This window comes from Hydra vulgaris, chromosome 04, assembly GCF_038396675.1.
Source record: "Hydra vulgaris chromosome 04, alternate assembly HydraT2T_AEP".
NCBI classification, from domain to species: domain Eukaryota; kingdom Metazoa; phylum Cnidaria; class Hydrozoa; order Anthoathecata; family Hydridae; genus Hydra; species Hydra vulgaris.
The window spans coordinates 42569744-42641832 of NC_088923.1; the positions used below are offsets into that span (position 1 = coordinate 42569744).

Consider the following 72089-nt stretch of genomic DNA (forward strand, 5'->3'; position numbering starts at 1 on the left):
GACTGGAGCATGTTGAGTAGTAGTGAATGAAAGTAATAACAAAAACTCATTAAACACACAATTTCATTTATCAAACATTTATTAATCATATTTATCAATGCAAAGCAAATAAACTCATGCATTTTATATATTAATTGTTTTGAACTTTTCAATAACAAGTTTCTCTTTTTTCCGCTGAGGGATGGTTAATTTCATCAGATAAAGAGGAGACACCTTTTAATCGTTCGTCACTATAATGCTTGTTTTCGGTATTCTTTTCGTTTAGCAATACGTTTCCCTCTACTTCTTCTGTTTCAGAAGGCGCCCTTGCCTTAACATATCGTTCTCTTAGTTTTTTTAGTCGAGATGCTTGTTGTTCAGTTAATTTATTTGCAAGAAATTTTCATTCTCTTTCTCGAGCAAGACAAGCTAATCAATCAACTTCAGTTTCCAGCTTTCTTTTTTATATTTAGCTTTCTTCTTTTTATTTCTACGTTTTTAAGATATTTTTTTTTACTTGTTTACTTTAAAAACTTTAATTATTATTGTTAATTACTATTTATAAGTAAAGTATTAAAGCGTTACTTACTTTTTTAAAGTATAAAATCTATCAATTTCAGGTCAGCAACGTTTTTGTTATTATTATTCAACAGCGATTTTATTTATTAACTCTAAACAAAGTTTGTTGCTTTTTTTTTCTTTTAATTACTTTTCTTAACGATTTCTTTTATTTATGCTAAACTAAAGTTTAACGTATTTCTTTAATTATTACCGCAGATCTAGTGTTTGTTTTGCGCGGACACCAAACAAACAAACCGACGCGAAAGCAAGTTAAATAAAATGTTGTAAAAAATGCCCTGATAGAAATTTATAGAACTAAATTAAATTTTTTAACTTAGAGGATTGGGAGACCAGTTTCTTTTTGGGGGCCCAGTTTCCTGAGCCAGAATCAGGGCCCAGTACAAGTCCTCGTACCCTCGTACTGGGCCACCACGTCCCTGGTCAGTATACATGTAACCATATTTGCATACATCCACTTTGGAAAATCCAAAACTAACTTGTTCAACTTGTCGGCATGAAATACACACAACCAAACAAGTTGAAGGAAAATATAACGTTTTATTTTCACCTAATGAAAGAAGAAGAGTTGTTTAATGTGCTGAGCGAAATATCAATTGAGTGACTCGGGAGCAAACTTTAGGTGTGAAATATAAGACAGCTAACAATTGGGCTTGCAGCATTAAATTCAAGTTTTATCAGAAAAAGTGGTTTTAAACTAAAACAACTGACTGAAGATCAAAGTGAAGAAGCGCTAACACGGATAAAAAGTGGCTGTCAATTGGCTGTCAAGTGGCTGTCAAGTGGCTGTCAATTGGCATTGGTGGACATCAAAACAAAAGTATTAAGACAATTTGTTGTCTGCACAACAAAAATTGCCAATTACCTCGAAGGCAGATTGTTTTAATTTAAAAAAAGTGCTCTAGGAGTTTTTAAACATAAGTTTTTTAAAACATTAGTGAAATCAAACAATAATGTGCTGAACATGTTAGAAACATCAACGAACATACCACAAATGGCTATCAGATAGTTTGGTTGAGGAAACAAATTTAAAATTTTTTGTATAAAAACGCAAGGGAAAAAGAGCAATAACGAAAATACCTCCTTCCAAAAGTGCAAACATACATTTGATTGAAGCTATATCAACGACAAATATCGTCATGGTTGAAATTAATCATGGTATTTGGAAAGAATTGTTACTGCGGCAAAAAATACAATAATAGGAGGTGATTGTGCACGAGCTGTACAACATAGGGCCTCTCATTACGCAACAATTTTAAACATGGAAGGTGTCCAAGTTGGTGTTTAACTGAATATTGCAATGATTTTTAATGACATTATTTAAATTAAATTCAAATCTTTATACTTTTTTGTAAGTAAATTATTTTTGTCTTATTTATTATTCATTTAAATTTTTTACCAACAAAAAAAAAAAGTTCCAACTGACATTTGATACGATTTTTCCATTCACCATTAAAGCCATAAATCCTTTTTTATTTTATTGATAATATATTAATTTTTTTTTGAAAACCAAATTATATAGCCACTTTGGCCAAATTTGGACCAAGTTAATTAAATTACAAGCTAAGTTGAGGCAACGAAATTAAAAATACATATATTTAATATAACATTTTTAATCAGCAAAAGTTGTAATGACACCCCTCCTCCCACGTGACACCTACTCGCGCCGGCCCTGATTATACTTAATACATAATTCAGTTATAACATTTTTGCATACCAAAGTACAACTCGTGTCGTACAACAGTCCGGGTTTTAAATTTTTATTTGACGCTCTAACCAACTATCTCAGTTGGTTAGAGTGTCAAATAAAAAATTAAAATCCAGCCACGCTTTAATGAGCTGTAATGCCCACACTGTAATGCCCTGTAATACCAACACAATTTTATACCCTTTTGATAAAGTATAAAAGCAATCTAGTATTAAAAAAATCTTTTTACCTAACTCTAAACTAGAGGTCTATGCTAGTATAAATTATAAATTGTTTACTATTTTAAATTGAATGCTATTTTTTTGGAATTGGTATGTACTCTCAGAATTTCGAACCAAAACTTAACTTTTACAAATTAAAAAAGAGCAACATTTTCATTATCAATATACTAATTTCCTGATATGGTTCGATTCAGTTTAAGTTCCATTTTATTTATGTAAAAAAAATAATTCGACATTTAAAAACAAAGCGGAGTTATTCAACTTTAAGTGTGATTTTATTCGGAATTTGGGAAATTTATAGTAATTGTTTCTTTTCTTGCTTTTAATCTTAAAAACTGATTTATTAAAACGTCATTTGGAAGTGTCTATGCATATTATTTTGTTATAAGCCCACAATTTTGCATGTCACACAAAATATAGTGCTCCTTTTCGCTAGAAAAAAGCGTTCAATAGTATGATCTTGCTTTTGCTAACTATAATCTATTTTCTCCTGGGATTCTAAGAAACTTTTAAGAATTTCAGGAATTAAAATTCTTAGAAACTCTTATAGTTAGTTAAACGCCGCTTGATTTACGCAATTGCCAATAATTACCATTATTGAAATAACAACATAAAATCTTCACTGTAAAAAAACTGAAAAATCGAGTCAAAACTCACGTTTAAAAATTTTGATACAAAACAAAAAAATTGGACAAAACAATGCAGCCGGTAAGAAAATAAAACCGGCAAAATATACAAGTGTAACGTACACAACCCGTAATTTTGTAAAATGACAAAATATTATTTACAAATATTTTCAAGTTTTAAAAGAAACATTTGAAAAAGTCTTTAAATTTACAGTATAATTATTATTATTTCAAAATATGCAAAAAAACAAAAATAAAATTGCTCAAATTTCTTTCGAATTAAATTTAGTTCGAATTTTTACTAGATACAAAAGAATAAATAATTTGTTCTTTAAAATAAAGTGTTTACACACAACAAGTGTTTAAACATGATATATTAAAAATGTCAATACAAAATAAGAAGTGTCAAGCCACAGGAGCTTAAATAAGATATTGTATAAATAATTTTATATCATAATCTGAAAAAGATACAGGCTATTCTAGTAAGATGAAAAAGATGAAAAAAAAAAAAAAAATGCAAATAATATTTAAAAATTTTTTTTTTCTTTTACAGATAAGAATACTTTTTTTTATAAATCGACAAAATTAAAAAAATCGTATTTTTACTTTTTGATTTTTTATAAATAATCAGTTTAAAGAATCAATCTTGAATTGGTGCAATACATTATTCCTCAAATGCTTGATTTTGGTTTCCAGTGTTACCTTAAACAGTTATAATTTAATTATTATTATATAATAATACAATAAATAGGTTTTTAATATTATATTTTATTGAAATCGTATTAAAAAGGAGAATGTACTTAACTTACCTCCTCGCTTTGAATGGTTTAAAGGAGCGTTTAGTTGCAATTCTTTCATACTGCTTGTTGAGGACACTTTGGTCTTAAAATCAAGAAATTGTATATTATTTTGAGAAAACTGATTTTAATATAATACATTAATAATATACTATATCACACATGAAACTAGGTATATATCATATTACCTACGATTTTTGGTTATTATCCTAGTAACCTAGTAACAGTCAATTAAATAAGCTATAATATACCAAAATTGTTTGTAAAAACTTTTTTTAACGTAAATTATTATATATAAATTGTTTCAGTAGTTAAACGAGAAAAAAGCAGCTTCTTTTAAGTATTATTTTAAGCTTTTCTGTTCAATGTGATCCTTAAAGAAATCACCCGCATTAAGAAGAGAGTCAGAACACTTTTCTTTTTTCAAACTACCCTAAACTCAAACGCTGACGCTTTGAGTTGTTTACTTTCTTCACAGCCTTTTTATTCTTTCTCAATCAAAACCTTTTTTAATCTTTCTTAACCAAATGGATGAGGTATTTATTTGTACCCTGTGCTTTAAACCAACCATTGATTTGGGAATGTCGCGTAATAATTTCTTTTGTGCATTATTGACATTGTTAAGCTTTTTGTATTCATCTAGTTTAAAAAGCCGTGCTCACTTTTTTAACTTAATAGAATTTGATACATGATTTTTATTACTAGAGACGGTAGTAAAAGAAATAATCTAACAATACACAAAGTTTCATTTGTTTGCATATTTAGTATACTGGCTGAACATTTTGTAATAAATTCAGTCAGCATGTTGCCATAAAAAGATTTCAATCGAGATCTCATTATTAGATCTTATTGCCATAATTGGAACAGCGCCTTAATTGGAACACTTGCATTTATTTTTGAAAAAAAATGAAAATGGCTATATTTTGCATTTTTTTTTAGTAAAACATCTTAATTTCTACGTTTTTTACACATTTTGAAAGTTATTCCTCAAAAAAATGCATGTGTGCCATTGATTTAAAGTTTTTTTGCATCAATTTTTTTCGGTGATCTAATTTTGTGTTTATAATATATTGATTGCGCTGAGTAAACTATACTGCCATAGGTTATACAGTTTTTTGCGTTTAATTCGATAGGATTTAAAATGCAAAATATCAATACAAATTTATCATATAAGTTGCTATTGCATGATGATATTGCAGTGATATAACAAAATAGTCCAAAGTTTCCTTGATTGGAACTATAAAGTTTTTTTTTAATTAGCAATAAAATCAAAGGGTCGTAGAAATACTTTAAGTGCAATTTAAAAATACGTAGTAACAATCATAACCTTAAAAATGATACTTTATTTAGTGATTTTTAATCAATAAATTAAGAGAACGTCATGACAGTTTTTTTTTTTAAGTTTTTTTTTATATAAATATACAAATTTTTCTTTGTAGACTTTCTGTTTGTCCCGTTAATATAAATCCTGTAATCCTGTTTTGAATGAACTGTTTTTTTCACTGTAAAGATAAAAATCATTTTTAATCAATTTTCGTTAATTTTACTGCTTTATTTTGAAATAAAAAACAACCTGTTCAGATTAAGGAACCAAAGTGTTCCAATTAGGGAACCGTTGCCTTGATTGGAACAAAATTGTATCTTTGCAAAAACAAATTTATTTCCAATAACTGCAATCAATTAAGTCAAACTTGTAGTATTTTGATAAGTTGCCTCGACAAAAAAGTACCTAGGTTATATTTAAAATTTTTTTTCTAAAGGTTATATTTTTATGGTTAAAAGTATAGTAGAGTTGTCTGTTCGTATTAATCAAATCATAAATGTTTTCAAAGTTAAGCCATCTTTGGTTAACAAATATTTGTTCTTAAATGGTTCCAATTAAGGCAACTCTCCCCTATGTATGTTACTGCGAAATTAACCTTGGTACTCGGCATATGCAGAGGTTTTTGACGACGGCTTTGTAGTATTTTGATAAATTGCCTCAAAAAAGTGCCTAAGTTATATTTAAAAATTTTTTTCAAAAGGTTGTATTTTTATAGTCATTAACTAATATTGATTTGGTAAAAAAAGTTATTAAACAACTTTTAGAAACAAAGGCTAATAAAAAGTAAGTACTAAAGAAATCATTTCTATGTACAATATAATGTAATAAAACTATTTTTCATTCCATTTCATTCAAGAAATATAAGAAAGTAATTTATTTAAACGCAAAACTTAATTCATTTTTTAAAAATGTTTTCGAGGTATACCGAGGTAAATAATACTTTTGGAGACAAGCCCTTGGCATTTGTTTGTCAAGGCCAAAAAAGCCGAATTTTGAACGCTGTATATATATATATATATATATATATATATATATATATATATATATATATATATATATATATATATATATATATTTATATATATATATATATATATATATATATATATAATATATATGTTACTGTTACCCGCAGTACCAGGAATTAGCTAAATGCTAATGTTTATAATATAATTTAATATTGCAACTCTGAGTTTCATGTGTTATCACAATCATCAGGCAAGTAGTAAAAGTTTAATTTTGCTACGATTTGTTTAGTGGACGTTACGGTTTATATTTGTATTTTAGATCGCTACGGGACGGAAATTGATTAGTAGTTAGGTTAATAATATTATTAATTTGTTTATAGTTGGCTATTAATTGTGAAATAGATATATGTTTAATGTTGTTTAAAATATTTTTTATGTGTTAATGTGTATTATTTGTGTATTAAAAAATAATAAAATAAAAATAAGAAAATAAGAATTAAAATTGATATAAAAATATGCATAATATTATGAAATATATTACAAAAGCTGTGTATGTGAGTATTTTATTAGTTAGCCTAGAGATATATGGAGCAGATTAGTATAGTTATTTTTATTTATAGTTGTTAGTCAGGTTTGTAGCGAGCTTTGTAATTTTTTAATAAGAATTTATTTTCGTGGCGGCACTTTGATATAATTTCGGTTCTCTTATTTAACAGTTCTTCAGGTTTTGGATACGATATAATAGTAAATTTCTCATACAGACATAGTGGGCATCTTTTGGAAATATTTGAGTGGGGGGGGGGGGTACTGATTTGAGAATAGACCATGTTAGCATAGGGGTTTCATTAAAATTGTTTTTTTAATCCCAGACATAGTTTGATAGGGCGGTCGAATTTTTGTATTTAATATTGTTAAATGATGATTTGTGGTTGTTGTATCTGGTTTTCCACTCACCTTCCGTTAATCCTATATAAACTTTGCTGGGTTGGTTTTTTGCTGCGATGATGCATTTATATATAATATTTGTTGATTTGCACTTACCATTCAGGGGGCATTCTGCTTTGTTTCGACAGTTGCATTTTAAATCATTATTTTCAATTCTAGGGAAGATAATTTTTTTGTTGTGGTTTTTTATAATTTTTTCTATATTTTCAGTGCAACTGTAGCTTACCTTTACAGTGTTTCTGTTTAAGATTTTGTGAAATTTGTGTGTCTTAGGGAAGTTTTTTTCTAGTAAATACAAGAACATTTTTGCAACATTTGTGGAGACGTTTTTATTAAATGGGGGGTTGAACCATATGATATTGCGTTTACAATTTTTCTGGGATATTTTTTGTTTGATCTGATATTTGAGGGAGTAGTTTTTGTATCCGCTATTTTTTAGTGCTTGTTCATATTCGTTTTTAGATTGATTAAATATAACTTCGCTGGAGCAATTTTGTGATAGTCTGTTTGATATTGAAGTAGGTAAGTGTTTAATAATTTGTGGTGGGTGATTAGAAGATATGTGGATATATTGAAGATTATCGTTGGGTTTTTTGAAAGGTTTATGGGTGTTTTGGGCTAAATTGAAAGTTACATCAAGGAAGTTAACTGATTTAAGATTTGTTCTTATGTCTATTTGAAATCCAACGTCTTTAAACTTTTGGATTATATTTTTTCGGATTCGCTCCATTTCTTGGCCGTTAGAATTGCGTATTATCAACAAGCCATCATCACGGTAAAGCCCTATGTCGGTTTTTATAATTATATTAGATAATTCATTGAGAATGTAGATCCCTACAAGTTCGCAAATTTCAGCGCCATCGTAGCTGCCCATTGTTACATCAAAACATTCATGGTTCAATTTTTTTATCCATGTGTTATTGTTGTATATATATATATATATATATATATATATATATATATATATATATATATATATATATATATATATATATATATATATATATATATATATATATATATATATATATATATATATATATATATATATATATATATATATATATATATATATATATATACTAGCGTAGGAACAAGGGGAAGGGGGGCCAAAGGGGCGAGATCCCCCCTCCAATAAAAAACTGAGGGGGAAGCGGACACTGCATTTAGCCCCCCATTTCCTAAACAGTTTTAAAAAAACTTTTATGATAGCAACAACAGAGCTATCATTTTCAAATCTGCAATGACTCAATCACAATTAAACTCCACAATTGAAAAGTATATCCATAAAACTGCTTAAGATACTATTGCATATGTACTATTTTTTTAAATGTGCTGTATTTTTTAAACGTGCATAATTTATAGTGTGCAGACAAAAGATGACTAATCACGTTAAAAAGATGGTTAATCACGTTGCGTGTGATAAATAATTGAAATTTTGTCTATTTTGCTGTATTATACGAAATTGAGGAACTTTTTCATTTTTAACATATTTTTTCAGTCCCTCCCCCCCCCCCCCCCCCTCAACATTTGCAACCCTACTCAACTATGTATATATATATATATATATATATATATATATATATATATATATATATATATATATATATATATATATATATATAAATTCATTAACTTAACTGTTGCCAATTTTAGAAACTTTTGGATAGTAATGACTAAAAAGATTCTTTCTTATGAAATTTATAAAACAAAAAACCAAAGTTTTTGGTTTTATAAATTCCCATTTAGTTTTATAATAAATAATATAAGCTGAACATCTATAACTTTTTTAGTTTGTATGTGAATTTTATAAAACAATTAACAATACTAACTTTATAACAGACACATGCTAAGGATTATTTTATAACAAGCACATGGTAAAGTTCCTATGCTGTGGCCAAGGTAGTGGCATGGATTCTGGCCTAACCCCCCTTTAATAATTATTTTACAAAAAGATGATCTTAAAAAGTTATTGGCTACGATTTACCAATTAAACAATATCATTGTCTGTTTGCATTGCAACGTTTAGATGCGATGAGAAAAAAGCACGAAAACAAGTTAACGGAGCTAACTAACGGAGGAATTTTAACTAAAAAAATCTTCGGAGCGGTTAACATACAGAGCCTAAGCGCCAAGATTAAAATACGTGGTTCAAACCCCACCTCTGGGCAAGTTTTGCGACATCGGCTAAAAAGGAGACGTGAACTTCCAGTTAAATGCTCATCCGCAGTGCTCTGCAATAAGACCGTAGGGACTTCTTGTAGCACCTAAACAAAATTTATAAAAAAAAATACCATTTATCTCCCAGTCAAACGGAGAGAAGTGAGTATGGCTGCAGACCCACTATTTTATCTTTGTGAAACTAATGTCAATTGTTTCTGCTTTGTATTTGGTTTTCAATGTTAATAGCTCTTATTTTTTTATTTTTAAAATAGTCACAACGTCCAACAGTGACGTGCAACAACGTCCAACAGTGACGTGCAACAACGTCCAACAGTGACGTGCAACAACGTCCAACAGTGACGTACAACAACGTCCAACAGTGACGTGCAACAACGTCCAACAGTGACGTGCAACAACGTCCAACAGTGACGTGCAACAACGTCCAACAGTGACGTGCAACAACGTCCAACAGTGACGTGCTTAATTTAAACTTTAATAATAGTTTAACTCATGAATATATATATATTGAATTTAGGCTTGTCGTCAGAAACTTTTAACTATTCTTATACTGCGGAAAAAATAGAATTAGCACAACTTTATTTTTCGTTCTAATTTAATGAAAATGGCAATGAAACAATTATTAAATCTACCCTATTTTTTATTATCTTCTACTACAATTAAAAAATTTATAAATTGATATGTTTAATTAATTACAAGTGGAAAAAAAATTAAAAGTATTCAATTTGTGGAGAAAATAGAATTAGCCTCATTTACGTTATACACAAGAAAATACAAAAAATATTTTTTTTTACGCTCATTTAATATTCAGTATTGCTTCCTGAATTTTTAATGACTTCAAATATGCGACTTCACATACTTGTCACAAGATTTTGGATAGTTTCTATAGATATTTTATTCCAAGCTTCTCTGATACGAGTTTTCAGCTCCAATGCGGATTCATATTGCTCACCATTTTCATAAACCTTTCTAGCAAGTATTTTCCATAGATTTTCAATTGGGACCTGGACTGCATGCGGGCTATTCCCTTACGTGAATATTTTTCTCTCTAAACTAAGCTTTCGTAAGCTTTGAGTTATAGATAGCAGCATTGTCTTGTTAAAAAGTGATACTTTCACCCATCAATTCTTCACCATGTTCAAGCAAACTAATTTCTAATAAGTAAATGTAGTCCTGTGAATTCATTTTTGTTGAAATCCATGCCAGTGGTTGTTTTCCAGGAAAGGAAAAAGCTCCCCAAACCATAACAGTTCCACCACCAAAGTTAAGACTCATTCGAGTTTCTTTTTCTTTTCGAAGATTGCACCAGTAATATTGATAGCCATCAGGACCATCTAGATTGATCTTTTTTTTCATCACTAAAGAGAACTTGATGCCACTCTTCCTGCGTAGACATGTGTTTTTTTGCAAATTGTAATATAACTTTTTTATGACAAACAGTAAGTTTTGGTGTTTGCTTTTCCGAACTGTGTTTGGATCTTCATGTAAGATCTGTCTCACACGTTGAACAGTTACAGGTAATTGTAAATCAACACAAATTTGAGATGTAGTCACGTGCTGAGCAGCAGCATGGCGTACAATAACTCATTTAGTACGATTATCAATTTTACGTTTTTTATGAACCATGATTTTACAGTCTTTGTTTAACTTACAAATAATGATAAAAAACTAAATCACAAATGTGTATCATCAGATCAAAATATACAAGTAAACTGAAAATAGTTACTATGAGGCTAATTCTATTTGCTACCGTAAATATTAAGTATTATACATATTATGGTTTTATCAAATGGTTTTATCTATCTTCTTAAAACTACGCTCGAAAATTTTGTCTTTCTTAATCTCACACCTTTATAGCAATACATACTTAGATAGATAACTTTGTGATTTTCCCTAATTTACTTTTTATTACTAACTTACTTAAACAATCTAAGTAGCTTATCTTCACAACATGATTTGAGTTGCTATGTCTCTAATCCTGGATAGGGCTCAGCTTCTCCTCGTTCTCCTTTATTCAGACTTTTAATTTTAATAAAAATCTCAAACTTTATCTTAATCAGATTTTTTTCTTAATCAGATTTTTTTTCTTAATTAGAACTTTTTCACTTCTTATTACTATTTTATGGATGACTAGAGCTCCATTTGTGATTACGTTTGGGATAATTCATTGACTGATGTATTTCGCCTAATTACTAAAAAATACAACTTCTGCAAAATATCCTGGACTAGGGCATGAATTAAAACATTTATTCTATCCTGTTTGTTTTATTTCAAACCTTACATTTTCCAATTTTACTTTTTCTTTATTCTACCGCTGCTATTTTTAATTTTTTATTCTTACCATAATTTTTTGAGAAAAAATGAATTATTATTGCAAAATGTTGATGCAAATGGTATTGTCTAATGGTAAATCCATTATTAATGCTAAATGCAAATTTATTATTAATAATTCAATTATTATCAGACTATTAAATCTCATATTCTATGTCAGAAGAAAAGGTACTAAAAATAGTACTAGGTATTAGAGATTTTAAAAAGTCTTTATAAGTGTTATATAACTTCTCCTCTAATTTACCTCTTGAATGTAATGGCTCTTTATGAAATAATACGCTAATACTTTGTTAGATATCAAAATTAATCCAAACTTTGTTGATAATGTTGGCACTAAGTAAAACATTATTTTTGTGCAAGAAATGGCTTTTTAAGTTAAGAATTATCAGAAAACAAAGTAGAGATTTAAGTAGCAAAAAAATGATTAACATTAAACTTAAAAAATTTAGATGTAAATTGAATAAGAAAGATATAAAACCGGAAAAAAATTTGAAAGCTTTGATATGCAAATTTTAATAAAGTTTTTTGAAACATTAATGAACAACTACAGCCAATCAACAGAAACCTTAAATTTGTTTATCAAATTTAAAAGCCAAACTTGATTAAAAAATGTCTCTTTTTATATTAGCATCAACTTACTCAGTCTCCCCGTATATCAGGATCAACTTTATTAAATATACAGTAATGGACAAAACATTTGCAACCAACATCGAACAATGCTAAAAAGTGTTCCTATTTTACATGTCTTAAAAATGAAACGAACTATACTACCACAGCAAACAGTTCAGGAGTCCGCAGTCATAGCATGCCATGACATGAACAATCAGCTGACAGGTGACAGCACACATGCAGAATTTCGTTGACAAGAGCCATTTTGCAGCGGACAAAACAAGTGCAACTTTTTTGGTTTGTTTCATTTTCTTAAGTCTGGTCCGTGTCAACGTCACGGAAGTTTTTTAATAATTAAAGGAAGTATCCAAAAGTTTCCAGAAGTTTCCAGAAGCATGCAGAAGCTTTCAGAAGTTTCCAGAAGAAGCATCTGGAAGCATCCAGTAGCATAAACAAATATCCAGAAACATTCAGAAGCATCCAGACGCATCCAGAAGCTTCCAGAAGCATCAAAAAGAAGCATCTAGAATCTTCAAGAACAGGTTCACACTGGTTCATTTTACTATATAAGAGACATGTAAATCGACGTGTAATTCAGTCAGTATATGGAAGTCAATCAGTCAGTATTATCAAGACAGTTTATCGAAGCGAGTTTTATTAAAGTGTATTATCGAAGAACATCAATACAAGAAGTGAAATACAACAAGTGTTTGATGTATCAATACAGTCCACATCCAACCAAGACGTTGTGTTCCACAGAGAATTATTGTATCATCACAAGGTAAATGTAACACGGTAAACCTTGAGAAGCGTGATTATTTATTTTTATTATTTTTATTACTTCAAGTGCAAAAATGGCTCCCGACAGTCTTGGATTGGAACTAAGAAAGAAAATTATTGGCGATTACGTAAGTGGAATGTCACAAAAAAGTATTTGTGATAAATATCGTGAAAAAAAGGATCGTATTAAGACTATGTTCCAAATATCGTTCTACGGGCAAGTTGGCAGCAGATAACAAAGGTGGAAGACCGCGTTCCACCACTTTTAGAGAGGATTCTATGATCGTCAGATCCGTCAAGAAGGATCCCTGGATATCATCAGTCAAGATACAAAAGCAATTAGAGCTGCCTGTATCAGACCGAACAATCAGACAACGTGCTGTTGAAGCCGGATTGTTTTCTCGACGCCCTGCAAAGAAACCGCTGATTTCACTAAAAAACTAGAAGAAAAGACTCCTGTTTGCTACATCTCATATTGACTAGAATGTGCAGAAATGGCGAACTGTCCCGTTTAGTGATGCATCGAAGTTCAACATCATTGGGAGCGATGGCATTTGCCGTGTACGTCGACCGGCCGGGAAACGCCTCGATTTACGTTACTGCCATAAGACCCTGAAGCATGGTGGAGGCAATTTAATGGTCTGGGGGTGTTTTTCTGCTAACGGTCTAGGTCCAATACATCGAAACGATGGAATAATGGACCGTTTCATTTATAAAAATATCCTGAAAGATGTTATGTTACCTCATGCTGAATGAAATATGCCAATAAAATGGGTTTTTCAGCAAGACAACGATCCGAAAAACACACTGCAAAAGTAGTCAAGCAGTGGTTTCAAGACAACCACCTATCGGTGATGGATTGGCCGCCTCAATCTCCGGATTTCAACTCTATTGAGAACCTGTGGGAGATCGTTAACCGCAGAATTAATCGTGAAGGTGTTCGTAAGAAGGATCAACTGTTTGGACAAATCCAAAAGGCCTGGGCAGCAATTCCACAAAGTTTCATTGATCACCTGATCAAATCTATGCCTCGAAGATACAAGGCTGTGATCAACAACAAAGGATTCGCCACGAAATATTGATAGCGAAATACAGCTTGGTCAACGTTTTGTCGAGTTGCACTTGTTTTGACCAGAAGGAAATCAACTTTTTTTAATACTTTTGATTAATTTATTAATTTTCGTGTACAAATAATGAACTTTGTGTTGAATAAAACTTGAAGAACTTTGTCTCTAAACAGTTGCATAGTTATTTCTCTAAATTGAAAAAATACAGCAATTTTATATAACGAAACTAAATTAGCATTATTTGGTTGCACTCGTTTTGTCCGATACTGTATATATTCCAAAATCTCATTATCCATATTAATTTGAAAAGTTATAATTGCAATTTACCATTCTTATCTTCTATGAGGTCCTGTCCTTTTTTTTATTAATTTATTTTTTATTTTTATTTTTCTATTTTTATGGAAAAATAGTTGTATCTTATTAATAATTTATAAACTTGTTGTCAATTTTTTCAATTTATTTTTTTAATAAATTTATTAAAAAAATTTTTTTTTGGAAAAGTTTTTAAATATAGAATTATTTGAAGAATAAAACTACCTTAACTTTTCTTTTCTTTTTTTTTGAAAGATGAACAAATGCACCAATAATAATAATGCTTATTAAAATGATGACCACAACCACAATGATCACAATGTAAGACTTATTATTTAACGTACTACTAGCAGCAGGTTCAGTAGTGCTTTGGTCAATAACTGTCAAAGTTGGGTCAGGTTTAAATTGATTATTATATACCATTACATTGAAGCTGTTGCTTGTTAAACTTGATCTAACATTAGATTCATAGAGATTTAAATTATCTTGTGATCCTCTCACTTGAGAAATAACAAAAACACTTCCTATCATGAATTAAGAATTAAAATTAATTCAATATAATGAATGATAAAAATAAAAGACAAGCAAAACTAATTATAATGAATAAAAACTTTTTAACTTATATAATTAAATATTATATATATATATATTATATATATATATATATTATATATATATACATATATATATATATATATATATATATATATATATATATATATATATATATATATATATATATATATATATATATATATATATATATATATATATATATATATATATATATATGTATATATATACATATATATATATATGTAGCAAAATATATATAAAATGTATCATATAAAATAGAGTTATATATTATTATTATAATACAATTAAAAGTATTATAAATTAAAGTAATATAAACAAATGACCGTGTAATTAATATAATAAATAAAATAAAAACATTCTAACCATCAGAAATTGAGCAATTAATACTGGCTGCTATATTGAAAGATAACCATGGTTTACAAAAGACATCTGTTGCATTTATTATTCCACTTAAATTGGCAATTGTTGCATTAAAATCAAGATCATACTTTATTTTAAAAGTTTTCATAACAATTGTTGAAGCGGTTGTTTTTGCTGTTGGTACCACTGTTGGTACCACTGTTGGTCCCACTGAAGAAGTAAAATAACTAGTAACATTTTGGGATAAGGTTTGTAGTGGATGGGATGAGTTTATAGTGTTAAAAGAAAAACTTTGGAGGTTATTTATTTGAGTGTTGACATTGATTGGAAAGTTATAAGATTCTATATTCATAAATGTTGTTGAAATAACTACATTTGAGATACCAAATGTACTCTTTACTAAAAACACATCCTCAGTGTAGTTTACTGGTGTTACTTGAATTGAGGTTGGAGACACATTATCTGCATAGTTTATAGGCATTGTTTGAATTGAGGTTGAAGACATATTTACAGTGTCGTTAACAGGTTTTGTTTGAATTGAGGTTGAAGACATATTTACAATGTCGTTAACAGGTTTTGTTTGAATCGAGGTTGAAGACATATTTACAGTGTCGTTAACAGGTGTTATTTGAATTGAGGTTAAATAATAGGAGAAATGTGTATATGATGTATTAAAAATTGATTGGTTTACTTCAAGTTCATTTATAGATTGAGCTGCAATCCCTTCCTTTAAATTAATGCAAACAAGCATGCAAACAAAAGCTAAAAAAAGGTGATATGCCTATAAAACATTTATAATATAAATTTAACATATACCTAATGTACTTTTAATATTATTATTGTTCAGATTCACTACCAACAAAGCTGCAAGCAACCTTAAGTTCGGAGTTACTAGGAAAAAAAAAGAATAGAGTCATAGAGCAAGGAAACGGTTGACATAAGCCTTGAAAAGTTGTAGGTCGCATGAGTCAGTAAGATATGAAGATGGGAGAGAGTTCCTAAGAGTTGAAGTGCGGGGAAAAAAATTAGGTGATTGGAAGTTTTTAGAGCATGCAGGAAAGGATACAGTAAAAGAACGAGACTTTGCTGAATGACGAGTTAATCGATAATGAGTTTTGCTTGATGGAATTAGAGATGATAGCTCCCTCTATTTTGTTGACATAGTTAATTGACAGCCCCAAAGGTAAGCTGTGACAATTGATTAAAAAAACCAATTGGCAGGATGGCAGGAGATGTTGTGTCATAAGAGCTGCTTCTAATTTAATGTAATTTATTTATTTTTAAATAATGTTTTTAGATTTTATATAAAAAATGTTTTGAACAAAAAAAGAACTCAATATTTTAGTTTTTTAATTATTTTCAATATTTCCAATAATTTAGTTTATACGCAATAATATTTTTAAAAAATTAACATCAACATGTTTGTATTCTAGCAATAGTATTGTGTACTAAATAAATACAAAATTATTTTTTCAAGTAATTAATAACTTTTAAACAATATAGTAAATGCAAAACTCTAATATCTTTTTATGCTAATTTCAGATAAAAAATAACCAGACACCTTTTTCACCTTATAATTGTCTTTCAATAACTTAAACAAAAATAAACTTACAAAAAAACTTACTTAATAAAAATAAAAACATAATAAAGCCTACAAATTAGTAGTTTTGAAAGAGTTGTTTTTACTAATAGTCACAAAGTTCTTTCACAGCAAATCTATAATTTAATATTAAATACCAATCAGCATCAAATGAAGTTTATGCAAAACATATTTTGGCAATATGTAACATTTTGCCGAGGTGAAGATTTTGATGAGTACTAACAAGTTCTTAAAGTTGAAGCAATAAAATGTAACTCTATACAAAAACCTACAATAAAATTTAACTTTACAAATATTTACGATAAAATGTAACTCAACACAAATATCTGCAATAAATTATAATTCTATACAAAAATCTGCAATAAAATGTAACTCTATACAAATATCTGCAATTGAATATTAGAATAAATATATCAAAAATTTATAACAAGAATAAATTCACAACATATCAGAGAGGGTCTACAAGAAAATATCTGATCAAAATGTTTCCTATTGTAACCTCTCTATCTGCAAAGCTTGAGCCTCTTGCCCATTGTCGTAAAGTTGTATCTCTTTGTCTTTTCTACAAACTCTATCATGGTTGCTGCTCAATGGACCTATCATCTTTAGTTCCAACAACAAAAAATAATTTTCACTTGGGTTGTCATTCAGCTAAGTCTCATTAATTTACTGTATCTGTCCCTGAATGCTCTAAAAACTTTTATTTGTCTAGCCCTTTTACCCACATTTTAACCCTTTGGAACACTCTTTCATATTCATGTTTTCTTGATTCGTACAACCTACTACTCTTTAAGTCTTATGTCAATAGTTTCCTAACTATTGACAGAATATTATATATATATATATATATATATATATATATATATATATATATATATATACATATATATATATATATATATATATATATATATATATATATATATATATATATATATATATATATATACATATATATATATATATATATATATATATATATATATATATATATATATATATATATATATATATATATATATATATATATATATATATATGTATACACCAGTTGTTAATTAAATATAACAAATATAAATAAACAATGTTTATTGTGTCAATATATAACACTGAAACCAATAAAGATAAAATTGAGGAAGATAAAGTTATCTAAGAGGTTTTTATACAGGACTGCTTCAACCATGTTAATCTTCAAGCATACGAAAATGAAAATAATTTCAGAATTATTTGTCCTATTTAAATCAGAAGTTAAAATATGAACTAAGATGTTGTCATTAAAGTTAAATTTAGTAGCGTAAGTAATGAATTTTTGAATATTTCCCAAAAAAAACAAAAAAATGGACCCCTGCGTTTTTTTTCCAAAAAAACCCGTCACATCTCTAATCATCAGCAACAATGCCACCTTAGATGTGAGAATATCTGGAAGATCATTAATGTAAATTAAAAAGAGTATAGGGCCAAGGATATGACCTTGAGGAATTCCTGAAATAATAGGATATGAAGAAGAGTGCTGACAACTTTTATACTACGATTGGTAAGAAAGGATTAAATAATCTTTAAGACGTTACCTGATACACCGTAACAACCGTAGCAGTAAGAGAATACTGGAACTGTGGGAATCACAAACATTCAAATTTGTCTGTTCTACAAGGAAATCAATTTGTAATATATAAGTATAGGTTGGTTATTTTGCCAAGTTTCCCTCTAAGCTAACAGCAGCAAGAATATGACTTTAATCAACTTCAAAAATGCAATCCTTTCACATAATGACTAAACTACCTTAAACATAAAACTGAGTTAATAAAGTCTTTAATCAATTTTGAAAATGCAATGCTTTTATTTGCATGATCAAACTACCTTAAACATAGAACTAATACACGACCTTGAACATAAAACTGATTTAGACAATTAGTATGAGAGCGATAGCATTTTATATTCTAACTTTTTTTAATGTCTTAGCAAATATATGTAAGAAACTGAGTCATTGTGATTGTGCAGGAGATAATATTACTAATATAAAAGTAAAAAATAAAGTGGCTTTCATTCTGTATTATAACATAACGTTCTGATTGTGGTTGGATGAAGTCTATTCACCAAACACAATCGAATCAAGTTAATTAGTGTTGATAGATGTTCAACCTCGGCTGCTAGCGTTGGTTGAATACAGATGTGAACAATGGCACTATCATTACTTATTATACTTATCATTGGAATTTGATAAGTAAGTTTTTTATCTTAGAATTGCTTTTTTATTTAACAAAATCTAAAACGAAGAATTTTAAAAACGCCTAGCAAAGTATATGCACATAGCAACGCATGAAATTTATTTGTAATGCCGAGCAAAGCACATAGCAAACATAAAAATTTATTTGTAAATATGTGTGTAATGTATATACTTTGCTTTATTTGTTATGCAAATTATAAAAACTTTGATTTTGTTTCAAAGTAACAAAACCACATTTTTAACTCTAAAACTTGAAGCTTTTAGTAATACTTTTAAAGTTGTTTCGAGCTTCATTTGAATTTTGCATACTTTTGTTTTATGAAAATTATACGTATCTAATAAAGAGATCCTTTTTAAAAATAAATTCACAAAATAAAAAAGCAGAATGTTGTGCTTGTTTAACAGGCTGTAGTCTTTGCAAAGTGGAAATGCATATTGGTTAGAAAAGCATACGAATGTAATAAAAAGAAATTTAGTAATAATAAACATTAAAATTGTTCATGTCTTGTAAACTTTTCTATTTAAAAAAACTTGTATTGTTAAGAAAAGAAAAGGGCTCCAAAAATTGTTTCAAGAAAAATGGAGACCCCGTAAAAAAGGACAAAATTATTGGAGAATGGAATATACAATAGATAAAATATCAGTAAGTGACAAAGTTTCATGGCTAAAGACAAAATGGATAAACTTGAGAAAAGGATCACTACCCTTATTCAAATTATTGTAACGTAAAAATGAAAGCTCACAAATGAAAAGTGATCTTTTTGATCTCGTGCAATTCATACCATCTGTCCATCATAACTTTTTTTTTTGCTCTTAAAAATGACAAGGAAGCAACTGATAGAGATCTAAATGATAATTCTGTTGACAAAAGCCCTAATTTGTGCATATTGCATTATCTTTGGTCCAGGTATACCGTGTAGTAATAATTAAAGTGAGATAGAAAAGTCACGATTAAACAGTTTATTGTAGCTAACCAACTTATTTGACTATATATTAATTTAATTTATTAATTTTTAAATCTTAAAAATATGAAGCTGCCTAAACTTTTGATATTTTTTGAAATAGCAATATTTTGATAGAAAAATCATTATTAAGTCATAGAAACAACATAATAAAATAAAAACAATAGTTTCAGAAATTTGAAGTATCAAAGTTGCCTAACCTACTCTAAGTTAGGATACCTAGTGGTATCCTAACTTTGAGTAGATTTTTTCATATGTCCATTGAAACGTATTTCGATTCAAATTTACAATATAGATGAAGCATCTTCATAAATAATGATTTTACTATTTTGGGTGTTGCCTTCACACCCAAAACAGTAAAATCAATTGTTTTTGTTGAGATGGTTCATCTGTTAAGATGAACCATCTTAACAAGTCATTTTGTTAAGATGGTTCATCTTAACAGATCATAACTGTCTTTTTGTTAAGATGGTTCAAGATTTTCCATGCTTTATCTGTAGGCTTACTATAAAGTTGTGAACCGAGACAAGCAGGACAAGGGCAAAAATATAAAAATAAATGTAAAGAGAGAAAAATAGTGCTTTTTTATGCTTCATTTATACATGGCACCCATAACTAGGTTTTAAGAGAGGCTTTTTTAAAAAAGGATGACCTTAGTTGCTTTATTGCTCTTTGCCTACTTGGATCTAGGTCTAGGTTTTTTTATTATTTGTTAAGTCTGTCAAAATAAAAATAAAAATAATTGATTAACATTATATTGGTTATACCTCTCCCAAATTGCGCATGTTCCTGGAAATGTGATCAAATGTGTTTCATGATTGAAAAAACGCTGACAGGTTCCTGGCAGTAGGGTTGTAAAAAACTGTGAAATTGTCTGACTGGTTAACTGTCGAAAAACCTGTTTTGTTAACAAATACCCGGTTACTTGTTAAAAAAACAGGTTTTTTCTTATAAAGTAGGTGATAAAAATTTTTGATTCAATGATGCCACTTATTTAGAAATGTTCTGTTTCTAAATTTTATTTTACTTCAAGTGTCTATGTTACACAAGTATAAATTACGGTTTAGAAATACTAGCGTCTCCACTGTCATGGATGCCAAAGATACATGCAGTTGATTGATCACATTCCCAGCAGTTGAGAAAGCGTATTCTTATATCACTGAAGTCGCATATATGTACATGTTCTTGTGTGCTAAAGTATCATAATTATATCTTCTATCTTTCAGGTTTTGAAAGAAATTTTTCTGAGAGACAAATTAATAAATAACTTGGATGAATTTCTGTTTTACGTAAAAGAAAACATTGTATAACTATAATCAACTACTTAAATAGATGAAGAACGTGCGGCATCAGAAACTTCAGCCTTGTTTTTAGCACTCTTTAAATGAGTTTTAATGCTTGCTCATCCACCAGATGCAACAGAAAAATTGTTTAAAAAATACTGAAACATCACTTTGCTGTCCTTAACTAAAAGATTTTTTACATATGAGTAACCTTTTTGTAGTTCATTCTTAAATTTTCAAAATCAGATCTTCTAAAACTTCCTATTGAAAATGAGTCCTTGTTCAAGGGTGTACCCAATTTCATAAAAAAGCCAAAACTTCAACCGAACAAAATAATAAATTTCAAAAATATTGCTTTTAGTTAGTGTCAAACGGTTAAGACTGTTTGAATTCATGGCCAAGCAGTTCTAACATATAAAAATATTTTCCTCAGTGTAATAGTCCAAAAAACCAGTTTAGGAACATGATAGCAATACAATTGAGTATATAAAGGATAAATGTATTTGCATAGACGAAGAAATATGTGATGGCTGAGTTTCTTAAATTTGAAAGCCATGTTTTTCTTTTTTCTTTATGTTTTATGGTCTTTAGTACGCTTTTAATATTTCGCTAAATTCAAAATAAGATTTTTAAATTTTTGATTACACATTTATCCTGAAATATTCAAGACTTAAATACAGAGGTTAGTTTTTAAGGACGTATCGTAGTCCAGGCTACGGTACTCTAAAGCCTTGACTTTTGGTAAGGCTTTAGAGCTTCAGCCTAAACCAGGGTTATTATTTACCAAATCCTTGCTTATGGTAAGTTTTTTTTCGATGGTTTAAGTTACTTAGTATGCTATGTTATTCATTAATATTATTAAGCTTGGAAAATAATATAGGGGGAGGGGGTCAATAGTCAACGACCGTTCAAAATAAACAAAACTGCAATTATGCACTCCTGAAAATCAATACGCCCGGTCAAGGTTAAATAAACTCAGAATTATAATTTAAAAAATTGAAAAGCGTTTAAATGAATGATTGGTTGCAAAATCAAAATTTTTAGTTTTAATTTATAAATCTCCTTAACTTTTACCGTTATTTGCGATGTCAGAGAACAAAATATAAAAATGTAAAACGATATAGCGCTGTGTGGAATAAAAAATATTAATTTTTATGACTAATTCTTTTTTTTTTTTAAAATGACCGTTTCGTTTTTATCGCAGTTTTAAGTTGAAGAAAAAAAAATAAAGAAAAATATTTTACTTGAAAATTGCAACATTGTTTTTTGAGAATAAATTTGAACTGCTTTAACTTTTCCATAAACTTAAAAATAACTTTTATCTTATCTGGATTCAATAAGGTAACTCCACTGAGCAAATTTAACTATAAGACATAGACCTTGTTAGAGGACACAGAGCTGCACCCCTAGATTTGCGCTTCCCTAGAATTAGTTGTGCTCCCTTCCTTTTTACAACACACAACGTTTGGTACTTTTTGGTTTTTATTTGGTATTTGAAAAGTACCAAATAAATAATTAAATACTATTATATAGTTGAATAATTTTTGCTAATATATATATATATATATATATATATATATATATATATATATATATATATATATATATATATATATATATATATATATATATATATATATATATATATATATATATACAACGAATTTTAACTGCGCTCTCACGTAAATTTCTTCGTGCGATTATAATACCCAAATGAAATTATTTGCGTTCCAAGCATAAAAATTTTAACGAATGGTGGAACAAATAGCTAATAGTATATTTATTGACGAAGTTTTATGAGGATCTATATATATATAGCTTTTGTTCTTGATGTTGTTTCAGCAAGAAGTTGAGGCAGGACTGCCTTTATATCATTAAAACTTACACTGTAAATGTCATTAATTCTAGGTTTGACAAATTTAGAAGTTTCCTTATTCTGGCATTTTAGGAAGCTAACCTCTTCATCAAAATCCTTGTCCATTTCTTTCTGTATATGCCTACATAATAAATCTCTGCAAACCTCACAAAGAACATAATCACTGACACTCACATTTTGAATAACGCTAAAAGATACGGTCTCCAATTCTTCTTCAAACTCTAATAAGCAGTGGCGTAGGAAGGTTTTTTCAATGTCTGAAATGACCAACTTTTAAACAAAAAGAATTTTCCGAATTTTTTTACGTTCATATGTATGACGAAAAGGTTCTTCACAAAAAAAAATTACTGTGATAGGAGAATGGGAACAAGAAACCCTTAAATCTTAGCCCCCCGGCCCTAGACATGAGAATATTTCATCAGCAACAGACATGAAAAAATATTTCATCAGCAACAAGCTGATGAAATATTTTTTGTATTATTTTCAACTAGACTAGTTTTAAAATTCATTGTATATTTTCTCAGCGTTCAAAACTTATGACCACTTGAAATTTGCAGCCCCCTCAAACTGAGGGGGGTTTAAACTTTATATGGTCAAAATTTTTGAACACTAAAATATTTTACTATGAAATTTAAAATTTTTCGATGAATATAAGTCTAGTTGAAAATAGTACAAAAAATATTTCATCAACTTGTTGCTCTCACGTTTGGGGCAGGGGGGGATAAGATTTTAGGGTTTCTTGTTTCCTTTCTCCTATCACAGTAATTTTTTTTTTTGTAAAGAATTTTTTCGTCATACATATGAACGTAAAAAATTTTGGAATATTCTTTTTATTTAAAAGTTGGTCATTTCAAACATTTAAAAACGTTCCTACGCCACTGCTAGTAAGTGATAGTTAGCAGAAACATCATTTGTTATTTTGACATCTACATCAAGGTCACTGCTTGATTTGCGTAATATGTTTTTCTTCAGTTTCTTTGATTTTGACACTTTTTTTTAACTTTTTGTTTTGTTTAATACTTAATTTCTTATTCTTAAAATCTCTGGTGTCGACGTGGCTATCATACACTTTCGCTTTTTACGTCCGTGTCTACATTCTTACGAGAAGGTGCCTGCAAAATATATATTAAATATTTTTAACTGTAACACAAGAAACTTACTTTCATTAATTTCATTATTTTATAAAGTTTATGTGTTAATTATAGTATTTAAACAAAAACCTGTACTAAGAATATTTGGTTTAAATAATTTCTGGATAACCTCATATAATCTCAGGAGAATACGGAGTTTCCTTTTACTGCTTTATGTTGTACACCTAAGTCCGAGATATTTGAAAGAATAACAATTGTATTTGATTTCTCGCAATAGTCTTAATTTCATGGTTCTTGAGGCACATCTCTGTCTGTAACAACTGCTTCATGTTCCACAACTAAAACTGAGATATCTGAAAGAATAGCACATGTAATCGATTTCTCACACGAGGCTTCATTCCATTGTTCTTGAGGTACATCTCTATCTGTAACAACTGATGGTAAAAAAATATCATCACTATATACTATCTATCATGTCATCATAGGGCCAAATTCCTGCCGCACAAAATTCTGACATAATATTTGTTGGTGTGGAAAGCCTTTCCTATGTATCTTGGTATTGGCAGCTAGATTAAAATATGTTTTCATTGGACCAAAAATGTTATTATAGTCTTATGTGAAGTATGTGGGAAAGCGGAATAGTATCGTAAGTAAGTGCGAAATAGTGGGAAATAGTCTTATAAGAAGTATGTGGGAAAACGGAATAGTATCGTAAGTAAGTGGGAAAGCGGAATAGTATCGAAAATTACCTGATCGAAAAAATGATTAATATCGAAAAATAACTGACCGAAACCCATTTTAATGATTAAGATCGAAAATGTGATTTTTAGATTAATATCGAAAAGTTTTTGTATCGAAATTCACAAATGTGGAACAATATCGAAAACAATAAAAACGGAATAAGATCGAAAACTCATTTTAATGATTTATATCGAAAGTATGATTTTCTGATCACACTTTCTTTTTTTTTTTAATATAAAAAACTAGTACTAGGAGAAAATCTTAAGAAACTATTCATACTAAGTCACTTTTCAATAAGAAACTTGTTTAAGAATTCGATGAATATTTCCTAACTTTTCACCTAAATATCGCATCAACTTTACACGAGCCAGCATTATCTACAATGGAGAACAGCAGTTTAAATAATCAGTTTAATTTGCACGTGCAATGAAATTCAATGCGATTTACAACTTGAAATTTAAGAAACTTTTAAGAAACTCAATATTCCCAAATGTCGTTAGAGAACTTATGAATATAATTTATAAGTTTGCACACCAAAAGCACTGTTTAAAAAACAGTCACCGTTTCAATGGTTTCATTTCTCAATCAATTACTATCAATTTTTATAACTGAATTTTTATCACTGAAATTTATATAACTTTATTATGTACGGAATGTTTCTATTATTAAATGAATGTTCTTAACAATTTTCTATTGTATACCATTTTCGGAAAGTTTAGACTTAAGTTTTTAGTTCAAAACTCAGAGTATACTGTATATTTCTGTAAATACATTTCATCAAAGATTAAACAGTTATCTTGCAACATTTTGGGCCGATATTGACTAATAATTTTACATATTCTATTGTGTCAATATTATCAGAATGTGTTTTCAATAAAGAAAGCAATGGAAAATCTTTCCAAATAATTTTTATGCTATATAAATAAAATGCATGCTTTGAATAACTGCATGGAAGTATAACACTGAAATAATGCATATCTATCAGTATTTTCTAATTTCTTCTTTATTTTTTTTTAAGGTCTTCAAAAACCAAACCAAACCAAACAGATTCTGCATGATTTTATTTATAACCTGCATGTATTGTTTATAACCATTTATAAACAATATCTGCATGCATTGTTTATAACCTTTTATTAAAGAGGATCTTTTAGCATGCTCTTCTTGTCTTATTAATCAGTATTTTTTAATTAGCTTTTTTAATTGTTTTATTAAGCAGGATCTTTTATCCTGCTCTCCTTGTTTTAAAGTTGTTGTTTTTTTTGAATTTTTTTTGCACATATATCAGATGACTTAGTTGGCATATAGTTTTGCATATTTACAAATAACTTTATCCTTTAAACTTTTTATGGTTCGTAAGTCTTTATTGATTTTGACTAAAAATTTTGTAACTTTTTATGGTTTGTTGACATCAAGTGTAAATAAAATCAAAACACCTTGATTAAATCGTTTTATAAATAGCCAACAACACAAAATTCAATATTTTTTGTTCTACTAATAGAACTTTTAGTTTATATTGTATAAATTATACAATTATACAGTATAATTACTACACCTTAATTCAAAACCGCAAAATACTGGCCTTCTATTTATTCTGCTTTTGAAATTTTCGAACCTTTTCCTTGTTTCACATTTTCGATATTATTCCGGAAAGTCCCTTTTTGATTTTATTCCTTTTTTTTACAATTTCGATATTATTCCGGAAAGTCCCTTTTCGATATTATTCCTTTTTTCACAACTATGATCTAATTCCATTTTTTGAAATTTCGATAGTGTTCCTTTTTTCACAATTTCGATGTTATTCCGATAAGTCCCTTTTCGATATTATTCTCTTTTGAGCTATTTCCATATTATTCTGCTTTTCGGATTTTCGATACTATTTTTTTTAACAATTTCCATGTATTTTCTTTTTCGATATTATTCCGAAAAGTCCCTTTTCGATATTATTCCTTTTTTCACAATTTCGAAATTATTCTGTTTTTCGGATTTTCGGTACAATTCCTTTATTTACAATTTCGATGTTATTTCGATGTTATTTCTCTATTTCGATGTTATTCCGGAAAGTCCCTATTCGAGATTAATCAGTTTGGCTGTTTTCAATACTGTTACTACTACCCAAGTATGTGTTGGCCATCATACAAATCATCATACAAACATGGTTCTCTTATGCATATTTGTGTGACTGTACCAAAAGTTGGCTTTCATGATTATCCATAACCAATAAAACTTTGTGATAGGTTGTTAAGTTAGCATAGATATTTCTGAAAAGTTCTGAAATATAAATAGGTGTCTTATACCATTTTGTTAAGTTTGCCGGCTGTTGAGCGGGCAAACTTACAAAAAGCTTTAAGACACCTAATAATATTTCAGAATTCATCCATTCATTCAGATTGATTGGCTTATCCAATTGAACTTCTGGTACTCCTCTCATTAGTGTGTTTTTAAATAATTTTCTTGGAAACAATAACAGGGGGTATTGCTACACCAGCTGCAGAGACAATGCAATACACTGTTACTTGTTCACCTCTTTCTCTAGATTTGATGTAATGACACAAGGAGTTTTTTGCACAGTAGTAAAACTGTCTCATCAAGATTAAAAATTTAAAATGATGTTTTACCAGACTTTTTAAAAATTTAACCATAAGCTATACAATACCTACCCGAAAACATTTTTCCATGCATGTGATAACACTGATGTATGAAGCAATAAAAATCAAAATAAGGTATAAATTATATATAGCAGGTTATGTCTGTTTAAATTGTGATAGTTAGACTTATCAGCACAAATGCAATCGTATTTCAAAATTAGAGGTATCATCTTGCTGATAATATTTTTCATGTCTGTCATTAAAAAGTAACAATTAGAGGAAAAATAGCAGCCATGCTTTATAAAACATCAGTCATGCTTTATAAATACTTAACAATTTTGTATTCTAAAGAAGATCTGAAATGAATAAAGAACAGCAAGTGATACAATTACTGTTCTTCGAGTATTAGGAGGATATTTCCATCACTCCATCACTAGTCTATTGTTGTTGCAAAGTTGAAGGAAATTCAAAGCCAACTAAAATTAGACTTAGATATCAAATGGAACTTAACACATTGTATGCTTGAGAAGTACTGTGAGCAGAAAAATGCTATTTTATAGTATTGCATTAGCAGAACCCAAAATGCAAAGAATCCTACAGAAAATCAATGCTAACGTGCTGAAATGCCTTTATGCTTACTGAAGCACAAGTGCTACAAAAGATAATGCAGACACCGCATGTACTTCAGAGATCATATCATTTATTTATGCGATGGAGAAGTTTCTTGGCTATGCTTGTGACTCAGCAACTGGAATCAATACTATTGTTAATAAACTTGATAAAAAAAGATTGTCACAGCTGTTTAAAAAAGTTAAAAAATAATGTTGATCTGGAAATTGTAATGAGGCTTGATATGCTTTTTAAGCCAAAGTTTTTTGAAGAAAAAAATAACGTTATGTATAAGGATTTATGATTTATATTTTATGTTTCTGCACGGATGAAGTCAACTTTTGCTTTAGTCTTCTAACACTACCAAAAAATGAATGCTCCTATGGTTGTGTATATAAGATTACACTTGCTCTGATAAAGACAAATGTGATTTGGCAAGATAGAGAAAATAACTAAAAGAAAAAAAAAGAAAAAAGCTATTGCCTGAGCATGGGGATATTGCAGATTGCATCTGCAATATCCCCAATTATATTGAATAGCTATTATTGAATAAATAATAAACTAATAACTTGCATTAAGGTTATCAACTTATTAGTACTTAGAGCCTACTAAGAATTTTATTATGCAATGTAAAGTACACTTGTCAGTAAATGTCGAAGTGAGTCCAATATTTAAGACTGCCAAATCAAAAGGTTTTTATCTTATATCTAGTATTATTTATTTGTAATCAGTTTCTAATTAATAATTTATTTAAGTTTTAAAGTAATAACCAACTTCTAACTTACCCAAATTTAACTCAAAAACAGTAACTAAATAATAATAATAATAACTTTTGACAGCCCACATATAAAATACATGTGTATATTTACAACATCTTCCTCCATTATTTCCTTTGTGTGATATGAGATTTAAATAATAATAGCCAAATACCTTGGTGGCATTTTGTATCGAAATAAGAATTATTTCAGTATTACTAAATATGCTATATACTTATATATATAAATACTTAGGTATATTGTTTCTTAACAACTAGTATTATATATGCAATATATATATATATATATATATATATAATATTATATATATGATATTATATATAAATAATATTATATGCTATATACTTATATATATATATATATATATATATATATATATATATATATATATATATATATATATATATATATATATATATATATATTTTAATATATAGGCCATATGATTAGGTATATTGATTCTTAACAATTAATATTATAGTTAGATAGATACGCTATATAGCAATTTTTAGCTCTATAAATATAAAAGCAGTAAATAATAATTTAAAAAATATTAAAAGCAACCGTGGCACTGAAGCTAAAGCGCTTGCTTTAAAAACAAGAGATCCAGGGCCTCATGCGAGCTTTGGGCGTATTTTGCGTCATCAGGAACGCGGGAGATGTAAACTTCTTAGTTAAATGCTCTTACTCAATGCTCTGTAACAAGACCGTTAGGTCTTTTTGGGGAACTTCTTCTCTGGGAAACCTAAAACAAAAAAACTAAAAAAAAGTTTCAACTTTACCCGAGACAATAAATATTGAAGTGCAAATTTGTACAAAATATCCTGTATTAAATAAGTTGTAGTATGAAGTAGGACAACTCTCTCCCCCCCCCCCTCTCCCTTTCTATTTGTTTTTACGAGTGACAGAATATATCATTAAGAATCATTTAAAAAACTACGTCTTAAAATTTAAAGTTTAATTTGATGCTAAATTAAAAACGCTAATACTTGTCATCTTTCGAGCACTCGGTTATAATTGAATTCATTTTCGAAGTAAATTTAAAAAAAAACTTAAATTGTAATGTTTTTATTGCCAATTAAAAATGAAACAATTTTAAACCTTACCTATGCTAAAATTCAATAGATTGATCTCTGACCCAGATCCTATGTATTTTTTTAATGATTATTCTTGTTATTAATATTTTTAAAATATTTATTGAAACTTAAACAACGTATAAATCGTTAAATTTTTATTTTGATATAATTCTGAACACAACTTAATACAAAAAAGGAAAGCACAAGAAAGTTAAGTAGCCTCTAACGATGTTAACCAATGCAACCAAACGCCATCTAAAATTGTTTATTCTGTCTGAAGGAGGAGGCTGAATAAGTGCGAATTTCATAACTGCGAATCTGCATAAGTGCGAAGCAGTTGCAAAGACTGGCATAAGTGCAAACTGGCACAAGCGCGAACTGGCATAAGTGCGCCAAAAGAATTTGCAAACATTGGCATAAGTGCGAACTGGCATAAGTGCGAACTGGCATATGTGCGAATCAATTGCAAAAACTGGCATAAGTGCGAACTGGCACAAGCGCGAACTAGCATAAGTGCGCCGAAAGAATTTGCAAACATTGGCATAAGTGCGAATTGGCATAAGTGCGAACTGGCATAAGTGCGAATTGGCATTAGTGCGAACTTGCCAATTCGCCACTTATGTCAATTTGCACTTATGCCAATGTTTGGAAATTCTTTCGGCGCACTTATGCTAATTCGCGCTTGTGCCAGTTCGCACTTATGCCAGTTTTTGCAATTGGTTTGCACTTATGCCAGTTCGCACTTATGCCAGTTCGCATTTATGCCAGTTCGCACTTATGCCAATGTTTGCAAATTCTTTCGGCGCACTTATGCCAGTTCGCGCTTGTGCCAGTTCGCACTTATGCCAGTTTTTGCAATTGTTTCGCACTAATGCCAGTTCGCACTTATGCCAGTTCGCACTTATGCCAATGTTTGCAAATTCTTTTGGCGCACTTATGCCAGTTCGCGCTTGTGCCAGTTCGCACTTATGCCAGTTTTTGCAAGTGATTCGCACTTATGCCAGTTCGCACTTGTGCCAGTTCGCACTTATGCCAGTTCGCACTTATGCCAGTCGCACTTATGCAGATTCGCAGTTATGAAATTCGCACTTATTCAGTCGCCCCGTCTGAAGTTAATTTGTCACAAAAAAATATCCTAAACTATTCAACCTTAACACTCTACTTTATGGCTATTATAATTTTGCATTATTATCATCTACTTTTTTTAATTTTAGTTTTTTATAACTTTAACTAAAAAAATGAAAGCATTATCCATGTTGCCATTATTCTAATTAATTATTGCCAAATTTTAGAAGTACAGGATTAAACCACTTTAAGCAGTGAATTGGTAAGAATTTTAAGTTTTCTAGCAGTAAAAACCTTAGATATTTTGCAGAACAGAAACACTCTCATAAGTTTGTCCCGTAATACTGTCAAATGTAAAGTAATATTTTATTAAATATCTTTAATAATTTTAGTAAAGGTTTCTACGTCAGTATTTTGACATTCAAATTTACAGGGGTACGCGAAACGTCGAGGCAAATTGAAAAAAGAAAAAAATCAGAATAAGGTTGAGATAAAGTTGAAAATTGTTTATTTTCAAATAAACTGAACTAAGAGGAATATTAAAAAAACTATTTTTGGTTAAAAATAACTCCTTTTGATATAATGACAGATTTCAGACGTTCATGTACTTTCTCACAAGTTTGTCGCAACAACAACAAAACAACTTCTTATCAAGTTTAACCCATATCCTGGTCAATCCTTTTTTCGGGTTTCCGTATTTCAAAAGATTTTCTTTGACTTCATACCCTCCATCACTAACCAAATGCAAAAATTAACGGATTGGGGTGGCCACATATATGGTTTCCAAACATATCTGGTATTGAAACATGAGGAGTTTCATTTGTATCTTTTAAGTGATTCTGTCTTCAACTAGAATGTCTCCTCTGGACTTTTCGATAATCTTGGTATTGTATTGATTCTCGCGCTCGTTTTTTTTTCTTTTGTTGCTTCATTCTGGAGCTATCGTTTGTTTTTCAAAAAACTCTTCAGGCCTAAATCTTCGTGGATAAGTTTTTGCATCGATCGTCTAAAGTGTTTTGCTTTTTTGGAAAGTTTTGAACTAAGCAGTTTAGATTACGTCGCAACTTACTGCGTAATATTTTTTGTTTTTGCGGTTCGTTTTCGGCCTTTTTTCAAAAACCGTCTCCTAGGACATTAGGTCTATTTAATTTTCCGTTCATTTTTTTTACAACTTCTGATTTCTACAGTTCCATTTTTTACTATAAAAATTGAAATATTTAAAAAAAAATCATTTCATTATTGATTCAAATAACTTTTTCTAAATTCCCCACGCAAAATATTCACATTTGCGCTGCAAAAAAGCGCGTAATTCAAATTTGAAAATTTGTCTCGGCGTTTCGCGCACCCCTACTATACCTATTGCATCTTTATGCACTTTGTATTTTTTTTTTTCCAAGTTTTACATTTAATTAGTCGTAATACAATAAAATCCTTGATTAAAGTTCTCGTAGTACAATAAAATCCGAGATATATGCTTTCGTAATATAATAAAATCCGTAATATATGCTCTCGTGGTATAATAAAAACCGAGAAATATACTTTCGTAATACAATAAAATCCATGACATATGTTCTCGTATTACAACAAAATCCGAGATATATATGCTTTCGTAATACAATAAAATCCGTGATATATAGACTAATTTATATAAAAACCTGGTATCTTATAGAAGATCTAATGATCTTGTCGCCAGAACCATAAAACGTTATAATAAAATATAACTTAAGCCGTTAATAAATATAAACAAATAAAAATGACAACATACAAAAAATAAAAGAGCGTGCTTATATAAATTTCTTATTTTTAAAAGTATTTCAAGATATTGTCATTAAAAAGAATGAATTTTTTTAATTTCTTTTTAAAGACTGGGAAGGTAATTGATAAATCAAAATTAGGTAAAACGATTTTGTTCCAGGGATTAGGTGCACGATAAGCTATACAGAACTGATTAAATTTTGTTCGACAAAAGGGTTCAAAGAGCGAGTTATCATTTCGTAGTGTATACTTATTTTTTATTTTTAAGGTAATAAAATCTTTAAAAATGTGTAATGACTTTAAAAATGTGTAATGTGTAAAAATCTTTAAAAATGTGTAATTGATTTTACATTGAAACATAAAACATAATATTTTATATACATTCACTTCATAAATATTAAGTACTTTTATATTTTTAAATAAAAACTTTGAATGCGTAAGTCGATTTTCAAAACAAACTAAGCGTATTGCGTGTTTCTGACGATGATAAAGAGTACGCAATTTACTTTTGCTGGTACTTCCCCAAGCAATATTTGCATAGTTAATATAACTATGTATGAATGAGTAATAGAGTTGGATTAAAATGGTTTTGTTTAAATAATTTCTTGACTTATAGAGGACTCCTATACTTTTAGAAACTTTAGTACATTTGTAGTCAATATGTGGTTTCCATGTAACATTCTCATCAAGATAAATGCCAAGAAAACTAGTAAAAGTTTTCTTTTTTATTTCAAGTTCATCAATAAGAATTTTTGGCATGGTTGTTGGTAAAAAACGTATTTTTAGATATAGTGTGAAATAGAATATATTTTGTTTTATCAAGGTTTAAGGTCAATTTGTTACATTTAAACCACTTAGATACGCATTTAAGTTCTTTGTTCATATCAGAAAACAGCTCATTAGTATTACTGTTTGATAAGAACAAATTCGTATCATCAGCAAATATAATACTCCAAAGACTAGCTGCTTTGCTTAAATCATTAATATAAATTAAAAACATAAGAGGACCTAGAATAGAGCCTTGTAGAACATTACAGGTTATTTTAATATAGTCACTTTGAAGGCCATCATTATAGGTAACAAATTGCTTTCTATTTGATAAGTAACTATGAAACCATTTTAGCATATTGTTATTGATTCCATAACATTCGAGCTTTTCAAGCAATATTTTATGGTCAATAAAGACTCCTAGGGTATATTGCTTTTTTTCGAAAGATTCTGAGATTTCCCTAACAAATTGAATAACTTCGTGCTCGGTTGAAATATTTTTTTCAAAGCCAAACTGTTTGGAATATAGTATATTATTTTGGTCAAAAAATTTAAATATTCTATTATATATTATTCTTTCCAATAATTTTGAAAAAGTTGAAAGAACCGAAATCGGGCGATAGTTGTTAATATTTGTTTTATCGCCTTGTTTGTAAATTGGTATGACTTTTGCAATTTTCAATTGATCCGGGAAAACTCCTTGTTTTATAGGATCATTAAACACTTTCATAATAATCTATAATTATGTTACTACTTACTTTATTATCACCAAAAGCTTTATTTCTCTTTAGAGATTTAAAGGCTATATCGAGCTTGCCGAGGGATAATTCAGAAGCATACTCATTGTTATAATGAGATTTATTTATAGGACACAAGTAGTCTTCAAAATGAACTCTCGGTCCTAGGAATTTTTTAAGAGAGATTGGTTCCAATTCCAGTAAAAAATTTATTAAAAAGGTTTGCCATTTTGCTCGGTTCACATATATTTACATCTTCAAATTTTATAGTTTGTGTTAAAGAACTTAAGTAGTTTTTTGATTTTCCTGTTATCTTTTTTATTATTTTCCAGGTGCGCGTTGAGTTGTTTTCAAACTTATTGATCAGATTAGTATAATAATTTTTTTTAGATTTTTGCGATTTTTTTCAAATAAATTTTTATAATTTTTATATATTTTTTCATTTGCGGAAGATTTAGTTTTTAAATATTTTATATACAACTTCTGCTTTATTTTCGAAGATTTTTTTAAGCCTTTTGTAATCCAAGGACTATTGAAGGTTTTATGACTTATAAATTTTTCACATACTGGAAAGTTCGCGTCATATACTAAGTAGAATGTTTCACAGAATTTATTATAAATAATACTTGCATCTTCATTAAAGTTGATGTGCCCCCAATGAAGTAATGATAGTTGATGTTTAAAATTATTTTTTTGTCGTTGTAAATATGTTTTTTTACAGTTCTATTTTATTTAGTTTTTTGATAATGTTGTGTTAAGGGTTAGGAAAATAGGGAGGTGATCCGATATGGTCCGATATATCAGTTTTTACGATACCTTTTTGGGGTTATTAAAGATGTCTGTAGTAAAAGTATTGTCAATTAGAGTAGTAGAATTTTTTGTTACTCGATTATATCGATTATATCGATTATATCGATTATATCGATTTTGTTGGATGATTGATTAAGGGAATTGCGCCTGCTAAAAAAATTTCATCATAAAAACTTTTCACTTTTTTGTCGTTGTTATAAATAAGACAGTCCATATTAAAATCCCCAATTATAAAGTTTTTGTTTCTTTTGTTGTTACCAGCGTAAACGATATTATGTTGCAAATAAGAGCAAAAATTTTCGCACGCGCCGTCAGGTGGCCTATAGCAGCTGCTTATAAGTATGTTTTTTCCTTTGTTAATAATTAATTCAATTGTTGCGATCTCTTTATCTTTGTCAGAAACGCTCAAATCGCTTCTAACTTTATACGCAATGTTTTCTTTGACGTATATCAGAACTCCTCCACCGTGCTTATATGTTTGTCTTTCTAATGAGACTAATTCAAAATTCTTAAGATGAAAATTAGAATTATTTTCAAGTTCGATAGAAGAGCACCAAGTTTCCGTAACACATATAATATTAAAAATGTTTTCAGTTTCTTCTAGAAAATGTCAAAAGTTTTCATTATTTTTGCTTAAACTCCTTATATTAATGTGGAGGATTTTGATTCTTTCACTGTTTACATCATTTACATTTTCGAAAAGAAATTCTTTAATGATGCTGGGGTATTGATATAAACTGTCCGTGTACATATCACTAAAATATTGATTTGACATCCATCTAACAGTTTAAGCTAGTTGTTCTAGCCCAGAAACATTTCAGGTTTTATCAACTAAATGTTTCTGGGCATGTTTCACTAAGTTGGTTTTGTGTTGTGCTACTGTTGTTCTAAGCAGTTTTTACCCATCAACCAGAGCACCGGGAGAATTCCCAGTGGGCCGGTATGAATTTGGACCGGTGGGCCGGCCTAAATCAGGTCGGTCAAAAATTAGGTTGGTCAAAATTTTTTCCTAAAAATTTATCTAATTAGAATTCGAATATTTTCTCAGGTTTTATCAATTTTAAACCTGTTTCTATACTTATTTTTACTTTGATGTGGGCCGGACAAATGTGAAATTCCCGGGCCGATTTCATGCCTCAGTCCGTCCCTGCCCTCAACCTTTACAGAATTAGCATGCCTAATAAAAAATTCTTACTAAAATAGTTCATCTTTCTGAGGGTCTAAGTATTTAATATTAAATACGTAAAAAAATTCTAAATGAAAATAACAATAAAAAACTTTAAAGTCATAACAAAAGCACACATAAAAGCAGATTTTGGTTCTTTAGAGAAATATAAAAACAATCCAAAACGCACCAGGCAAAAAGTTACAGCCTTAACTGATAAATCTGGACGGTTTTATACAAAATTATTTTTACATACATGCATGTTCAAAAATTAAAACAAAGTCTAGAAATGTAGCTTTTAATAAAATTAGCTGTGTAAAAAAAAATTCTTTGAAAATTATACTTGTTAGAAAGCAGTAAATATTAGCTTTTCATAAGTCATTTCCATTTGACTTGGTAATGGTATATGTCAAGATGGTAACGTTTTATAATACAGTCTTATACAATCTAATCTTTTACTTTGTAAATTTTATCTATATTTTCCGAAATAATGCAAGGAAAATTAGAAATAATTAAAAGAAAATTGTTATTAAAATTTATCTCTTGCAGGACCAGCAACAAACAATGTTCGAAGCGCTTGTATTAACTTGAAAAAACAGTCGTAATTTGAAAGAGTCTATAGCATCTTTTGAAATACGGCTTTTTTTTTTAAATTGTAATATACTATAGTAACTTACAACCTCACTTTAAGAACTTTCACCACACACAAATATTTATCATTTGTATTCAAAAAACTCGTTTTTGTAGGTATATTTTCAATTTTTTCAAATATTGATAGTTTGTCCTCCAAAGGTAAAAATTATTATTGATATAAATAAAACAGCATTCAAACTGGATAACCCAAAAGTTTTAATTAGTAGTTAAAATCAATTTGGATTTTATATATTATTTTAATCAAATAGGAGCATTTAACTACGAGGTTCAAGCCTCTTTCTTTTTCGACGAGACAAAATTTGTCTAGAGCTCGCATTGAACGCTTGATTTCTTGCTTCTAAAGCAAGAAAAAAAATGGATGATTTTACATAACTTTGCATCACTTTAAATCAATTGTATCAAATAAGTATAAATACAAGTTAGGACTTTTCTAAGCAAAATTTAGCCGTTTGGTAGTCTAAACCATATATACGGTTTAGAAAATAAATATATGGATATATTACTATATATATATATATATATATATATATATATATATATATATATATATATATATATATATATATATATATATATATATATATATATATATATATATATATATATATATATATATATATATATATATATATATAGTAAACACTAAGATCACCTTCTAATCATTTATTTTTCATTATGTATTATTTTTCTGCGTTCCCAAGTTAAAAACTTTAGAAATTTTCACATTTTGCAAAACATAAGCTTTTTTTTTTTACAGGCAGTTTTTCACTTTTTGTTGGAGATAAATATAGTGCTTCAAGAAACAATTTTTTATTTTATTTTTTCGATGAACTTATTTTTAAAGCATTTTATAATTAAAATATTTACTTGTATTTTTCATAAGATTGCTTAAAAAAGATTGCTTAAAATAGATCTTTTTTAATTTTTTATCCAAAGATTGCTTAAAATAGATCTTTTTTAATTTTTTATCCAATGACAACAAAAAAGATGAAGAAGATACGGTTCAGGTGTCGCTTGCTTAAATTTTATGAATACATGAGAATACAAGTTTCATTTTCATATATATTTTTAAATTTTTATATAAAGATGTTCTGCACCCATAAAATTTCATACCTTTGTATCTATAGAACAAAATGATTAATTATAATCTCTTGTTACAAATCGATGACAAAAATTCTAACTGATTTCTAATAAAATATAGTGAAAAAACTATATTTAATAAATTATAATATAATATATATAAAAATGTAGTGACAAAACCATATTTAATATATTAAAACAACCTTCACAAGTAAAAAGTGCAAGTTCAAGTTTTCAGTCTTTTTTTTTTTGTTTTTGCTTTATTATAATAAAATTTGTCATAAAGTTGCTTAAAACCAGGTTTCGTTAGTTACTTAAACATTTGTATTTATTCAATAGCTACCTATATAGCAGGTGACCGCAATAAATTTTACATATTCTATTATTTTGTAAAAAAAAATTTTTCTTTCATTTTTAAAAGTACAAAGGTAATTAAAAATACATACCTTTTCGGAACTTGGTAGAACATTTTTTATATTTTTAATTTATTTAACTAATCGTATATATTTATTTAAATATCAGCTTTGATATGTTCCGCCAAGTTTCATACTGTTGGAAATAAAACTTTTGCGTATTTAAGAGTGGTCAATTTTTTTTTTTTAAGTAGGTTAAATTATATTAAAATAATTTAAATGAAAAAATACAACTTTACAATGGAACTTAAATTTTCTTATATATATATATATATATATATATATATATATATATATATATATATATATATATATATATATATATATATATATATATATATATATATATATATATATATATATATATATATATATATACATATATATATATATATGTATATATATATATATATATATATATATATATATATATATATATATATATATATATATATATATATATATATATATATATATATATATATATATATATATATATATATTAGGATGATTCAAAAAAGAACCTTTTTTGAATATGTCGGCTAGCACTCTCTAAATGTGTTCTATATAATAAAATAATACTGGATTTAAAAAATTTTTAAATAAAAAATATTTTTAGGAGTTACTATGGACCCTTGAACATTAACTGGGTCCTAAATATTATCTAAAAAAACGTTTTTCAAAAGTATGCATTGTTCGTTTTCAAATGAAGCAAAATTATATAAAAAATTTCAAAAGTAATAATTATTTCATAAAAAACATTACAAAAAAGATCATAATTGAAAAATAGTCTTAATGATACTATTAAGGAGGATTTATAAGAGAAACTAGCTCCTTTATAACGTATAAATGGTCTCTTTTATTTGCTGCAGTTCAATCAGTAACATTTTTTCGAAATGTTTTTTCATAACTCGAAAGTTTTTTCGCTCTCAACAATAATATTTCGTTAGTTCGTTTTTGCTTGTACTTTGGTTATATATTCGTAAGGTAAAAAAAAAAAAAAAAGAGGAGGGAGGTAAAAAAAACAAATGATCTTCCACGGCGGCATAAACCTTGACTGCATTGAATTGCAAATTGCTTACCATTCCCCAATAATCAGTAATATTCTTAAACTTTATTGTGTAGAACGACAATATATTTCTTACTTCATTAAATTTATTAAGTTTTGTGACACCATAATAAAAAAAGCAACAAAGCTTTACATTAATGGTTGCATTTTTAGAGGCAATGCTTAAATATAAAAAGAAAAGAAAAAGACTTATTGTATTACTTTATTTTTGTAATAGACTCAAGTGTTCAATTAAATGAGTTGTACCAATTTAAGAAATTCTTTCATATTAATTGTTTTTATGATAATTTCTTTATCGGCATGGTAAATTAAATGATTTTATTACATTTATTAAAAAAATATTGAAATTTTATTACATTTATTAAAAAATATTAAACTCAACAAAAACTAAAGCAGGTAAATACTAAATATTTTTTTACGTTAATCTATTTCAAAACAGTACAAAAATAAAACAAACTTACATTTAAATATTTCCATTTTTCAATATTTTTTTTACTCTCTAAAAAGCAAAAGATTTTAAAATTTCTGAATAAAATACTCTTCACATAAATGCAACGACAAACTATTTTAAAGCGAAACCAAGCAATGGTTTTGAATTGTGAGTGGAATTTCTTCATTAATTTTTAAACAGAAGATTACTTTTTTTATTTAAGATTTCAACAGAAATTTCTCTATTTCGTAAAACATTTTTGTTTATAGAAATATACCATCTTGAAAATCTTATTTAGTGACCTAAATCAAGTGGACGCGCAAAGAAATTTTATTAAATCGTTGGTAAAACTTTTTTTTATTGATTGAAATTAGAGAAGAACCGTAAAAGCATTGTTTTAAATTTTTAAAATTTGCCTAACCTTAAATACCACTTAAATAAAAAACATATGGCATTATATAGTAAGTGTCCATAATACATTCGTAGTAAATCTAAAACATCTTTAATGTCACATTTCTTGTTCAACTGTTTATTAAACTAAAACAGTATTAATTGTAAATAAATGAAATCTTAATAAAAAGTCAAACTTACACTCGTACTATATTTTAAACCTAAATTACTTTTTGGTAAAGTACAATATAAAAATGGGTAGTATTTTTTAAAGATCAGGGCACCTTCTTAACATTTTTTAAAGATCAGGGCACCTTCTTAACATTATACTACTAAACAGTTTTAGCATGTTTGCTTTTATATATATTTTCTCGATCTCAATAAATAATACCCTATTTATTGATAAATTTTGTTTTCGTTATTCGTTTTTTGCAAAAATTCATTAATTATTTTGTAGATCTATTCATTTCCTGCCTAATAAATAAAATATTAACAATGTATATTTTTTTTTAATTTAAAAGAAGACTTTCTACATGACTTTAGTTTGTTTTTATCAACGACGTTTTAAATAGATTTTTATGGTTTATAACTAATGATTATTCATAATCAAATCAAAAGTAAATTACATTCAGTAAATTACATGAAAGTATAAAAAAATATGTAAAAAATAAAACCAAGTCTTTATTTTTATAATGGCAAATATTATTGAGATTTCATCAGTTTAAACTTCTTAAGAATAAAATAAAATTGTTTTTTTAATAAAAGGATCTATTTTTTTTTTTAAATAAAAAAAAATTAGTCATAATTATACACGCAGTAAAACTAATTTTTTGTCTTTATAGTTCTGTTAATTGGCGATCTTATTTGTCTTGATAACAGGTTTAACATTTCGCAGTAACGGGTATCCAGGTAACGAGTAACATTTACAATTACAATACTTTTTTTTCGTTACTTTTTAGACTTTTTTTTCTTTGTAACAAGTTACTTTCAAAAAAAAATTACAAAAATACTTTAATTTTATTGGTTTGAATCTAATACACACAAAAACTCGTGTAGTACACACAAAACTAAAACTAGTACCGCTTGATGTTAGATTCTACCCATGCATCAAGATTCATTCAAGGCTGCACATTGAACAAACAAGTTACGCAATCTAAATACACAAAACAACATGCGAACGGACTGTCTGACAGTTTAAAATGTTTATTACAAAACACAATTATGCAATTCGTTGACATATGGCATAATCAAAATGGCAAGCTCAATTAGCGCTGTTGAAGTTGAAAAACCTGAAACTCCTTGATCACAATTGAATACTTAAATGCGGAAAAGTTACTGACAAACTTTGTAATTGTGTTTGCTTGTTGTGCGTCTAAAAGTCTAAACAGTTCTTATATACTAACTCTCCATCTATCCTCCGGAAACATGTTGTGGTATGTATAGTGGAATTTTGGTAAACGTTATTAATCATTTATTGACATCATTCGTGAGTTGTATTATAGCCATTATTGACAACTTAAAAATTTTTTGACGATTTTCAGATTCATCTGTTTAAAATAAAAGAGTATAGCAAACTGATTGTAAGCAGAAAGCGAATGATTGATGATAAGTGCAGTCAACTTCAACCAGTTAAAGTTCAGCAAACTTTCAACTTTGTGATAAACTATTAAGTTGCATATCAGGAGACTTTAGATTAATTTGTCTCTATAACTGATTAACTGAAAGTTAATCGTGGTAAACATAGGTTCTATAACATATATATAAAAATATATATATATATATATATATATATATATATATATATATATATATATATATATATATATATATATATATATATATATATATATATATATATATACACACACTTTTGCAATGCATAAAAATATTTTTTACTTTGTAACTTAAAAAGTACTTTAACATTCTTCAATTTTTTTTAATTTTACTAAAGTATTTTGGTTTTGCAGCACTTTTTACTTAAACCTTGTTTTATTTAAACCTTGTTACTTTCAGAGCCAGTACTTTTACTTTTTACTCAAGTATTTTTTAAATGTGTTTAAAAGATCTTAACCAACTTGATAATTGCTTCATAAGTATTATAATTCAAAAAAAATTGAATTTTATCTAAAATCAAAATACTATAACTTTGGGAATTTTCGAAAATTTAACAATTAAAGTGGTCTGAAAAAGTATTTTTAAAGATATAAATTTAAAAATAAATAAGAACATCAGAGAAACGTTAAGTTTAAACGTTAACTGCAAAAATAGCCAAAATAGTGAATCTATCAGAGAAATTTGATTACACAAGCCAAAAAAGTGTTTGTACTTTTGCTGTCATTAAGAAATTTAGCAGCAGAATTAAACAGCATCAAATTATCATTTAGTAACACACAGTGTAAGTAGAAAAACAAGTTGAGAGGTTTGAAACAGGCGTGAAATCAATTTTTTATGTAGCTTAAAGAAAACCGTTGTTAAGAGTCACCAATCAGATTTAAAAAAAAACTAATGGACTCACTAAGAGTGATTTCATTAAGAATGATGTGATTTATCAGAATAAGAATTTCTAGATTATTGCTATAATGGTTAGCAGTTTTTGGGATTGAATTTCATCAGCATTTGCTGGTCTCAAGTTGTCATACAAGAAATGTTATTTTAAAATAAACTGCCTGCTTTGAAGCAATCAAAAAGTGATGACATAAAGACTAGAGCAATTCTAACTTTATTTATGAAATTAGAAATGAATAGTACAAATAATAATTGTACAAATTTTTTTCATAACAGTAAGATGATTAATTGGATTATAGTTAAAGGTGTTAAATCAATTTTTGAGAAAATTTTGGAATTTTTGTAAAACGGGAACCAACAAATGCCACTTTTCAGCAGACAGAAAACGATGATTCAGTTTTTAGCACTTTTTAAATTTTTTCAGATACTGAAGAGAGTTATAAAGAACACTTTTGTATAAACGTGACAGAAATCAGGACCAGCTGTAAAAGAGTTTAAATAAGAAACAGTTTTAGCTACAGACGCTGTAGATGTTAGGAATTTATAAGGAGTCAAGTCAATAATTTCAAAAAATTAACTAAAGGAAACTTACATTAAAAATAGTTCTGACTTATCCTTAAAAGAAATAATATGATCAAACTCGAGTATAAGAAATGGAATGTTAGACGTTATTAAAAATTTTTCAAAAAATGGGGAATGGCTGCCTAAACCCAGAAGATTGCATAAAAACAATTTTTAACAGAAAGACAAAAGACTTCAGCTAAAAACAAAGTCATAAAATAATCTTAGTTAGTCTTACAGTAACTGTAAGAAGTGAATGGTGAACTTCGATGTAGCAGAAATATAAGATTAAATTTTTAGTTAAATGATGACATGGTTAAAAACACCTACACAGAAAAAAAAGTAAAGTTTGAGCACATGTTAGAGTCAAAGACACAACATACAAAGTTAAGGTGATTTTATTTGTCTAAAAAAGTAGTTCCAAACTCAACTATTTAAATTAGAAATTGAGCCAAGCATTTCAGTGTGGTGAGCATTACTGTTACCATTGATTAAATTTGGTTAAAAATATCATCAAAAAACGTACAGAATTAGGAATAAAGCAAGAACAACAACAAAGAAAAAAAACAATAACAAAGAACAATAACAAAGAACAGTAACAAAGAACAATAACAAAGAACAATAACAAAGAACAATAACAAAGAACAATAACAAAGAACAATAACAAAGAAAAAAAACAATAACAAAGAACAATAACAAAGAACAATAACCAAGAACAATAACAAAGAACAATAACAAAGAACAATAACAAAGAAAAAAAAATTGATAAAAGTAGCTTTAAAAAAAAAATGAAGAATTTAATTTCACAAAAAAAAAGTAGTTAAGTTCATGCAAAAGTATATTACAAGCATGCAACGATGGAATTTAAAGGTTAAAAAATATAAACCTGTTCAATGGATAATATGCGGAATGTCCATTAAATTGGGCAAATTTTAAAAAAACTTCTATGGAAGATAAACTAAGGTGAAGACTGCAAATTTGTTAAAAGATTAATGTAACTGAATGAATAAATAACGCAAACTATACTTATTTAGTGATAACACAAACTATATTTATTTCCTGCTACTTTTTTTTTAAAAGATTTACAGATTAATAAAGTAGATTGTAGGAAAGTAATTCTTTAATCTCGCATAAGTTTATTTCTTTTTGAGCCTTTTGTATTTAAAAAAGATTTTTTACCTGTCTTTAGTTTAGATTATTTTACCTTTAAGCTTACAATAGATAGTGTTAACAATAGATAAATACAATAGATAATAGTTTACAATAAATACTTCGATCACGTAGTGTTAAAGGTTTACAATAGATAGTGTTTGATCAAATGGTGTTAAATGTTTTCAATACAAACCAAAACTTTGAAAATATTTAGAATTCTACATTGAAAAATAAGTTTTAACTTATTTTTCAATGTAGAATTCTTATATTTTTTATGCAATTTTTATTTTATTTTTATAAATTTTTAAAACTGACATGTTATCATTATAGTTATGTTTGGTTATTTCAGGTGCTCCAAAAAATTTAATGGTCTCGCCATAGAACTCTGCGAAAGATCATTAAACTAGAAGATCCACACTTCCTTTGTCTATTAAAAACGTCTAGTGCAGTAATCGAACCACAGATTCATTGTAAATTTTTAGTTTAAGACAAATATTTCAAGAAAAAATGTAAAATGAAAAACAAAAAAGTAATAAAATTTTAAATGATTTTTAAGATTAAGAGTTTGAAAATTGAAGTAAAAATTATTTGAACAGTTTAAATAGTTTTGAATTATTCACTCATAGCCAACAGTGAGGAAGTAGACGCCGTAGCTGGGTGCGGATTCACAACTTTTGCGTAACTCTTGCGTAGCTGGGTGCGGATTCACAACTTTTGCGTAACTCTTGCGTAGCTGAGCAAAAGTTACGAAAAACTTACGCAAAATATTTTTTGCGTAACTATTTGTTATTCACAACTTTTTCGCAGCATTTGCGTAAAGTTAAGGTTAGGCAAAAACTTACGCAAAAACTTACCCAAAATTTAAGGCAAATTATTATAACTATTTGTATAAAGAAAGTAGTTAGTATTACTAATTTTTTTTTTATTAAGACACACAGGGCAATGTGACCAAACAGTGAATGTTTCTTTTTTAATGAGAGGGCTTAATTTTACTTACAATTTTTTTTGTTTTTGTTGTTGCTATATTTAAAAATGTAGCAAAACTATATAGGGGCTATTCAAATAATACGTATTCTTATATGGGGTGGAGGTGTTTGAAAGTGTCACCAAATATCACATGGGATAGGGGATGGTTAGCCACAGTGTGACATGGCAAAATATTTAAAATTTAAATTCTAATCACAGCGGAATAGTAAGCCTTTAGCATAAAAGTACAAACTCAAAGATATATTTGTTGAAAAATAATGTCACTTTTCAAATAGGGCGGGGAGAGATTGTTTAAAATGTTACATACACAAAGAAGGGAGTCAAAAAACAGCAAAAAAGTGTTTCTTTGTATTTGAATTGCCCCATATAGCATATACATGCAATTACTTTTAAAAGTAATAGCATATATAGCTTAAACATTCTTTCAATCTGTTTTAAGTATCTATTAGCAAAATAATCAAAATAATTAATAATTGGATTAAAAATGGAACAAATAGGAGTCGGTTGGTTTTTTAAATGAGATATCGATTATTAACAAAATGCTACACATCTATTATTTTAAATATAAATATTACAAGCACTCATTAAGAAATAATTCGGGCATATTTATTCAAATCCAAATGGGAAATATAAATTGTATTATCCTTGGCTTATATAAGATAATTATTCGGCTTCCTGTATGATGCCATCAGTGAATGCCCATTAGTTTTATTCAACCCTAACTCTAAACTTGCAGCGAACCTTATTTGTAAACATTACTGGCTAAATAAACTAGCTAAAATATGCAGAAAACTACCAGTTGAAAGAACTATCTTTTCTATTTTTAATATAAAAAGAAAAAGAAAAACAACATGAAATTTATATTTTGAGTCATTTTTTTGGCGCCCATACCGGTCCTATAGTACCAAAAAAGGTCTGGGTTCACCCCTGATCAGATCATGCAACTTATCTTGCATTGCTTTAGGAAGTTAAAATAAAGTACTTTAGTTAAGCATAAACTTTCACGTTCATAAAATAAAGGAAGTGCTAAACTAAAGTGTTTTTTTTAACTTCTTGTTTTCATTCTTACTTCTCATACCCTAAGGTATAAGAAAACATCATGATAATTGTTAAATTTTCTTTTCAGTGGTCTTGTTTTATCATATAATTGACTTGAATCAAAACACTTTCATTTGCAATAGGGAATGACAGTTTCATCAAATAAAGAAATTGCTTCAATAAATTCAAGAAATACATTTGATTGCATTCTACTATATTTGAAACTATTTATAAACAAAATTTCTATTGTCAGAAATACAAGAAACATTTTGAAAACATAAGCAAAAGTTCAACAACTTTTCCATAACATACCATGAAAAATACATTGTATTTTTCATATGTTATGGAAAATGTTTCAATTGTATTAATTAATAAAAGTTGAGTTTGAATTAAAACCCACTTGTTTTTTGTAATTTTTTTTTCAGTGTTATTTCAGATTGAGAATTTATGGTACCATACTTGCAATAAAAACATGATTTTTATATTTGATGGATAGCATAAAGTTAACTCTGTAAATCAGGTACATGCAGTATAAAAAAGTTTGACTCTTTGACTGAGCAAGTATTGATTAAATCATAACAACAAGTATTGTCGTAGGTTTTCAAGACACCAAATACAGTATAATCTAATAGCTACAGCCAGTGTGAACAATATGCTTTCATCTCAAGAGTTGTAATACTATTTTCAACAGCAATAGATAATAATTTTACTGAATTGTGAAAAGCACTATCACTCCATTCGGACTAACTGGTGGATCAAGGAACTTTTTATGGAATTTCTGCTCTTTGCAATAACAAACTACACCAATGAGATTTCATATAGATATACAAAAAAAAAAGATCTACCAAAACAATTTAAACTATAACAGAATATGTTTATTATTTGCAAATAACAATATTATTTATCAAAGAAATTAGGCTTTAAAAAACAATTTTAAAGCCTAATGTTTTTAATAATTTAAATTATGCATAGATATTAATATCTCCTGATAATTGAAATAATTAAAAACAGAGCATTATTATTCAAAATAATCTTAATATTGTTATACCTTTAATACCTTTGAATAATCAAAATTATCGAAAAAACATAGCATTGTTATTCAAAGTAAGTTTAATATTTAGTTTATAATACTTTTTTACTTTAATAGCCTGATTACTCAGAGTTAATTTTTGCATTATTGTATTTTGAAATAGTCTTGTTCTCATTTATAAATTTAAGAAAAAAAAAAGATTTGAAAAACTAATAAATTGATTACATATTTTTGTGAATATTGTATCTATATTAGGACAAATATTTTTTCTCTCACACAGAGAGAGTGAGAGAGTGAGTCTCTCTCTCTCTTTATGCTAGTTATGCAAGTTAAAGTATATACTTCAATAATATTATTGTATATATTTTTGTATAATATAGTATAGATAGTATAGTATAGATACAACCATAAGTTAATATAGTATGGATACATCATTATGATGTATCCTTTATCATTATGATACATCATTATGATGTATCATTATTATGATGTATCATTATGATATGATGATCATATAGCATTGATGTATGACAATAACTAGTTATTAAGTTAATTTATTTAATAAGTTATTGGCATACTGCAAAACTATATGATATATCCGTACTATGGTCGCTCTCCTTGTTTTAGCTAGGCTATGTATATTTGTGTATATTTTTTTATCCTTAAATTTAAGGTGAAACAAGTTTTATAAAACAAGTTTATGTAATACATCTAAATTTTTGGTAAATATACTGCTATTGTTGTTGTTGTTGTTTAAAAAAAAACTATTGTTGTATTATTTAAATAAATAACTTAACGTATAGCAGTATAAAATTAAGATAAAATTATATTTTATTGGCAATAACAAACAAAATCTGAAATCTTTCATAATAATAAAAACGCCATTTTTAAATTTTATTAGATGATTTAAAGTTACGCCAAACAAAAGTCAGAAAATAGCAGAAAATAATTTTTCTTGCGTAAAGTTTGCTCAGCACTTTTTAGGAAAATGTTGTGAATACCGTTTTTTAGACTTTTTGCGTAAGTAATAACTTACGTAAAAACTTAGGAATTTCGTAAGTTTTTGTTTACGCAAGGTTTGTGAATACCACTTAGCGTAACTTTGAACTTAAGCAAAACTTAAGCTTGGTTTCCAATAGTTGTAGAAATGTCGTACAACAGTTGTACAACAGTAATGCTTTATAATGGAAACATTTTCTTGCGTATGTTGCACAACTTAAGTCGGTTGTACAACAAAATTTATGTTGTAAAACAAAGGTTGCGGAAATAGAATCAAACCAATCTCGGCAACAATTGTTGTACAACATAAACGCACAACTGTTGCACAACATTTCTACAACTATTGGAAACCAAGCTTTACGCAAACTTTACGCAAATTTTGGACTTACGAAAGTGTTGTGAATCCGCACCCAGCTACGCAAGAGTTACGCAAAAGTTGTGAATCCGCACCCTGATTTGTTGCATTTTCCGTAAAAAATTAATAGGCCAGTTTTTTTACGGCAAATGTTTATTTTATTAAGATGGTCGAGGAATACTTGAGATTATCATCATGTAATTACATTATGCTATATAATATTTTTCGCTAACTGATTCCCTGTTTCAGTATATTCCAATAAAATATGAAATACTGAAATAGGCTTTCAAATAGCTATGTATCAAAATGCTAATAAAACAAACTTACATATTTCAAAGACTACTTACAACTCTTATGAGGAAATAAAAACAAAGGTTTGTAATTTTATATATATTAAGGATTTGAGAAAAAATCTTTTATTAGCATTAGCTATCAGTTCTTTGTCTTTTTTTAAACTCTTTTACCTGATCTTTTCTTACAGAATATGTAGTTTTTTTTTGTAAATTATTATAAAAAATATTAATAACAATTCGAGATCCATATTTAATTCCCCATTCTTGGTAATTCTCGCATGTAAAATCAACACTGATACAATAAATCTTAAAAATTTGTCCTGCAAAACTTTAAATTGATAAAGAATAACTGCAATGTTTGATTAGAATAGGAGAAATAATATCTAGAATACTAAAAAGATGACAAATAAAATCAGACAAGGATTGACTTGGACATATAAGTCCACCTCTGGATAATATTTTCAGATATTCGTTATTAAAAACATCTTGGTCTGTAGAAACCATTTTTTGACTACAAGATAGACATTTAAATCTTTTTTTCAATTTTTTAGCAATGTAGCCTGCTATAGTAACAGCAACTTCCATTCTATCTTCAGAACACTCTAATATCTCTGAAGACAACAATGTAATATCTTGCATAATGTTTTCTAATGTAGAGTATTCAAATGTTTGATAAATATTTTCATCCCAGAAATTAATATTTTCCTTTAGAAGACTTCTTACTGCTAAAATCTTTTCACTGTTGCAAACTTCAAAAATACTTACAAGAAATCGACCACCGCTCATTTGTCTATATTTACTAAAGCGTAGCTCCAAAGGATCACTTTGTAACCTGGAACTAAGAACAGATGTATAGCTTTCTTCAACGAAATCATCAATAAGAGATGCAGTTGCACGTAATGTTGTGATAAGAGCATGAGAAGTTTGTTTGGTTAAAGTAAAATATTCACATGTTGACCAAATTTCAATCCAATTTGCTATTTCTCTATAAAATGTGGGTTTTTTTATCTCCTTTTGCAGCAGCATTGCCGAGCTGATTGGATGTAATAAATATCTGCTTTGAATTAAGTGTGATAAATAACTTATGAAACAATGATAAAAATTGTGCTGCATCATTTCTTTCAGGAAAATAACTTAGTATCGCAGCTGTAGTTGTTTCATCAAAAATTGCTAATGCAAGGTTAACATCTTGTTTATTGTTTCCAAGTGACCTGATAATTAATTTTCCTTGCTTTTTTTAAGTTTCCATTTAACAATTGATCTTTTTCATAAACTTTATGAAATAAATCCCAAGTAATAAAACCAGCTGGAACATCAACTTTGTCTCTGAAGAAATCAAATGAAAAAGAAGGAAAAACAAATTTTTTTCCATTCAACAAGTTATTCCGAACATTTTTTATTATATAGATTATATCATATAATAGATATGTTTTTAAAACTCCATTATAAGCTGGATGATAAATAAATAGTTTTCCATCTCCAGTATATGACTTATGTAACTCTGAAAATGCATTAACATTGGTAGAATGATTATCTGTAACAATAGCTCTTACTTTAAAACCTTATTGGTGCAATGAGGTAATGCACTAATCAATTTTTTTTTTCAACCATGATCCTGTTGTGCAAACTTCAGGTGATGATCTCACAACATAAGGAATAGCTTTTTGAAGCCCTACAATCATAAAAACAATAATACCTTTATAAAGATTACTTTCTGAATCTTCACCAATATATTTTCCACTTTGATATTGGGCTGATTTCTGCAGATACATTTCCTCCACTAGAAGCACAAAATCACTTGATACACAATGTTTTTGTAACAAAACTGTTATAGCTTTATACACATTTATATTACCACTTTAGATTTTTCTAAGTAAACTAAAAGATGGTAAAGGTAGTTGTTCTAACAATAACTTATAAGACTGTACTGAAGTGTGACGTAAAATTAGCGCATAACCTATAATGGATGCAGAATATGGAGGTCTGCCTTGAGGAGAATAGTATCTAATTTCATTTAACTCTGTCAAAATTGAATTCATATCATTGTCTTTATTTCCAATATAGACAGGAAAATTTTCTAACATACTACAGTTTGTTAATTTGTAATTATGACCACTACGAAACCATTCAGGTAAAGAAATATGATAGCCTTTATATGACAATGAAACATAAAGATCTTTGTTTACAGTTATTAATTCAAAAACAGTTGGTATGCCTGATTTTTCATCAAAACATAGTTTATAATAAACAACACTGTCATGAACTTTTTTAAGTGTAAAGCCTGGCGGAAAATGTTGTTTTGTCAAAGAATCAAGATTAATTATTTTATCAGCACTTTGAAAATCTTTAAACTCATCTTTTCCTAAATATCTCAAAGTTGGTTCTTTTTCGGGGCAACTTTGGAACCCTTAGAGTCGACGATCAACTTATTTCATCAGTTTGAATAGTTGGAACTGGAAGAAGATTCCATTTCAAGGTGCATCTTTTTCCATAATTAATAAATTCTTCATCAAAATGATTTACACAAATAGCTGAATATTTTGATGGAGCCCAATCTTTTTTATTAACAAAGTATATCCATCGTTCTCGCAAATCAAATTCTTCAGGAAAATGAAAGGTTGACTTTTTTTGGACCGTTAGAGTAACCAGTTTTACAGTTTGTAACAACACATTTATTAACCATTTTATTACTAAAACAAATCAAACAAATGTAACACAGTTATTTTTAAATACAAAGTTCACTTACATTTATTATTGGAATTATCTCCACTTAAATAACATCGCATAAAAAAGCAGTTCGACTATATACATTAATAATAATACACTGTCTGTGTGTCTATTTCATTATTTCACTCTCAAATGGAATATAATGAAGCAGGCAATCAGTCAGAATACATTCACATAATAATCAGTTCAGAATACATTACATATTAAATGACAATAATAGCATAAACCAATGCATGCAAGCAAATATTTATATAGTAATTGTTACAATATTATAATACAATATTTTATTCAACACCTTTGTATAATATTCACTGGTAAATATATTGTTATCGCTGTTGTTGTTAATAAGCCATTAACCATGTATGAAAGGCTTATTAACAACAACAGCGATAACAATATATTTACCAGTGAATATTATACAACGGTGTTGAATAAAATATTGTATTATAATATTGTAACAATTACTATATAAATATTTGCTTGCATGCATTGGTTTATGCTATTATTGTCATTTAATATGTAATGTATTCTGAACTGATTATTGGTTAGCGAAAGATACTATGACTCAAAATGAGGTTTTGATTTTTAAAAAATACGAAGACCAGATATATTACTGATTTGAGGAGAAATGTAGGAGAGTACTGGTACATCGATTGATCTATACCTGCCCCAACCCAAACCCTAAGTCGATGTAGCAGCATTCCCTTGCATGTTATCCATAAATTAGCCAATCTAGAAGCACTCTCTTACATTTCTCCCTAAATCAGTAATATATCTGGTCTTCGTTTTTAGAAAAATTAAAACCTCATTTTGAGTCATAGTATCTTTCGCTAAATTCAAAATTTAGAAATAAACCGTAAAAAAATTGGCCAGTTAATTTTTTAAGGAAAATGCAACAAATCAGGCCGTATAATCCCAGTAGGCCATGATAGCCATGATACCTTATTCTTACTAACAGAAAGCTGAGCTTCCAACATTCAAATACCTTTGGTACGGGTGTGAGAGATCATCACCATTTAATATACACCATGCTAAGATCCACTTTTTGTAAGTTACCACCTAAAAAACTTATTTATAGATCGTTCAAAAATTTTTCAAGTGAGATTTTTGCAAAAATACTCCGTTTCAATTTAAAATCTTGTTATGATATTAGTACTTTTAATGAGATATTCAGCAATTTGCCTTATATTCATGCCCCTCTTAAATCAAAAATCCTAAGAGATTACAATAAACCTTTTATAAATAAAGACTTACGAAAAGCAATTATGCTCCGCTCTTCATTATATAAAAAATTTTTAGTTGATAAATCAGATTTTTCAGCTCTAATGTACAAAAAACAAAGGAATTTGGTGGTTAAGCTTAACCGAAAAAATACTTTAAACACATCTCTCTGGAAGCTAACTAAGCTTTTCTTTTCGGACAAATCTACAAATTTTAACGAGGGTATCACTTTGACTCAAAATGGCAACATTATCTCAGACAGTTCTTTGTTGACTAATATTTTTAATAAATATTTCATAAATGTTGCATTGCCATCAAGTATAACCGACCATATTAAATGGTCTTTTTCTCCTTGCACTTCAGACCCAGTTGAGTCAGCTATAAAAAAGTATGTTGACCATCCTAGTATAAGAAACATTAAAAATAAATTCAAAATGAATGCACATAATTTCAAGTTTCATTGCATTACACCTGATGATATTACAAAAATTATAGGGTCTATGAATGAAAAAAAAAAACAAGTGGTGAAATACCAACTATTATGTTAAAATCGTACTTAATATAATTTAGGGATAGTCTTACAGATTGTATGAATAATAGCATCTTTGATAGAACATTCCCGTCATTTCTAAAAATGGCGGATGTTTTACCGTGTCTTAAAAAAAATGACCCAACAGATAAGGCTAACTATCGCCCTATAAGTATCCTACCCGCTCTCTCCAAAGTTTTTGAAATAATCGTTTATGAACAGATTTTGTTATTTACGGAACCAAAATTTGACAAACTTTTGTGTGGTTTTCGCAGAGGTTATAGTACACAGCATACACTTATTTTTTTACTTAATAAGTGGCATGAATGCATTAACAATGGAGGTATTGTTGGAACATTATTAATGGATCTATCTAAAACGTTTGATTTCATTCCGCATGACCTACTAATTGCTAAATTAGAGGCGTATGGTTTCTCTAAAGAAAGTCTTAAATTTCTTATATCGTATATTAGTGGTCGTAAACAAAGGGTAAGGATAGAACCTTCTATTTCACATTAAATACTTATGCAGTAAAGCTAATGGTAAATGTTTTGCTCTTTCACGCATAAGAAGTTTTTTATCCCGTAATAAAGCTACATTGTTGTTTAACGCCTTCATAATGTCAAATTTTTCTTATTGTCCCCTAATATGGATGTTTTATTCTAAATACTATGACAACCTTATAAATAAAATTCATAAAAAAGCTCTTTGTATTGTCCATAAAAGGTTTGACTTATCTCTTGATGAATTGTTAAGTTTTGATAATAGTCCGAGGATCCAATTAAGAAATTTGTGCTTTCTTATGATAGAAGTTTTTAAATCCACAATTTATAAATGAAACTTCGTTGTAGCAAAAAAATGTTTCTACCTTCAAATGGCTCGAAATATAAGGATACATGTTGTACTATATTTAGAGCCATCTCGTTATGGAACACTCTAGATAACAAGACCATGTCCTCTAAAAGTTCTGAGGTGTTCAAAAAACATATTAAAAATTGGTATGCAAAAAATTGTTATTGTAAAATCTGTCGTTTTTAATTACTATTTTTATTTATCCTGACATTATAATACAATATTTACTCATTAATCTGTAATGAAACAGTTGTAATTTGAATTTGAATTTGAGTATTTTTAATGTTATTTTTAACGATTTTCACGTGAGTGTGTATTGTCTATAATTGTTAAATGTGTTGATTTTAATTAGTTTATTCTTGTCAAAACTATTGTAACCATCAACAAAAAATAAAGTTTTTAAATTAAATTAAAAAAAAATAGGTTTGCCGCTTTCCTTAACCACAGTGGTTATGTTAGCTCTAAGAACATCTTCTTTTTTATTATTTTATCAGAAATCTTGTACGTAGAACTGCCAGATAATGTTATAACCTTAATATCCCCACTGGCATCACAAAGAAAAGAAGAGATAAGTGCTGTTGTTTAGTTAGTTTTCAATCTTGAAATCATCTTTAGAACTCGCATCAGCATAGTTCAAGTTTTCATGAATACTCATTTCATTTTCAGAGCAAAATCCTGATTAATCATGGTTTGTTTTTTCCTTTCTTCAGCTGATCCCGTATAAAGATTTTTTAAATCTTACCTGATGGTAGTCTCAGCCTTCAAACTATGTCCAAGATGCGTAATGTCTTCTCTTTTTGGTAATGAAAAAAAATTTCATTACCAAAAGTCTTGGGAACATTTTGAGAGACTTTGTGAATTAGATTTGTTCATGAGGGTCAAATGGAATGGGCTACAGTACTTGACTCCAGGGCCAACGTCACCTGGGGGGCCAGGTACCCTTTCCACGTACCCTTTTCTCACTACTTTTTTGTATTGGACCTTTTTTTTTTTTTAAGAAAATTGTAGACTTTTTTAAAAACTGGTGATTGTGTCTACTCCACTTCTAAACCCATGTCGTCGGCCCGGGACAAACATATTAGTATTTACTCAAACATTGACAGTATTTATAATCTAAGAAAAAAGTTAGAAAACTGGATCAACTCAAGCTTATAAAAAGCTTCTTAAAATGGACTCGTTAATGTCACCAAAATAACTAACAGAAAAAGTATTTATGCTGGTAGTTATGTTTGCTCAATGACATTGCTAATTTTATTTTATTATACTGAAATCTTTTATTTTACTGTTCTTAATGGATTCAGCTTCTTTCGGAGTTATCGCAAAGCTTGGTAAAATTCAAAAAAGTTTGATAAACTCCTCAATTAGGCACATTCAAAAATTCTTGAGAAGAGTAAAGAAAATCCAGCTTTATCATCCTAGGCAGTAAATGATTTTCACACTTACAGATTTATATTAAGCCTGTCAGATGAGAAAGGGACATTAGGATGATCAGCAGAAATTTTTTTTAGGATGTCTTATTCAAAAGAGTAGACGAGTGCAGTTTGCATTTGTTCGTGATAAGTCATTGTGATATTGAAACGTTTTCTCAAGTTTCGCCTAATCAAAGCCTCAAAGCTTTTTGCCCAATCAAAACTCTCAAAACAGATAAGATTTTAAGTCAGATTTAATTTAAGATTTTGCAATTAACAATAAGTGCACTAAGGTGTTCAAAGAAAATCTTTTCGGGCAGTTTTGTGTGTCATTTTGTCCTAATTCCAAAAAACAGAAAATATTATTAGAATGATACTGCATCTGATAGAAAACTTAATTAAAAATGTAAAAAATTAAATGCTCTTTGGCTCAATTGAGTTTTACTAATAAACTGTAATCTCTGTTTGATATTGCGACATCAAATGCAGAAATTTTTATAAGAAAAGATATATCTTTTGACATCTATAGTCAGATTTCAGATTAAATTTTTTCTAAGATCAGCATCAATTGAAAAAATTTCAAATTCCATTAGACAAGATTCATAGTGTGAAAGTAAACAAGGAGCAACAAGAAGCACAGAAAATATAAGCAAAAAAGAGAAATCAAGAAAAGAAAATATTAAAGAAGAAAGTTCCAAAGTACTTTTAGCATTTGATAATGAAAACAAAATTTCTGATAAAAAAGAAAAAAGTGCTACTACTAGAAATTCCATTCACTGGAATTTAAATTTGGTATCTGAAGTAGAAATTTGAATAGAAAAAGTACAAAAGGTTAGAATAAAAAATCACACACAGAAATGGAAATCCACAATAACGTATTTGATTGATATTTGTTATTGGTTATAACAATGTAAAATTCTGAAAACTACTACAAAAATTTAATAAGTTAATTTAAAGTCAACCATATTTAAAAACTTTATCAAAAAATTTAATAAGTTAATTTAAAATCAACCATATTTAAAAACTTTATCAAAAAATATCCGTGATTGAAAAAGACTAAAATTTTCCCTTTTCTAAACTTCTATGTGCAAAAAAGTCCTTAAACAAATACCTAATTCTTAGTGAATTTACAAACATCAACAAAAAAAATCCGCCCTATTGAATGCCCATATGCTTGGTAATCACAAAATCTTCAAAATATGCTCAGTCAGCTACGATTTTTTTCCTACGTAACGTGAGCTAGTGTACCATCTATATAAAAATCAAAATGCTCTCGACATAAACCTTATCTCTGAAAACCCTGAATAACCCAATCCCTAAAGGACCCGCTGTAAAGCAGTTGTTAAGATTCTTTGTGTCCTTAACCCATACTCCACTACATTCAAATGTCTCAATATTTTTTACAAAGCACTAATCTTGAAAACTTAGTTAAGTAACATCACAATATCAAAACTGTATGTACCATTTTTTACAATTCAGTATTACCTACTCAAAACTTATGCTACTAATTAAACTACCATAAAAAATTAATTAAAGTATTGCACAACACGTAAATAACTTAAGGTAAACTTGCATCGTTCAAAATTTATAGCAAAATAACTGAATGCATCGTTAAAAATATAAAGCGAAATAAGTGAATGCATAGTTCAAAATTTGTAGTGAAATAAGTGAATGCGACGTTCAAAAGTTATAGCGAAATAAGTAAATGCATCATTCAAAATTTATAGCGAAATAAGTTAATGCATCGTTTAAAACTTATAGCGAAATAAGTGAATGTGTCGTTTAAAATTTATAGCGAAATATATGAATTTTCTTCAACTTTCGGACGTTACTGTATGTCACAATATTAATGAACTTATTGATAAAACAAATATAAATTTACTCTAAAAACATCCTATTTAACCCACCGCATTCAATAACTTCAAATCTCTGACCACAAGTAGAAAAATGACAGATTTTTATTTAAAACTTGCTAATATTACTACTTGTCGAAAAAAAATTGTTCAAAACTGTTTATGTTACAAACTTCGTTTATTACGTTATTACGTTATATGTACGTTATATTACGTTATTACGTTATATGTACGTTACAAACTTCGTTTATTACGTACGTACGTTACAAACTTCGCATATTACGTACGTACGTTACAAACTTCGTATATTACGTACGTACGTTACAAACTTCGTTTATTACGTATGAACGTTACAAACTTCGTTTATTACGTATGTACGTTACAAACTTCGTTTATTACGTATGTACGTTATAACCTTCGTTTATTACGTACACTTTCGACATTATCGAAAATCTATAACTTCGTAAGTATTATTGGCATTACATTTCCCACTTAACATTTGAATAAATAGTCTAATACTCCAGATGCAACAACAACAACAACAAAATTAATTTTATTACTATGTTTTTTACCGCCTTATAGCGTGGCAAATTATAACAGAAACTGGGTTGATTTTATTGTTAGATTTAAATGTCATATTTGTCTACAATAAGATATTATTCAGACACAATTGTAGATTTGGTTACAAGCTTTTATTATCAAGTACCAGTTTTGTTTCTAAATTTGGAGAACAATGATGATGAAGTCAAAGATGATGATTATACTAGTTATAGTATTTGAGGAGCCCATTTGCAAAACGCGCAAGTCCGAGTAAATCGATTTTGAGAAAACAACAAAAAACTAAACTACTTTTAGTTGCGCATCAACAGAAATTTTTTTTGTCCATTTCTAGGATGAAAAATTGGTCCAATATGATTGTTCCAAAAGATACTTGACTAAAATTAGCACGGTCACATTTATTGTCCGTGCTAATTATTATTTTTCACAGCTTGAACATCACTACAAAAATGAATAATGCCTGACTTAACAACTCCACAACATTTTAAGCACATCCTTTCATTTTTATCTTCATTTAACTCAGAAGTAATAATGTTAATATCTTTTGACATTTCTGAAACATCTGAAGTTCTTCTGATATCTTGACGGTTTATCTAAACAAAAAAAAATCTAAAACTATATAAATTAGTAATATAAAAAATATAACACAATGAAAATAAACACATCAATGATATATTAGTTCCTAAAACAAGCTGTTTAAATGTTGTTGTTTTTTTCAGGTTTTTTAAAGTTCATTGAGACACAGCTCTTTCTTTTTTTAAAATTAATAAAAAATAAAACAACTTTATTTAATTAAACACTAAGTCTTAAATATAGTTTTTTATTAATTTTATCAACTAACCTGAGAAATTTGCTTTAGCCACTTATCCAGGTATTTTGTATCGTTTTTTTCCAAACAATAAAGGTTTTTATAACAATTGCTACAAATAACTTTAGGATGGTTTGCTAAATTTTGATCATAGCTATCCCAAACAAAAGTTTTTATTTATTCTTCAATAGCTTTAGTTATTTTATGAAGCTTTGGTGACTTTTTACCAAAGATTTTAAAACAAACAGCACATAAATTGTTGACCGCCATTTAATAAAACTCAAGTCGTTGTGCACCAGAGAGTTTAAAATCAAAATACGCCGGTATTTGATTAGCAAATTATAGCCCTTTTTTTTGAAAATGGCGGATATTTTTTAACTAAAAATTATAACTTTTATTTTTTGATTTTCATACATTTTTCCATTTCCCTAGAGGTTTTTACTAACCAAATATTTATTTTCATATATACAACTAAGTATTTATTAAAAAAAATCTGATGTGGGGAGACTTCAAACCTGGCGGTCACTGTGGTTCATTGTGTTTAAATAAACTTAATTGACTACATTTTAAACAAACTAAATTAACTACGTTTTTCGGTGTTATAAGTGGTGGTAAAAGCTTGTTGTAGCTTGAAGCAATCAAATAGTTAATTGAATTCATTGTTATTGAGTTCTTGGTTCCTGGACTTTATTACTGTTTGGTTTATGATTTTACTGATACCTTTTTTACCGAGTTTATTGATGTCAAGAACTTTGTTGTACTGCTGGCATGAAATTAATGTCGAAGATATGCTTGAAACTATTTCTATTCTATTTTTTCATCTTAGTTTTTCATTTATCTGTGCACCAGCCAAATTTCATAAAGTATTTTTAGTTCCAGGCCCCCTTTTTTTAGTAGCACTTTTGGTGCCTAATTTTCTCTTCCGATGTCGATTTGGAAGCCAGAGAGATTATTTAATTATTTTATTTTACATTTGATTTAGATAAACTAGTAAAATAACAAACAAGAAAACGAAGACTTTACGTTTTATTCAAATCCATTATATAAACATTTTCCGTATTTCACTATAAAGATATTATTTTTTAAAGTTATTTTTTTATGTTTCCTTACTTTAATTTAATTTTTATTTAAAATTTTTGATTAAAAATTAAAAGAAAAAACACTTAGTAAAAGTTGAAAAATGAAAACTAAGGTTTGATAAAGACAGGTATTCTAGCACTAAAAACTGGTTTAAAAAAACAGTTTTTTTAACCAGTTTTTAGCGCTTGAATACCTGTCTTTAGCAAACCTTAGTTTTCATTTTTCAACTTTTACGAAGTGTTTTTTCTTTTAATTTTTAATCAAAAATTTTAAATAAAAATTAAATTAAAGTAAGGAAACATAAAAAAATAACTTTAAAAAATAGTAGTTGAAAAAGTTGAAGTGCAAGCTATCTAAACTAAATTTTGATAAAATTATAAACTCATACAAAATATGTTGAACAACCAACTTTATGATTTAGACGATTTCATGTCACTAAGAACTGTTGGCAAAAACATTACCATGAATGATACGATCCAAATACATGCAAACCTGTTTTGTATAATGGCAGAGTAGAAAAGGTAATAAACAAAAAAAAATGACTTAGTTTACACCATTTCTTTATGGAAAGATGATGAAACTGAAGTTTTTGTAAGTTTTTGTGACTTGCAAAAACTCGTCGCAAGTGCTGTGATTTGAAATATATAGATGGACAGTTCTGATTTACCTTCAGGTGGTGTCTATTGTTGAATATGGTTACTAAATAATTTTATTAATGGAGTTTATCATTTACTAAAAGCCATGACAAAACTATATGAAATAAAACATCATTAAAATAATCAAACATTATTAGTTTTTGTTAATAACATTTTTTTTTTTTTTAGTTTGAAACACCCAAACTTTTTGTTTATCAAACTTCTTTCAAGCACTAAATGAAATATTAACTTTTGACTCATTACAGAAGTCTCTCAGTAGTAGAAGAATGTTTTTTCAATTAATTAAAAATGTTTCTTTCAAATAAAATTTTTTTACGTCTATTTAGGTGGGGGAGTGGGGGAATACGCCCCCTCTCTTATGACCATGGAAGCATCACTAACATACCTTTTAATCTAGTAAAATATATGTCTTACTTCTTTGTTGTTATACTTTAAATAACTAATCAGATACTTCATGATTAAAACAATTTTTGATATTATAGGGTTAAAACATCATCAACATTTCACAGGATGAAGAAGATGCTAAAAATATCTACAATGAGTTCATATACATTCACCTCCCATATTTGGTTGCTGTCTGGTATGAATTTATTTTTCTTTCACTTATATACCATTGGAAAGAGAATTTATTATTATAATTATAATTCAAATTGTAAATTTTTATAAATTTATTATTTAAATTTTTAAAACAGTTGTTGTTAAGGAGTGGGTAAACAGATTCTATCTAAAGGGGTAAACAGATTCTATCTGTTGACCAGCCTCGCACCCCTTCTTTATCTATTAGGCTGGCGCAGATGCATTTTTAATACATTGTTTCCAGTTTAGGATGTTGAATGCTGGATCTTATTGACTCATTGCATGGGTTTTGCTTGTGTCTCTGTTTTTATGACTAGGCAACTCATTCTATTATCTCCTAATGAGGGTACAGCTCTAAAACTCAGTTTTATGGTTCTGAGGCCGGCTGGTAGTCAAGTTTCTCGAACTCTGTTATAGCTCTCAGAGAGGCTGATTCCATCAACAGCTGAAAAATATCAAAGTATTAACAGTGCCATGTTTCGCATGGATGGTTACGGCTTCGGGTTTATTAGTAGTAATGAGGCAATTGCTTGGGCTATTGTTCAGTGTTCTGAGTACTATCTATGCTTTGAGTCAAGTTCTTCGATCTAATTTTAAAATGAATAAAGTACCAAAAACTATAAAACACAAAAAACGATCATCATCACCAAGTTCTGTAAACCTATCATTCACTAATATTCGTGTTCTTCGAAGTAACTTTTCTTCTGTTGAGTCTTATCTATTGCAGAGTTCACCAGACCTAATGCTCTTTGTAAGACTAATTTGAGTTCAGCTGTCTCATCTTGCGATCTTAGTGTTGATGGTTATCTTCCTTTAATTCGTAAAGACTCCAATAGTCACATGCTTGGCCTGGGCATTTACATTCGTAAGAATTCACCCATTTGTCGTGAAACTAGGTTTGAATCCACAGACTATTCTTTCATGTGCTTTCGTTTAGCACCACTTCACTCAATTGTCTTTCTCTTTGTTCTATATCGCTCTCCTTCATCTCAAGGCATTCTTTTTGATGTTATTTCTGATCATATTGACCAAGCCCTCTCTCTTTATCCATCAGCTAATATAGTTGTTGTGGGTGACTTTAATGCTCATCACTCTGAATGGCTTGGCTCTAGTATCAGTGATTCTGCAGGCATTAAAGCCCACAACTTTTCCCTTTCTCAATCCCTAACTCAAATAGTCAACTTTCCAACTCGCTTTCCTGACAACCCAAATCATTTACCTTCTCTACTCGACTTATGTCTTGTTTCTGATCATAGTCAGTGCTCAGTTTCTCCACATTCACCCTTAGGTGCTTCTGATCACAGTTTGATCTCTCCAAAACTAATATCTCGTTCTTCTTCATCACCTGAAACCCCCTATTATCGTACCTCTTACAACTACAGTAAAGCTGTCTGAGACTCTTTCCGTGATTTTTTTCGTGACGGCCCTTGGGTAGAAATCTTTTGTCTTCCTGTCGACAAATGTGCTTCTTACATAACTTCGTGGATTCAGGCTGGCATGGAATCTTTTGTTCCCTCTCGACGATTCCAGGTCAAGCCTCACTCTCCTTTATGGTTTTCCTCACACGTGCTGCTGCGATTGCCAATCGAAACCGTCACTTCCCTATTTATCAGCAAAACAATTCTCTAGAAAACAGACGTCTGTTTATTACTGCTAGAAACAATTGTAAAAAGGTTTTGTCTAACGCCGAAGCCCGCTATTCTCAGGTCATGAAATCTCGTATCTCATCTCAAAAATTAGGCTCTCGTGACTTCTGGAAATTCTTTAATAATATCAATAATAAGGGCAAATCTTTAATTCCACCTCTCTTGTATGGTTCAGACTTTGTCACCTCACCTAAAGACAAAGCTGAATTGTTTGCTAAAAACTTTTCATCAATATCATTTCTTGATTCCACTAGTTGCGTTCTACCTGAAATTGCCAACAAACAGGTTGATCCATTGCTTGCTATTCGTATCACTCCAGCATCTGTATCTAAAGTGATTTCCTGCCTAGAATCTTCTACAGCTTGTGGCTCGGACAACATACCTGTTATTGTCTTGCAGAAGTGTTCTCCGGAGCTGTAGTCTATACTCTCAAAATTATTAAACAAGTGCTTATCAGAGTGTTGTTTTCCAGCCTACTGGAAAGCGGCATCTGTTATCCCTATCTTTAAAAATTCTGGAGAGCGATCTGATTCATCTAACTACTGTCCCATAAGTCTTCTTCCTATCATAAGCAAGGTTTTTGAATCTTTAATTATCAAACAATTAATTTCTCATCTTGAATCTAATAACTTACTTTCTGACCATCAATATGGATTTCGATCTTCTCGTTCTACAGCTGATTTGCTAACAGTAATAACTGATAGTTTTTATTGTGCATTAGATAAAGCTGGAGAAGTTAAGGCCATCGCACTTGACATTTCAAAAGCTTTTGATAAAGTTTGGCATGCTGGTCTTCTCCATAAGCTTTCTTCTTATGGTGTATCCGGCAACATCTTTAAGATTATTTAATCCTTCCTTTTCCGATCGTAAAATAAAAGTTGTCCTCGATGAACAGCACTCTTCTTCTTATTCTGTAACTTCAGGGGTTCCTCACTCTTCTTCTTATTTTGTATCTTCTAGGATTAACTTTTACTTCTAATCTTTCTTGGAAACCATATATCAAATCAGTTGCAAAATTAGCGTCTGCTAAGGTTGCATCTCTTTAACGAGCTCGTCACTTTCTTACTTCGGATTCTATTCTCTATCTCTATAAATCTCAAATCCGGCCTTGTATGGAATACTGCTGCCATATCTGGGGCGAATTTTTTAACGATCCCTTTCTCTTTTAGACAAGGTGCAAAAATGCATTGAGAACATAGTTAGACCTGCTCTTGCAGCCAACCTCCAACCATTATCACATCGTCGTAATGTTGCTTCTCTTTCTCTTTTCTACAAATTCTATAATGGAAACTGTTCTAAAGAGCTAGCGTCTCTTGTGCCATCTACTAAAATTCATTCTCGTGTTACTCGTCATTCAATTAAATCTCATCCTTTTTTTGTGACTGTTCCTAAGTGCTCCAAAAACGCTTATTCGTCTAGTTTTTTTCCTCGAACATCAGCTCTTTGGATTTCGCTTCCTTTATCTTGCTTTCCTGATTCATATAATTTGCAATCCTTTAAGCCGTCCTTCAATCGTTCTCTTGCTCTTCAATCTTTATCTTTTCTCTTACAGTAACTTCCAACTTTAATTAGTGGCTGCTTGCAGCCTTGTTAGAAGAAAAGATGTTAAAAAAAAAAAAACGCATTTTTTATCTTCTTTTTTTTGGTTTGGTCCCCACCCACCCAACCTAAAAAATGGGGCATACGTCCCTCCCATAAGTCAATGTAAACACCACTTGTATACGTCTTGTATAACATAATTTTATATTGTATACTAATTTTACTCATTTTAGTAAAGTATTTATAAATATTTGTAAAATTAAGTCATTTGTGGTACTAGGGTGTATCAAACCAGCACCATCACAACCACGTCTGTAGCTAACATACACCTCTCATATATATTGGTGGTTAAGTATAAATTTATAACAACTTTTTTGTATAATTATATAACTAATGTCTTAAAAAAGACTTTTTTTGACAAGAGTGTTTAGTTTCATACGGGTAAGGTGGTGCCATCTCTGTATATCCGATACGCCCGGTGGTTAGAGTTTAACATAAACTTATCGCCCACTCTTACACCTATCTTTTGAGATATTTTTATCTTAATAAGATTTGATAAAGTTTTGACAATTTAAGTAAAGAAAAACATAATTTTAACCACAGTTTATTAAACAAATCAATATATCAAAAAGTTGATACTTAAACTTAAAATAACTTTTGAACATATTGTTCAATTTTGATAAGCTTATGACCTTTAAAACACTGAGCTGATCCTCTTTCCAATGATATATAACAGTATAGTACTTAAATAATTTAATGCATAATTTTTCAAGAACAAGTGACAATGGTATAATAATAATAGCTGTAAAACATGTGGCCATAGTGTGCCTAAAATGTTTCTTTTTCCAAGAAAAAAATTCTTTGATCACTTTATTTTGTGATGGACCAAATTATTGCAGTGGTACTTCAAATGGGTCAGATGAATGAGTAGTGCTTTGTTAATTACTTGAACTACTTTATTCGGGATGTCAAGCAAACAAAAGAAAGGTCTGTGCTATTAATTTTAGACAACCGTCAGTCTTATATATCTGTTCAATTAACAACATTGTGTAAAGATAATGATTAAAGATAATAAGATAGTTTTGCTTTCCTTCCCTCCTCATTGCTCACATAAGTTACAACTCTAGATAGATTTGTATTTAGACCATTCAAAAAATGCGTAGCTAATGCACAAGACTCATGGATAAGAAGTAGGCCAGGAAAAACAATGAACATATATACTTTGCCAGGTATTGCGAAAATAGCTTTACAGTATTCTTTTACACAACAAAACATAACTTCTGGTTTTAGACTGGCAGGAATACTCTCATATGATAAGGATATGTTTTCAGATGCAGATTTTGCTCGATATTTGTTAGTAATCTTCCAGCAACTCAATCTAAAGCAGGTATTGGTATTAGTATATCAACATCTCAGATGCATTTCCATCTCCGGTATCATTAGAATATTCCCCTTTGATTGTAAGACCCCTTCCAAAAACCTAGAAAAGAAATATTCACTAGATCAAAGAGAAAGTATGCCGAGCTTTTTACAGATAATCAGTAAAACAGCGATAAAGAAATTAGTTCCAGAAAAAGAAAATCTAATACTTTTACATCAACAAAAAACAAAAAATTGAATTGAAATGTAACTAATGTGGTTTTTTAACATTAAGAAAAATTGTTTTTTAAATAAAGTGTTATTGTGTTTTTATATTCTAAAAACAGAACTTAAATATCCTAAAAACTTCTCTTATCTTTTTCTAACATAAGAACTTAATTTTTGTATATTGACTTTTTCTAACATAAGAACTTAATTTTTGTATATTTGGGAGTTTAAATTATAAATTAGTTTCAATAATAATTCTCATTACTCTTCAGTAATTATCAGTTTGCTAAATAAGTCAGGTATAGGTGAAGTCTCACATACAAAATTTTAAAGTTTGTAGTACAAAAGTACTACAGTTCAATATTATTTAAAAACTTTGGCATATAAAATTCGCCGAATGGTCACGCACGAGCAGTGAACGCCTGAGGGAAGAAATGAGAATAAAGGAGATTTATTTTTCGAACAAAGCATATTTTGACAGTTGTCAAAACGAAAATAAAAATTATTAGAAGAATATTTGAAAATAAATAAGACAGACAATACACCTAAATAGTACTTACAATAATGAAAAATAAATTATTTTATAAACACTAATATGAACGAAGATAAACAACAAATATATCACCAAACAAAAACTTATAAAAAAAAAAGTTGATTACAAAATAAAAAGTATGCATACAACAATGTAAGGCCTCACAATGGAAAAAAACATTAATGCTTAAGTGTAAACATAATTTGTGTAGTGATTAAGAATTAAAAAGCTCGTCAGAGTCGCGTCTATCATTAGTGGCGTTTCGATGAGGATCAGCACAAATAACTATTTTATCCCGTCAGAAAAACGTCATCGCCACTAATGCTTTACCCCGCGACTTTTTTTGACGCAAATTTTTTTTTTTTTCAGAAGCCATTCTAAATAATTCCAAAAATACTTTTACATCAACAAAAATAATATATTAAACAAATCTAGCTGTTGAATTGAAACTTGATTCTTGAGTTTCTTTATTACTTGTTTGTTTTTTATTGGAAGTTTATTGCTGTGAAAAGTTTGGTTTTTTTTGTATGTTTTTATAAAATTATGTTTAACATTTGTTTTATTTATTTTAAATTAAAAAAATTTTTTTAAATAAAATGTTGCTATATTTTATACAGCAACATTTTAACAACGTAACAACACAACTTAAGTATCCTAAAAAATTTTCTTGCATTTTTTTCTAAACTAATTTATTGTTTATTCATTAAGAGGATTAAATCAAATAATGAGAACTAAATAATAGTTCTGATTATTTGATTTCTTTATTCTATGAAGTCTTTGAATGAAATTTATCAGTTAACTAAACGAATCAGGTGTAGGTTAAGTCTCACATAATAAAAGTATTGCAGCTTAAATAATCAAACAGCTAAAAATACTACCATACTTTATTATAGTTATAAAGTATTTGTTGTAGAAATTACAGATTAAATAGTAGTTTTTTTTAAAGCAAGGCTTATACTTTCAAAGTATTATGTTGCAACTTACCCCGCTCACTTTTGCAACTTGACCTTGTGCGGAGTAAGTTGCAACATTTATTTTTTTTTCATTTTTGTTTCACAATTGCGGAATAACTAAGTTTTATATTATATTTATCTATGTTGGATTAATACGTCACTAAGATCTTTTTAATAACCCTGAAAAAAAATTTTCAAAAATATCAATGTTTTTAGAAGGAAAATGCAGTTTTTTCAATTTTGTTGCAACTAGCCTCAGTCTCCCCTAAGTAATCTTAATAGTAACTAGAGTCAGAAATATTATTTAAATCAATGGTCAATTTTGTGCACTGTGTTTCCATTTTCTTTTCATCTCCACTTTTATATTCGTTTCTTCTTCGATCTAATATATTCAATTCTTCCTTCTTTTATATTCATTTCTTCGTTCTTTGAGAAAACTATCATTTAGTCTAAATATGATATAGTTGTTTTATAAAAATTATCCAATACAAAGTTAATACTCGTTAATCATAAATCTATATAGGCTATGTTTGGTTGAGTTGTTAAATTGACGATACATATGTAATCAATTTTTGATTATATTTTATATATATATATAACATATGCACACACACAAATACACATATACATGTAAACATATATATACATATATACACACAGACATACCTACAAATAAATATACACACACATGCATCCCAACCCCACAAACACATATTGAAACACACACACATAGATGTACACACACATACATGTATTTATACACACATACATATATACATACAGTATTGGACAAAACATTTGCAACCAACATCAAACAATGCTAAAGTGTTCCTAATTTTACATGTCTTAAAAACGAAACGAACTATACTACCACAGCAAACAGTTCAGGAGTCCGCAGTCATAGCATGCCATGACATGAGCAATCAGCTGACAGGTGACAGCACACAGGCAGAATTTCGTTGACAAGTGCCATTTTGCAGCGGACAAAACAAGTGCAACTTTTTTGGATTGTATCATTTTCTTAAGTCTGGTCCGTGTAAACGTCACGAAAGTTTTTTAATAATTAAAGGAAGTATCCAGAAGTTTCCAGAAGCATGCAGAAGCTTCCAGAAGAAGCATCTGGAAGCATCCAGTAGCATAAACAAATATCCAGAAACATTCAGAAGCATCCAGACGCATCCAGAAGCTTCCAGAAGCATCGAAAAGAACCATCTAGAATCTTCCAGTACAGGTTTACACAGGTTCATTTTACTATAAAGAGACATGTAAATCGACGTGTAATTCAGTCAGTATATGGAAGTCAATCAGTCAGTATTATCAAGACAGTTTATCGAAGTTAGTTTTATCAAAGTGTTTTATCAAAGAATATCAATAGAAGAAGTGAAATACAACAAGTGTTTCATTGCATTAATACAGTCCACATCCAACCAAGACGTTGTGTTCCACAGAGCATTATTGTATCATCACAAGGTAATTGTAACACGGTAAGCCTTGAGAAGCGTGATTATTTATTTTTATTATTTTTATGACTTCAAGTGCAAAAATGGCTCCCGACAGTCTTGGATTGGAACTAAGAAAGAAAATTATTGGCGATTACGTAAGTGGAATGTCACAAAAAAGTATTTGTGATAAATATCGCGTGAAAAAATGGACCGTATCAAGACTATGTTCCAAATATCGTTCTACGGGCAAGTTGGCAGCAGGTAACAAAAGTGGAAGACCGCGTTCCACCACTTCTAGAGAGGATTCTATGATCGTCAGACCCGTCAAGAAGGATCCCTGGATATCATCAGTCAAGATACAAAAGCAATTAGAGCTGCCTGTATCGGACCGAACAATCAGACGACGTGCTGTTGAAGCCGGATTGTTTTCTCGACGCCCTGCAAAGAAACCGCTGATTTCACTAAAAAACCAGAAGAAAAGACTCCTGTTTGCTGCATCTCATATTGACTGGAATGTGCAGAAATGGCGAACTGTCATGTTCAGTGATGAATCGAAGTTCAATATTATTGGGAGCGATGGCATTTGCCGTGTACGTCGACCGGCCGGAAAACGCCTCAATTTACGTTACTGCCATAAGACCGTGAAGCATGGTGGAGGCAATGTAATGGTCTGGGGGTGTTTTTCTGCGAACGGTCTAGGTCCAATACATCGAAACGATGGAATAATGGACCGTTTCATGTATAAAAATATCCTGAAAGATGTTATGTTACCTCATGCTGAATGAAATATGCCAATAAAATGGGTTTTTCAGCAAGACAAAAATCCGAAAAACACACTGCAAAAGTAGTCAAGCAGTGGTTTCAAGACAACCACCTATCGGTGATGGATTGGCCGCCTCAATCTCCGGATCTCAACTCTATTGAGAACCTGTGGGAGATCGTCAACCGCAGAATTAATCGTGAAGGTGTTCGTAATAAGGATCAACTGTTTGAACAAATCCAAAAGGCCTGGACAGCGATTCCACAAAGTTTCATTGATCATCTGATTGAATCTATGCCTCGAAGATGCGAGGCTGTGATCGACAACAAAGGATTCGCCACAAAATATTGATAGCGAAATACAGCTTGGTCAACATTTTGTCGAGTTGCACTTGTTTTGTCCAGAAGGAAATCAACTTTTTTTAATACTTTTGATTAATATATTAATTTTCGTGTAAAAATAATGAACTTTGTGATGAATAAAATTTAAAGAACTTTGTCTCTAAACAGCTACATAGTTATTTCTCTAAATTAAAAAAATGCAGCACTTTTATATAAAGAAACTAAATTAGCATTATTTGGTTGCACTCGTTTTGTCCGATACTGTATGTACACAAATACACTTATACATATATACACATGCACAATCGTATGTACATGTGTGCAATGCACACAGGCGACAAATTTCAAGGGGCGGCAAATTTTAAGATCAACATTAAATAAAAATTTGCCAAGAAATACTTTGCTTTAAGAAAAATTATTATCATATATATATCTAAAAAATTACACCGATATTTCAATACTTAATTTTTGTGAACAATTTACAATTTGCTTATAAAAATGTCTCTAAAGAAAGTTCCAGGATTCTTTTTTACTTATTCAGCATATATTGGTATATATATACCAATAGAATTTGTTTCTTTGAATTGACGGGTTTTCAATGTTGTTATCCTAATAACTTTATTATTATAGTTGATCAGTCGTTATAAGATGTTAGTGATTTTTGTTTTCGACACATTGCAGTACAATAATTGTCATTGCATTTAATTTTTACAATTACAATTACAATTACAACCCTAGTTTTTATCACGTTTTTTCTGTTTCTTTAGCCGTTTCAGATGATACTGAAAACCGGACAACTTTTATCTATTTTCTAGAAACTTAATAACAATAAAAATTATAATAAGTTTCTACCCTCTAAATAATATTTCTAATTAAAAACTCGTTAAATAAGATCGTTTTTTTCTAACAATACAATAAAATTCGAGAACTATTGTATTGTTTTAATGAAATAAAATTACAATAACTGTTGTATTGTTTTGATGAAAACAATTACAATAACTATTGTAGTGTTACTTTACATTAAAGTAGAAAAGCTAACGTATTTTAACGTATTTATATTCATCTCTGACGAACTTACTATTATTTTTGTTATTTTTTATTTACGGATTCGCAATATATTGCAAATTTTATTTTTTACATATTTCGATTTCGCATCACCTATCTTATTATGTATTTCTAAGCTCTAAATAGCCGCAAAATATTGCCTGTCTGATGATAACCTTACTATTATGAAAAATAACATTCATAAATTATTTTATTCAGCCCTTTTATTTTTTCCTCTTGATTTTAATGCTGCAAAGAAACTTAAAATATATATGAAAATTAACTTTAGTAACACAAACAGTTAAACATAATAATTCTTCTTAAATAAAAATGTTAATGTCTTTTATTACAATAACAATTTATTGTTATTGTATTAAAAAGACGAATTACAATGCAATATTTATTGTTATTGTAGTGGGTCATTACAATACTTTTTTTTTTTCAGATATTGTTATTGTTTTATAAAGATGAATTGCAATACAATATTTACTGTTATTGTATTACAGAATTACA

At 28.7% G+C, this 72089-nt stretch overlaps 1 protein-coding gene and 1 long non-coding RNA gene across 2 annotated transcripts; one reads left to right on the forward strand and one right to left on the reverse strand.

Annotated features, from left to right (window-relative positions):
• Window positions 1-3087: 3087 nt before the first annotated feature.
• Window positions 3088-40310, reverse strand: LOC105844297 (uncharacterized). The gene is made up of 5 exons (XM_065796395.1): window positions 40185-40310; window positions 15388-16146; window positions 14653-14951; window positions 3923-3995; window positions 3088-3815 (listed from the first exon to the last, which is right to left on the reverse strand). The coding sequence occupies exons 1-5, from the start codon at window positions 40198-40200 to the stop codon at window positions 3778-3780; spliced, it is 1185 nt and encodes a 394-aa protein (XP_065652467.1). The 5' UTR covers window positions 40201-40310; the 3' UTR covers window positions 3088-3777.
• Window positions 40311-41070: 760 nt separating this feature from the next.
• LOC136079084 (uncharacterized) lies at window positions 41071-45264 on the forward strand. Its single transcript, XR_010637931.1, has 3 exons — window positions 41071-41160; window positions 41386-41452; window positions 45111-45264. It is a non-coding gene; the product is annotated as an uncharacterized LOC136079084 (long non-coding RNA).
• The last annotated feature ends 26825 nt before the right edge of the window (window positions 45265-72089 follow it).

Excerpts from the sequence above, each read along its gene's own strand:
- LOC105844297 (XM_065796395.1), bottom strand. Across the intron at positions 14,952-15,387 it reads TAATTGCTCAATTTCTGATG|GAAGTGTTTTTGTTATTTCT; the intron begins GTTAGAATGTTT and ends AATTCATGATAG. Across the intron at positions 3,996-14,652 it reads AAAAGAAAAGAAAAGTTAAG|ACCAAAGTGTCCTCAACAAG; the intron begins GTAGTTTTATTC and ends CTTGATTTTAAG.